Here is a 71,809-nt window from a genome sequence, read left to right as displayed (position 1 = left end):
CAATGTTCATACTGCTGAGGTGTAAGCTGCCCAAGTGAAATATGAGGTGCTGTTCCTGCAATTTGTGTTGGGCCTCGCTCTGATATAGGTGGAGGCCCAGCACAGAAAGGTCAGTGTGGGAATGGGAGGGGGATTTAAAGTGTTGAGCAACCAGGAGATCTGGTAGGTTTACCGGACTGAGCAGAGGAGTTCAGAGAAACGATTGCCGAGCCTGCTGTTGGTCTCGCCGATATATAGGAGTCCAAACCTGGAACAGCGGATACAGTAGATGAGGCAAGGCAAGGCAAGTTTTTTTGTATAGCACCTTTCAATAACAAGGTAATTCAAAGTGCTTTACATAAAACATTATAAGCATTGGAAAGAAACACATATGAAATGACATTTAGATGTAAAACGATTATTAGATTATTCAGATAAAATAATTACAAAATTAAAAGCAATCAAATAAAATATTTAAAATAGAATAAAACCAGGAATAGAAGTTACAGTGCAGTATAGGTAATTAATAAATTGTATTGTTTACTGAAAGGCAGCGGCAAACAGAAAAGTCTTCAGTCTAGATTTAAAAGAGCTGAGAGTTGCAGCAGACCTGCAGTTTTCTGGGAGTTTGTTCCAGATATGTGGTGCATAAAAACTAAATGCTGCCTCTCCATGTTTAGTTCTGACTCTGGGGACACAGAGCAGACCTGTCCCAGACGATCTGAGAGGTCTGGGTGGTTCGTAGCTAAGCAGAAGATCAGAAATGTATTTTGGCCCTAAACCATTCAGTGCTTTGTAAACCAACAGTAGTATTTTGAAATCAATTCTTTGACAGACAGGAAGCCAGTGTAAAGACCTCAGGACTGGAGTAATGTGATCTACTTTTTTGGTCTTAGTGAGGACTCGAGCAGCAACGTTCTGAATTAACTGCAGCTGTCTGATCGACTTTTTAGGGAGACCTGTAAAGACACTGTTACAGTAGTCGAGCCTGCTGAAGATAAATGCATGCACAAGTTTTTCCAAATCCTGCTGAGACATAAGTCCTTTAATCCTTGATATATTCTTTAGGTGATAGTAGGCTGACTTTGTGACTGTTTTTATGTGGCTGTTGAAGTTCAGGCCTGAGTCCATGACTACTCCTAAGTTTCTGGCTTGGTTTGTTGTTTTTAGCATTACCATTTGAAGCTGGGTGCTAACTTTTAATCGTTCTTCCTTGGCTCCAAAAACAATTGGCTCCAAATCCAAGACACGCCCCCTCAGTGAGGCAGATGTGATAGCTGCCTCCCCTGGTGCTTTTTCATTGCAGTTTTATGAAGAGACCAGCTAGCCTAAATTTAACATTTTTTAACGTGAAATAAGTTACCTGGACTATGGAAGGCGAGGACATGTAATGAAGAGATTTGGAAACATTACATTGGTGACATACAAAGAGATAGTAACAAGCATTATTGCCCGCGCTCCATCCAGTTTCTGAGGGTTTGCGCAATCAGAGGGGAGACTCAGCTTGTCGCTGCCTCAGCGTATCTCTCACTGTATTTGCAGTTGAGCTCTGCAAATTTGGCGATTTTGACAAAAAAAAATGATTGGATTCATATAGAAATGAAATTTATAACACATTAAAACCGAGATGAGAAGAACTTTTTTCACACAGAGAGTGGTGAATCTCTGGAACTCTCTGCCACAGAGGGTAGTCGAGGCCAGTTCATTGGCTATATTTAAGAGGGAGTTAGATGTGGCCCTTGTGGCTAAGGGGATCAGAGGGTATGGAGAGAAGGCAGGTACGGGATACTGAGTTGGATGATCAGCCATGATCATATTGAATGGCGGTGCAGGCTCGAAGGGCTGAATGGCCTACTCCTGCACTTAATTTCTATGTTTCTATGTTTCTATTTATAAGTGGAAAGATCTTTATATTTATTTTATTATTTTTCTTTACTTTTCTTAACAGCTATTTTCATTGGGAGTATGACAGGTGAGGCTCTGCCTCCCATGCCTGCACATCCCTGAAGTGTTCAGTAACTCAGCGGGCCAGGCAGCATCTCTGGAGGGAAGGAATGGGTGACGTTTCGGGTCAAGACCCTTCTTCAGACTCAACCCGAAGCGTCACTCATTCCTGGAAATTAGTGCACTATCCAAGTTTTTAAGCACTAGTCTTAATCCCCCTACATTACTTAGCTGTATTAGGGCCCGGCATGGAGGTCACTGTGTCTTGATCTTGAGATGTGGATATAAAGTGGTACTCTGGATCAATCGAGCAATTGGAAGCAGCTGGTTGTGCTCTTGATCTTATCAGGATGTTAAATTGTACCATCAGGGTGATGTGAAGTGTCACGTCCACTCTAATGGGTTTGTGCCCTTTGGTATACGAATACCATGGTTATATTCTCATCACTTGATGGGTTAAGTTGCGGAGCCGACAGGCATTTGGTGTTGCTACGCCTGTGGTATTCCATAACTGACTGGTTGCATTGTCCATGCCCAGGAGGCTCCGACCTGCACACCTGTGGGGTTGTTGTATTCCTGGTATGCCCTTCCAGGTTAGCTGCACACCATTCTAAGCATTGCCTGCTGCCAGTATCTCTCGGGGACGATTGGTCTCATGGAACCCGTTCAGGGGCGGCAAGCCGGAGTATGCTTGCCGGGCAAGTTGTGAACTCTTGTAAACTTCTGCGCCCAAGGGTTGAGTAAATAAGCAAACTGCGCAATCTGGAGTTCAAGATCATCTTTAATCTCCATATTATAGCGGTACAGCAGGTCGTTAGTTGTTAGTCCATCGTTACCGCTTTCAAGACTGACCAGGATAGGAAGTGGGTGTTAGTATGAATCATACAATAAGGTGGGGTTAGTGATGCTATTCTACTATGATTGGTTCACATGCAATAACCAATCTACATCCTTCCCCGTAAAGAGCAAATATAGTCAAACACACATGCAGCTAGAATTCAAACATACTCGCCATAGCTGTCAGGCGGACTACTAATACGGCCCAAACACGTACGGATCAAGCCCTCTTCCCCTTCGCCAGAAAAGTTATAGGGAGGTGGTGAACCCGGAAGTGAGAAAGCAGCAGGGGACAATCGTGGTGACTGACAGGGGGAGCATGCGGGAGAGGTAGTGTTGTTAGTCACAGCCGCCGGTCGTGGTGGAGTAAGGGACATGTTGGATCCAGTGGTGGCCACGGCAACAGACGGCTGCAACAGCAGAGGTGAAGCGAAAGGATCGGCTGGTGGAGGACGTGGTTCCTTCGCACCCAGCAAATGTTGGCGGCTCCGTCGGTACAAGACGCCATCGATGTCAACAAGGTAGGATCGGGGTTCTTTGGACGGGCCAACAACGCAACCTAGATGGGAATGTCCCACAGTAGTTTACAAACGGACGACTTTGCCCGGTAGTGGTGGTTTAAGTGGTTTGCTGGACTTGTCATGTGATCGTTTCTGGATGTCGTGGTTCTCCTGGATGTGCTTCTGGATCGTAGCTGGCTTCAACACCTGTGGCACCAGCTTCTGTGGGGCAATTGGTATCGGTGGTCTCGTTGTTCAGGACATCAGACGTTGGGCTGGTGAGCCCAGGACCCCATCTCTAGCGATGTTTCTGAGGTTTAAAAGGTCGAGGTACACATCTGTCTTGGCTAGGTGGGCACGTTCAATGAGTTGTTTTGCGCTTCTGACTGTTTAGCGAGCCCGTTACTTTGTGGGTATTCGGGGCTGCTCATGACATGGTGGAACTTCCATCAGTTAGCAAAGTGTTTGAAGGCGTGACTGGTAAACTGTCTTCCGTTGTCGGTCTGCAAGCGGACAGGTGCGCCGAATGTCCGCTGGAGAGTGTTGTAAAAACAAGCCTGAAGGCTTTGTGTCTCAATGCATGGAGCATTCGTAGTAAGGTGGATGCGTTGAATGTGCAGATAGCTATTAATGACTATGATATAGTTGGGATCATGGAGACATGGCTCCAGGGTGACCAAGGCTTGGAGCTGAACATCCAATATTCAGGAGGGATAGACAGAAAGGAAAAGGAGGTGGGGTAGCGTTGCTGGTTAGAGAGGAGATTAACGCAATAGAAAGGAAGGACATTAGCTTGGAGGATGTAGAATCAATATGGGTAGAGCTGCGAAACACTAAAGGGCCGAAAACGCTAGTGGGAGTTGTGTACAGGCCACCTAACAGTAGTAGTGGAGTTGGGGATGGCATCAAACAGGAATATAGAAATGCGTGCAACAAAGGTAAAACTGTTATAATGGGTGACTTCAATCTACATATAGATTGGGTGAATCAAATTGGCAGGGGTGCTGAGGAAGAGGATTTCTTGGAATGTATGCGGGATAGTTTTCTAAACCAACATGTAGAGGAACCAACGAGAGAGCAGGCTATTCTAGACTGGGTATTGTGTAATGAGGAAGGGTTAATTAGCAGTCTTGTTGTGCATGGCCCCTTTGGCAAGAGTGACCATAATATGGTTGAGTTCTCCATTAGGATGGAGAGTGACATAATTAATTCAGAAACAATGGTTCTGAACTTAAAGAAAGGTAACTTTGAGGGTATGAGATGTGAATTGGCCAAGATAGACTGGCAATTGATTCTTAAAGGGTTGATGATGGATATGCAATGGAAGGCATTTAAAGGCTGCATGGATGAACTACAACAATTGTTCATCCCAGTTTGGCAAAAGAATAAATCAGGGACGGTAGTGCATCTGTGGACAACAAGGGAAATCAGGGATAGTATCAAAACAAAAGATGAAGCATACAAATTAGCCAGAAAAAGCAGCCGACCAGAGGACTGGGAGAAATTCAGAGTCCAGCAGACGAGGACAAAGGGCTTAATTAGGAAAGGGAAAATTGATTATGAAAGAAAACTGGCAGGGAACATAAAAACTGACTGCAAAAGTTTTTATAGATATGTGAAGAGAAAAAGATTATTTATAACAAATGTAGGTCCCTTGCAGTCAGAAACCGGTGAATTGATCATGGAGAACAAGGACAAACAGACCAATTGAATAACTACTTTGGTTCTGTCTTTACTAAGGAAGACTTAAATAATCTGCCGGAAATAGCAGGGGACCGGGGGTCAAATGAGATGGAGGAACTGAGTGAAATCCAGGTTAGCCGGGAAGTGGTGTTCGGTAAATTGAATGGATTAAAGGCCGATAAATCCCCAGGGTCAGATAGGCTGCATCCCAGAGTACTTAAGGAAGTAGCCCCAGAAATAGTGGATGCATTAATGATAATTTTTCAAAACTATTTAGATTCTGGAGTAGTTCCTGAGGATTGGAGGGTAGCTAATGTAACCCCACTTTTTAAAAAGGGAGGGAGAGAGAAAACAGGGAATTACAGACCAGTTAGTCTAACATCGGTAGTGGGGAAACTGCTAGTCAGTTATTAAAGATGGATAACAGCACATTTGGAAAGTGGTGAAATCATTGGACAAAGTCAGCATGGATTTATGAAAGGTAAATCATGTCTGACGAATCTTATAGAATTTTTCGAGGATGTAACTAGTAGAGTGGATAAGGGAGAACCAGTGGATGTGTTATATCTGGACTTTCAGAAAGCTTTCGACAAGGTCCTACATAAGAGATTAGTATACAAATTTAAAGCACACGGTATTGGGGGTTCAGTATTGATGTGGATAGAGAATTGCTGGCAGACAGGAAGCAAAGAGTAGGAGTTAACGGGTCCTTTTCAGAATGGCAGGCAGTGACTAGTGGGGTACCGCAAGGCTCAGTGCTGGGACCCCAGCTATTTACAATATATATTAATGATTTGGACGAGGGAATTGAATGCAACATCTCCACTTTGCGGATGACACGAAGCTGGTGGGCAGTTTTAGCTGTGAGGAGGATGCTAGGAGGCTGCAAGATGACTTGGGTAGGCTGGGTGAGTGGGCAAATGCATGGCAGATGCAGTATCATGTGGATAAATGTGAGGTTATCCACTTTGGTGGCAAAAACAGGAAAGTAGACTATTATCTGAATGGTGGCCGATTAGGAAAAGGGGAGATGCAACGAGACCTGGGTGTCATGGTACACCAGTCATTGAAAGTAGGCATGCAGGTGCAGCAGGCAGTGAAGAATGCGAATGGTATATTAGCATTCATAGCAAAAGGATTTGAGTATAGGAGCAGGGAGGTTCTACTGCAGTTGTACAGGGTCTTGGTGAGACCACACCTGGAGTATTGCGTACAGTTTTGGTCTCCTAATCTGAGGAAAGACGTTCTTGCCATAGAGGGAGTACAGAGAAGGTTCACCAGACTGATTCCTGGGATGTCAGGACTTTCATATGTAGAAAGACTGGATAGACTCGGCTTGTACTCGCTAGAATTTTGAAGATTGAGGGGGGATCTTATAGAAACTTACAAAATTCTTAAGTGGTTGGACAGGCTAGATGCAGAAAGATTGTTCCCGATGTTAGGGAAGTCCAGAACAAGGGGTCACAATTTAAGGATAATGGGGAAATCTTTTAGGACTGAGATGAGAAAAAAAAAATTTACACAGAGAGTGGTGAATCTGTGGAATTCTCTGCCACAGAAGGTAGTTGAGGCCAGTTCATTGGCTATATTTAAGAGGGAGTTAGATGTGGCCCTTGTGGCTAAAGGGATCAGGGGGTATGGAGAGAAAGCAGGTACAGGATACTGAGTTGGATGATCAGCCATGATCATATTGAATGGCGGTGCAGGCTCGAAGGGCCGAATGGCCTACTCCTGCACCTATTTTCTATGTTTCTATGTGGAGAAATGTTTCTGTAGCTTTTGAATGACCATCTCCGATGTGATAGAAGGCAGTAAAATCAAGTTTGAATCAGTTAGAATAGGAGTCGACCAGGACTAGATAATGTTCACCGTGCCACTCGAAAATGGTTGCCGCCAGCGACGTCCAGGGCAGTGCTGGTGGAGGTTGTTGTAGCAGAGACTGTCTCTGTTGGTGCGGCGCCAGGCTGTTGCAGATGGGGCAGGAGGAAGTCCTTGAATTTAGAACATGCGAAGACCACCGCCAGCAGCTCTTTCTCGATTTGCACATGGCGCTGTTCGGTGTCCGTCATGGTGCGGAAGGCATAGGAGACAGGACGTAAAATCCCATCGGCAGATGATTGTAGGCAGGCGGCGCCGAGCCCGTATCATGAGGCATCGCAGGTAACTGTGACGGGGCGCCTCTGGTCGAAAACCGTCAAGGAGGGAGCGCTGGTCAGCCTTTGAAGAATCAAATGCTAGTTGGTGTTGCTGGAACAAGGACCAGGCAGTATCTTTCCGAGTGAGTTGTCTCAGAGGCGAACTCAGTTCATTATATGTGAACTGTATGAATTTCCCCAGATAGTTCACTATACCCAGGAATCGTTGTAGGCTTAACACGTCGGTGGGGGCTGGCATCTCTGTGATGGCAGCAGTCTTCTTCAGATCGGGTTTGAGACCATCAGGAGTGAAAAAATGTCCTACATAGGTGACCTCTGGAACCCTGAACTTGCACTTATTAGGGTTGAATTTCAGGTTGATCTGACGTGCCCGGTCCATGATAAGCTTTAGGTTGTTGTCATACTTCGCTGTGTCTTTGCCATAAACCACGATATCATCTACGATGATGGCACATGGGAGACCCTGGAACAGCAGTTCCATGTTTCTATGGAAGACTTTGCTGGCCGAGTTAATGCCGAATGGCATTCTGAGAAATTTAAATCCGCCAACCGGGTGGCAAATGTGGTCAGGTTTGATAGTAAAATTAAACGAGAACTTACCAGTTTGAAGTTTGATCTTTATTTTATGAGGAGTTACGTCGAGGGACTAAGTGAAGAAGGCCGTCCAGGCGCACGCGCGTCAAACTTCAAAGCAGCGGTGTGAAATCACATTATCTAAATGGTGGCCGACTAGGAAAAGGGGAGATGCAGCGAGACCTGGGTGTCATGGTACACCAGTCATTGAAAGTGGGCATGCAGGTGCAGCAGGCAGTGAAGAAAGTGAATGGTATGTTAGCTTTCATAGCAAAAGGATTTGAGTATAGGAGCAGGGAGGTTCTACTGCAGTTGTACAGGGTCTTGGTGAGACCACACCTGGAGTATTGCGTACAGTTTTGGTCTCCAAATCTGAGGAAGGACATTATTGCCATAGAGGGAGTGCAGAGAAGGTTCACCAGACTGATTCCTGGGATGTCAGGACTGTCTTATGAAGAAAGACTGGATAGACTTGGTTTATACTCTCTAGAATTTAGGAGATTGAGAGGGGATCTTATAGAAACTTATAAAATTCTTAAGGGGTTGGGCAGGCTAGATGCAGGAAGATTGCTCCCGATGTTGGGGAAGTCCAGGACAAGGGGTCACAGCTTAAGGATAAGGGGGAAATCCTTTAAAACCGAGATGAGAAGAACTTTTTTCACACAGAGAGTGGTGAATCTCTGGAACTCCCTGCCACAGAGGGTAGTCGAGGCCAGTTCATTGGCTATATTTAAGAGGGAGTTAGATGTGGCCCTTGTGGCTAAGGGGATCAGAGGGTATGGAGAGAAGGCAGGTACGGGATACTGAGTTGGATGATCAGCCATGATCATATTGAATGGCGGTGCAGGCTCGAAGGGCCGAATGGCCTACTCCTGCACCTAATTTCTATGTTTCTATGTTTCTATGATATATACCGAAGCATAATAGTAAGCTACGTGATACAAACTTAACTTACCTTTGATCTTTATTAGGGTGGGAGCGGAGGGCACGCAGTCCCTAGACGTAACTCCTCATAAAATAAAGATCAAACTTCAAACTGGTAAGTTCTCGTTTAATCTTACTATTTTACTTCGGAGTCACGTGAGTGACTATGTGAAGATTTTAAAGCTTCTGTGATTTCAGGCTGTAGATTCAATTCCGGCGTATCACTGCATTTAGATTGACTCTATGGTGAAAAAACTGTCAATAACATGTAACCATAACATTTGTTAATCAGTTAATGGTTTGTTTTATGATAAACATTATGTCCCATTTTAATCACTGGGAACATTTAATACTGAATCCAAACAGTACTACCAATTACACCAAGGTCTGCAATCTCTTTGTGGTAATATTTGTAAACATCCTTTCATTTGGCCATCCTGCGGCCGTGAGGATATGGTCTATTGGAACGTCCAAATCCTTGGCCATCGATGTTGCCACCGCCCTGGTGAAATAAGATAGCACCTTATTCAGCCATCTTGAAATTGTTTGTGTTGTCACTTTTTTGTGTGGTTATTTATGGTTGATAAATAATGCGGATTCTACACCTTTAAGGTGCTTGGTGGTCTCAATGTAGTGTTTCAAATATGTAACTACACCTAGTCTTTAGTGTAGGATATACTGAAAACCAATTTACACCCCGAGACTCCTGGTCTGCTCTGTTTTAGCAGGTCATAGACATAGAATGTAATTTCCTCTTCTGCCATTCCCATTCTGTCTACTCGTAACTTGTGTAAAGTTTGTACTCTTTGGGCTGAGACTAAAGCCATTAACATGACTACTTTCATAGTGATTTTGTCTAAAGACAAATTTGAGATGGGACTCCAATCCCTAAGTAGTGTGAGTACATCCCTTACATTCCAGATTTCCGTATATCTCGGTCTGAGAGGTTTAGCATTAAAGATGCCGTTCATATATCTACAAATCAAGGGGTGTGATCCTAGAACTTGTTGTTCCGATGTTCTCGATAAATATGCAGAGAGGGCACTCCTTGCAGCGTTGATCGCACTATACTTAAATTAGCATCAAAATGTAATGTTGACAAGAATTCTACAACATCTGACGTGTGCAGTATGATAATAATATTTTGTGTTGAACAAACTGCTCCCATTTCTTAATGTAAGAGATATACTGCTTCTAGGTATTATCCCTCCAGGATCCTGTAATTACATACATACTGCGATCCGTTAGTCTCTTCCAAGATATGGCCTTTTTTGAATCTGCAAATCAATAAATCAATACGATCATGTAAATGATGAAATCACCAGTTACAGGGTGCACGAGTAGGTTTTCTTGTCTTGAGACATGCATTATAGGTTCTGTCATCATTTTTAACACTAGTTGATACCATGGTTGTGTGGCCAGTCTGGAACCACGAACAATCCTGAAGCATTATCTTGTTTGATCTTCTGTAGACTCTACTGATCAGACAAAAGGGAGGAAATGCATATAAACATTCCACCCCAATTTAACATAAACACATGTACCCTTGTTGCACCTAGGTCTGGTTCCCACAACCACATTGAGGTAACTGATGGTTCAATCTGGATGCAAACAAGTCAATTTCTGGTTTCCCAAATTTATTCACAATCTTATGGAAAATGTCACGGTTTAACAGTATACAGGATGATCAGCCGTGATCATATTGAATGGCGGTGCAGGCTCGAAGGGCCGAATGCCCTACTCCTGCACCTATTTTCTATGTTCTATGTTTCTAACATCCATTCTGTATTGTCATTAAATTTTCATGACCTAGTGTCTGCAATATATTCAATTTACCTGGTAGGTAAATTTCAGAACCAAATGTCTCTCTTAATGCACCAGTGCCAATTCCTGTTTGCTAATCTGTCAAATGCTTCTGATTTGATTCCACCCATATGATTGACATATGCTACCGCCGTAGTATTGTCAATCTGAACCTGTACATGCAAATTTTGTACCTTGCGGTAAAGGGCTTTAAGCCCATGAAATACACTTAGTAATTCAAGATAATTAATGCCATGTGTCTCGAGCAAAGGTTCTTCCTCTGCATACGATCTATCTCCACAGCTTGAGATGGTATCAGCATCTCCCCAAGCTAATGCACTTGCATCGGTTTGTAGGCTGATAGCTGGTGATTCAACCAGAATTTTTCTGTAAGATCAATCAACATTATTAATCCACCATTTTATATCATAATTGCTGTGTTTGGTAGTTACATGGGTCTATCAAATACCCGAAATGTCTTTTAACCTTTGCTCACTGCAGTTGATGGTAATGCAGTGGGCCAAGCTGAACAGCTGGAAAGAAAACAATTAGTTTGCCAATTAGGTTTGTCACTTGCCTGATTGATGGTTGTTTGCCTGCAATTAGTTCCTTACAACCCTCAATTCACTGTAGCTTTAGTCCTTGGGTAAATCACTATCATGTGCTCTGAATTAATAGTGAACCCCAAGTAATCAATTATATTGTTAGGTGTCAATCTAGATTTATCTGTAGATAAAGAAGCCCAGATTTTGAATGTTAATTTGACTTTTAAAACTGATGCTGTCGTTATGGCTTCAGTGCCACAATTAAATGTCATCCAAATAAACCATTATCAAATGGCCTTGGGCTCTTAACAATGCTAAGATTGGTTTTTAGCAGTTTAGTAAACAATCTAGGGCTGATGTTAAAGCATTAGGCAATGCTTTGAATTGCCACATTGATGCATCCAGATAAATTTCAAATATCTACGATCTTACCTTGCACAGCCACAGAGTAATACGCATCTTGGAGATCTATGCTTGCCATATAGCCTCTTGTTGAATTTAACTGCAAAGTATAAGTAAATGTCTCCATTTTGAAATGTTTATACTGTACAAAAGGGTTGAGACTTGTAAGATCGAAATTATTTTACTGCCACCATCCTTTTTTAGGTATAGAGAAAATACTAGATATGCACTGGTGGTTTTGATAAGTTGTTTTCTCAATTACCCCTTTCTTACTCAATATGTCAAGTTCTACTTGAATAATTCTAATCTCTTATTTAGAGAACATGTATTCGTCTTGGAATATGTTGAGTAGGGGAATTTTCATTTTTTGGTAGAATTCAATTCTAAACCCCATTATACTGCACAGTATATGGGCATCAGATGTTATTTGTTGCCCTTCTATTGGGAAGAATTGTAATTTTCCCCCAATATGTGAATAGGACACATCTGATATGGTTTTCTCAGAAGCCGGAACCACCTACCTCAGGATTTGCTGGTGTCACTTTTTGTGCCTTGCCCCTTGTGGGAATAACCATGTCCTCCACATCCTGGGGTCGTACGCCAATATCGTGTATGCGGGTACGAGCGACTTGTTCCTTCACCAGTTCCAGCCACCCTTTGGTATGAATATTGCCTTCGTTATGGCAATTATATATTAGATGGTTTACAGAGCCCTGCAAACTTAGGATGTATGTTAGGTCTTATCGCATTTTTGCGAATACAGTTTATTTCAAATTGTGCATTACACATCATTCCCATAACCTCCTGATGTGACGTTGATGTGACCTCATTCATAATGGGTTTCACCTGGATATTCATCATCAGGTATTTCATGCGATGGCTCTCTCATTAGCCTACGCTTTTTTGTCCCTCTTTGGGGTACTTGGCTCTTCCATTGAGCTGTATATTGGCAGCCCCCTTTTGGGTGCTGCTCCATATTCTAGGTCTTCTGTGGACCAACGCCTGTATTGTCTTTCAGACATTTCTGGTGCTGCCTCCGTGTCAGGTCAGCCCATATATTCATCTTTATCATCAGGCATTTCGGTCGCTGGCTCAAATCTGGGCCGTTTCCCAGAACCTCTTCTGGGTGTTCCATGCGGTTGCTCTTTAAGCCAGCCTTTTTTATACTCCTTCTGGAGTTTGTTTTACCCATGAGGAATTCCAGTTTATAAATTCTATAGTTCAGACTCCTCCGAGTCTTCCAGGCCTATTATTTCTTTATGGCCTTGCTCCCTGTGGGAGTTTCAACGGGACTTTTTCCCCCATGTAAAATAGTTATTTCTTTACAATTGACTTTTTAGTCGGGCGCCCGCTACTCTCAGACACTTTGTCTTATTGAGTGCTTACTGCGGTGCGCTTACCATTCTTCCTCCCACCTTTCTCCATACATAAGACTTGCCTGTGTCTCTGCACGCAGTCTCCACGGAGAAAAGCAGCCTGAAATGTAAGTAAAATATTTACGTTCAAGTTTTCTTTCACTCACCACTTGGAGGCCCGTCCTCCTACCGCGGTCGCAGCGCAATGCGTCAGACGAGATGATGCGCGTGCGCCTGGATGGCCTTCTTCACATAGTCACTCACATGACTCCGAAGTAAAATGACTCGTCACCTAGCGGTATCTGCCAAAATGAGCTTTTTGCGTCGAGGACGGAAAATACTGTTGTTGGTCTGATCTGCGCAGCGACGTCCTCAACAGTCCTCATAAAAGTCTGCATTTATCCCATAGTCAATGTTACTAAAACAGGGGGTTGGAGAATGGGAAGAGAGGGGGAGGTGATGGGGGGAGTGGAGAAGGGGAAGAGTGGAGCGGGGAAAAGGGAGGAAGAATGGGGGAGAGGGTAGGAGAGAATGGTAGGGGTGGAGTTGAGGAGGGATGGGGGTGGGTGGAGGGGAGTTCAGTCTACACTCACTGAATCCATCCCTGTGAAAAGTTATGGAGACAGTGATTGGATCTGGAAGCGTACCAATACATCTATAAATAAAACTGAACGACTCCGACATCGTTTTCATTTGCACAATTGAGTTTATTGTATTAATTTTAATATATTCGTTTAAAATCCATGCATTAAAGGAAGAATATTTTTCAGCCCATCTGTGGTCCCTAACCCAAACCCCAACTCTAACCAGGCATCACCCACAGGACAACATGCGTCAGTGTGTGACAGGGCGCAAGACATGAGACACCCAAATGTTGCCCCTGGATTTTGAACATATGTTTTGAACATATAGAGACACCGCGCGTCACTATATGCGTCCACGCATCACGCCCGACCATGACGTGACCTCTTTCCAGGCTGTTACCGAAAATGTCGCCCGTGGGATAGGCCCTTCTCAGTCTGAAGAAGGATCTCGACCCAATACATCACCCATTCCTTTCCTCCAGAGATGCTGCCAAAGATACTGATGCTGCCTGTACCACTGAGTTACTCCAGCTTTTAGTGCCTATCTGCAGTTTAAAGCAACATCTGCCGTTCTTTCTTACACATCTGCAGTTCGTCGGAATGGAATCCAAGTGTGCGGCGCTGTAAGGCAGCAATTCTACGGCAACACCAGTGATCCTCCAATATATATGGTGTTTGTGCGCATTAACTCTATTTTTTATTTTTAAATCAGGATAGTGCGTGAAAGTAGTCCCCCACTACCACTACCACAAATCGCAGGCGTCCTGGGAGAACCGCCTTTAAAATTGTTTTCAAAATAGACTTTATTCAGGTGATAAATATATACAATACATCAAGTCGTCGGGTTTATTTGTCACATACACATACGAGATGTGCAGTGAAATGAAAGTGGCAATGCCTGTGGATTGTGCAAAAAACAACAGAACAGAATCAGTATTTACATATTAGAAAAAACCCCAGCAATTTTAAAAATACACAACACAACAGTAAATTAGTCCCTGGTGAGATAAGAGTTTACAGTCCTAATGGCCTGTGGAAAGAAACTCCGTCTCATCCTCTCTGTTTTCACAGCATGACAGCGGCGGTTATTGCCTGACCGTAGCAGCTGGAAAAGTCAGTTGCTGGGGTGGGTCTCCCATAATGTTGCTGGCTCTGGATCTGCAGCTTCTGATGTATAGTTCCTGCAGAGGGATGAGTGTTGTTCCCATAGTGCGTTCGGTTGAGAGCACTACTCTCTACAGAGCTTTCTTGTGCTGGACAGAGCAATTCCCAAACCAGATTGTGATGTTGCTGGATAAGATGCTTTCCACAGCCGCTGAGTAGAAGCAATGAAGGATCCTCGGAGAAACTCTGAATTTCCTCAGCTGCCTAGGTGGTAAAGGCGCTACCTTGCCTTACTCACTAGTGCGGCAGCGTGTGATGTCCATGCCAGATCCTCTGTGATGTGGACTCCCAGGTACTTAAAGCAGCTCACCCTGTCCACAGTAGCCCCATTTATCTCCAGTGACGTATACGCCCTCGGATATTATGCCTTCCTAAAGTCCACGATCAGCTCTTTAGTTTTTTTGACATTCAAGAGGAGGCTGTTGTCCTGACACCAGAGTGCCAGATCAGCCATCTCTTCCCGGTAGGCCTTCTCATCGTTGTCTGAGATTAGGCCCACCACCACAGTGTCATCAGCAAACTTGATTATAGTATTGGAGCTGAACCTGGCCACACAGTCATGTGTGTACAGGGAGTACAATAGGGGGCTGAGGATGCAACCCTGGGGGTATCCTGAGTTCAGAGTTAGGGTCTTCGATGTATTTCCTCCCATCTTGACTACCTGGGGCCTGGCTGTGAGAAAGTCCAGGGCCCAGGCACACAGGGAGGTGTTAAGCCCCAATTCCAGCAGCTTCTCAGCAAGTCTGGTGGGGACTATCGTGGTGAAGGCTGAACTAAAGTCAATGAACAGCATCCTCACGTAGCCCCCCCCCCCCATTCTGGCTGTCAAGGTGAGAGAGAGCGGTGTGCAGGACCTGGGAGACTGCATCATCCGTGGATCTGTTCGAACAGTATACGAACTGTAGTGGGTCCATGTTGCGAGGGAGGAAGGTGCAGATGTGGTTCATGACCAGCCTCTCAAAGCATTTCAAACAAGCTGGAGACGCATTCTTTGGTACAGGTACAATGATGGATCTTTTGAAGCATGAACCGTGCAATCTCCACCACACCCTGCCCCCCATTGACCAATTGCGGAAGGAACCTAGACTGTGGTCCTCCACCACCCTGCCTTGGTGTTGGCTGCACCGAGCTTCAGTGCGTCCCTCAGCACGTACCCCTGCAGTCTGCCTTTTTAAAAATTTCAAAATAGACTTTATTCAGGTAATAAATATATACAATACATAAACTGGGCAAAAAAAATTCATCCGACATTTTCGGAGGCTGTACAAATTATTCAATACAGTCTACATACATTGCTTAAATTTCACAAATTTATCCCCCACCCTTGCCACTCATGTGGCCCCCTGGCGTGGGATCCCTTCCCTTATTTTGAGGAACGTCTCCTCCATATCATGCCCCCCATGTCCAGCAGCGGAAGGACCCAAGACTGTGGTCCTCCCCCACCAAGCCTTGGCGTTGGCAGCACCGAGCTTCAATGCGTCCCTCAGCACGTACTCCTGCAGTCTGCAGCGGGCCAGTCGGCAACATTCCCTGACGGACATCTCGCTCTGCTGGGTGGGGAACAACGCTTGGGCAGTCCAAAGGGCTTCTTTCACCGTTGATGACCCTCCAGCAGCACTCGATGTCCGTCTCTGAATGTGTCCCTGGCAAAAGGTTCAATACAGCAGACAAACAAGACAGGAGAGAGAGGGCAACCCTGCCTGACTCCAGACCTTACATGGAAACAGTCGGTGATTCCCACCCATTGATTTGAACTGCACTACGGATATTCGTGTAGAGCAGTTTGATCCAATTTCGGATTCCCTCCCCAAAACACATTTTGGAGAGCATGTCCCTCATGTACGTGTATGATATCCTGTCGAAGGCCTTCTCCTGGTCCAAGCTGACTAGGCTGGCATCCACCCATCTGTCCTGCATGTAGGCGATGGTATCTCTCAGCAGCGCTAGGCTGTCTGAGATTTTCCTGCCAGGTACAGCACAGGGTGGATCACCTGTCCCAGAGCAGACTTGACCCGGTTGGACAGGATCTTGTAATGTACATTCAACACTGTTATGGTTCTCCAATTCTTTATATCCTTCATCTCCCCCTTCTGCTTGTAGATTAGGGTGATGCTGCCCTTCCTCATGGAGTCTGACATGCTGCCGGCTAGAAGCATGTCATTGTACACTTCCAGCAGGTCCGGGCCCACCATGTCCCACAGAGCCGAATACAACTCGGCCGGTAAGTCATCGCTTCCGGCAGTTTTACTCAAGTCAAAGGAACGGATGGAGCCAGTCAGCTCCTCTAGGGTCAGTGGTTGGTCCAGACTCTCCCGCTTGCTGTCCTCCAAGACCTCCGTGATAGAGGACAGGAAGTTCTGGGAGGCGGTGCTGTCTGTGGCCTTTTTGTCATACAAATCCGTGTAAAAGGATTTGCAGATCCTCAGCATGTCCGTCTGCGAGGATGCTACTGAGCCGTCCTCCTCCCGAAGGCTGTTCATCACAGAGTTCCCCCTGTGAACCTTATGGAAGAAGAAATGTGAGCACGTCTCATCCTGCTCCACATGGCGGACCCTGGATCGGAAGATGATCTTGGAGGATTCAGAGGTAAAGAGCCGAGCTTGCCTCCCTCACCTAAGTTCCTCCCTCACATCCACCCCTCTCGACTGCAGAAGGAGCAATTGTTGCAAATCTGTCTGGAGTTGGCACAATTCCCTCTGACTCTGTCTTGCTCTCTGAACCCCTTTAACTATGAAGAACCTCTTAATGTTCTCCTTGGTTGCTTCCACCAGAGTGTCGGGGAGTCAAAGAGGGGCTTCACCGTTCTCCAACGTGCGTAGTCCCTCTTTAGCTCCTCAATGTTCTCTGGGGTCAACAGCTTCACATTTAACTTCCACGTCCCTCTGCCTGCCTTCCTGTCCTCCTGTAGATGACAGGAAGCCTGAAGGAGGCAGTGGTCAGGGAAGAACTCTGGCGTGAGGTCAGTGTGTCTCACCGTGACGGCCTTCGTCGTGAAGACGAAGTCTATCCGGGATCGGGCTAAACCGTCCGATCTCGACCAGGTGAACCGCGGCTGGGACCCGCCTGCAGGGTCGCTGAAGGCGTCGTGCAGCTTTGCGTCTTTTACCATTTCCAACAGGAACTTGGACGTGCTGTCAGTCTGTTGTCTGCACTGCTGGATCGTCCAGCCGCATCAATGATGCAGTTGAAGTCACCGGCCAGAACGAGCTACTGGGACGTGGCCAACAGCACTGGGAGCTGCTGGAGAACGGCCAGCCGCTCGCTCTGCACGGGCGAGGCATACATATTAATCAGCCGGAGCGGAGAACCACGGTACATAACATCCTCCACGAGGATACGCCCCCCAACTACCTCCCTGAACTCAGTGATGGTGAAGTTCCCTCCCCGCAGCAAGATCCCCAGGCCGGAAGCACGACAGTCATTGCCCCCCGACCACACCGACAGTCCGTGGGGCCACCATCGCGACCACCTCCGATAGCAGAGGAGGTGTGGCAGCCCGCACTCCTGGAGAAAAGTCACATCTCCTTGACCTTGGCCAGGTACTGTAAGGTATTAACACATCGCGCAGTGCTCTTCACACTGCGCACGTTTAAAGATGCCAGTTTGAGCTCCCTTGTCACATGCTCGTGTCTCCTCATGCCCACCGCTTCGGTGAATTGCCTCACCTTTCCTGGGCTCAGGTACCCGGCATCCTCAACAGGGTGGGTTCCCTGAGGCGTAACCCAAAATGTTGTTGGGGGGGTCTGCTCGTTCCACCCGCTTCAGGGTGCGCCGCTTCCTCCGTCTCTTGTGGCTGGGTTACGGTGACAGATTCACTGCTCCCGGTCGCCCGGAGCTGGGGCCCATCTGCCGCTGCAATGCTCCCAGTATCCCGGAGCTGGCCCCCCTCGGCCCCTGCAATGTTCCTGATCGCCCGGAGCTGGGCCCTATCGGCCGCTGCGATGATCCCGGTCTCCAGGGCCTGGAGCCCCTCAGCCACTGCTCTGCTCTCGATCTCCTGGGGGATGCTCGGCGTGGCCTTTCTCTTTTCCTCCCATTTTCTTCCTTTGCCTCCCTCGTTGGGACTTCACAGTCACCTCATCCTCCGACGAGGAGAGGTTGCTGCCTTCTGTCAGGGAGAGAGATCTTTTTTTGGGGTTATTTTTGGACTTACCAGCCCCTTCCGGCCTCTGCTCTTTGGGTTGAACCCTCTGGTGTTTTTTATACATCACCATCATCCATTTCTCCTGCTGTTCCCCCTCCTCCATCAACTCTCCCTCCTGGGCAAGGTGCTGGGGGACTCCTTCTGGCGCTTGGGGGCTCGAGGTGGTCGGGCTGTCCTCATCCCTGTTCCCCCTTTCTGCTGGGGTCTTGGCAGTGGTGGGGAGTGTCTCGCCCACCCTGGGGGTGCTGGCAGCAGCCCCTGTTGTCGCATGTGCATAGGTGTAGGCTCTTTTAGGGCAAGGCCTGTAAAGGTGGCCTGCCTCCCCGCACAGGTTGCAGTTCTTGCTGGCCTGACAGTCCTTTGTCTCATGGCCCTCTGTCTTGCAGACAACTGCAGTGCATTGGGCCATCACATCCCCAGGCTTGGTGCATTTTCTGCACAGCCTAGGTTGCCCCACTAGCTCATGTATCCTCGGTTTCCTCCAATCGCGAAAACCGAGGGAGGGTGGAGGAATGCTCCGTCTTTGTCCACCCTCAGCTTTACCTTCACTTGCCGCTTGCTCGTCCAAATCCCATGCAGGTCCTTCACGTCCATGCAGTTCCCTGCTCCTTCGACGTAGCGAGCAAGGAAGGTGAGGACATCCACTACGGGCACATGTGGGTTGAACATGTGCACCGTGATCATCCTTTCCTTCTGGTTGGGGATGGTGAAGAGCAGCTGTACTTTCAACAGCGACAGCAGAGCTTCATTCCCCTTCTCCCGGAAGTCTTCCATCAACTTTTGCCATCCCGTCGGATACAGGATACAGGTTCTGGAGGCAGTAGATGTCGTTGGCCTCAAATTTGCAGGCCTCTAGCAAGACCTTCTTCACGAACAGGTCTCGTGAGAAGGGAACCCCCTTGCTGAGGTCCTTAATGCTGATTCTCAGGGTATTGCGGATACCCTGTACTCACGCTCGTTGCTGCTGCCATTGTCACTGAATCCGCTCCGCAATCCACGGCCCTTGTCCCCAATGGACCGCCAGAACTGTTCTAATAAGAACAGATAGTCTCTTTTACTCGTCCTGAGAGAACCTTCTTGGTGATCAAGGTCTCTTCCCTGACGGACATCTCGCTCTGCTGGGTGCTGAACAGCGCTCGGGCAGACAGAGTCCTTTGTGACGTAGCTGTTTGGGATAAAGCATGCCAGGGACCCTTGCAGACTTCTCCAGACTCTTTTTGCAAAACCACACTCTGCGAAGAGGTGGGCAACCGTCTCCTCTCCACAGCAGCCGTCCCGCGTTGGTGAGTTCTGGCGATGAGGCATTTTGCCAGACATTCTGCTCCGGGAACCACGACACCGGATCCATCGAGTCCTTTCGCTGTAGTCCCTGCAGGACCTTCCCTGCTGACCACTCCCCAATGGACATGTGGTCAAAGGTGTTGGTCCGGAAGAACCTTTCCACAAACGACAGATGGTGCGGCAGTGTTCAGCTGACTGGAACATTGCGTGGCATCTGCGCCAGGCCCATCCTTCGCAACACCGGGGACAGGTAGAACCTCAGCAGGTAGTGACACTTGGTGCCCAAGTGCCTTGGCTCTACACTCCGCCTGATGCAGCCACACACGAAGGTGGCCATCAGGGTGAGGGCGATGTTGAGCACGCATTTACCCCGTTGTCTGCTGACTTGTACATTGTGGCCCGTCGCGCCCGGTCTATCCTCGACCCCCAGATGAACTGGAAGACGGTCTGGGTGATCCCTGTGGCGTAGGACGGAGAAACTGGCCACACTTGCGCCAAGTACAGCAGCCCCGAGAACACCACACACCTGTGGACCAAATTTCTTCCAATTATGGAGAGGAAGCATTGCCTCCACAGCTCCAGCTTCTTCCCCACCTTGGCTATCCGCTCCAGCCAATTCTTGTTACACGCCTCAGCCCCCCCGAACCGGATCCCCAGCACCTTCAAGAAGTCAGGCTTGATGGTGAAGGGGACGGAAGATCGATCGGGCCAGTTGCCAAAGAGCATGGCTTCGCTCTTCCTGCGGTTCACCCTGGCTCCCGTGGCCGACTCAAACTGGTTGCAGATACTAATCAGTCTGCGGACCGACCTTGGATCCGAGCAGAAGACGGTGACATCGTCCATGTACAGAGAGGTTTTGACTTGAATGCCCCCACTTCCTGGCAATGTCACTCCTATTATGCTCGCATCCTTCCTGATGGACTCGGCAAAAGGTTCAATACAGCAGACAAACAAGACAGGAGAGAGAGGGCAACCCTGCCTGACACCAGACCTTACAGGGAAACTGTCTGATTCCCACCGATTGATTTAGACTGCACTACGGATATTGGTGTAGAACAGTTTGATCCAATTTCGGATTCCCTCCCCATTTTGGAGAGAACGTCCCTCATGTACGTGTGCAATATCCTGTCAAAGGCCTTCTCCTGGTCCAAGCTGATTAGGCAGGCATCCACCCATCTGTCCTGCACGTAGGCGATGGTATCTCTCAGCAGCGCTAGGCTGTCTGAGATTTTCCTGCCAGGTACAGCACGGGTTTGGTCCGGGTGGATCACCTGTCCAAGAGCAGACTTGACCCGGTTGGCGATGGCGTTAGACAGGATCATGTGATCTACATTCAACAATGTTATGGATCTTTGCTTCTTGCACAGCTGCAGTTCGCCCGAATGGAATCGGAGTGTGCGGCACTGTAAGGCAGCAACTCTATGGGAACCAAAGATTATAGAGGAGCTCCTCTATATTCTTTGACGGCAACACCAGTAATCCTCGATCATATATGGGGTTTGTGTGCATTAACTCTATTTTTCATTTTTAAATCGGGAGAGCGCGAACGCAGTCCCCCACTGCCACAAATTTTGCAGTCGAGTATCCCGCATTTGGGGACATCACAGGCGTCAGCACACCCGAAGTGCAATGGGATAGCCTCGTCCTGGGAAAACTTTTTTTTTTTTTTTTTCAAAATAGACTATTCAATTGATAAATATACACAATTCATGAACCATTCGAACAAAAAATTCATCCGACATTTTCGTTTATAAGTTTTTAAATTCCACAAAAATGTCCCCCACCCATGCCACTCATGTGGCCCCCTGGCGTGGGATACCTTCCCTTAATTTAATTTGAGGGGCGTCTCCACCATACCGTGCCCCCCATGTCCAGCAGCGGAAGGACCCTAGACTGTGGCCCTCCCCCACCGAGCCTTGGCGTTGGCTGCACCAAGCTTCAGCGAGTCCCTTAGCACGTACTCCTGCAGTCTGCAGTGGGCCAGTCGGCAACATTCCCTGACGGACATCTCGCTCTGCTGGGTGGTTAGCAACGCTCGGGCAGACCAAACAGCGTCTTTCACCGAGTTGATGACCCTCCAGCAGCACTCGATGTCAGCCTCTGAATGTGTCCCTGGGAACAGTCCGTAAATCACAGAGTCCTCTGTGACGGAGCTGTTCGGGATAAATCGTTCAAGGGACCCTTGCATACTTCTCCAGACTCTTTTTGCAAATCCACACTCTGCAAAGAGGTGGGCAACCGTCTCCTCTCCATAGCAGCCGTCACGAGGGCAGCGTGCGCTGGTAGTGAGGTTCCGGCGGTGCAGGAAGGATCTAACTGGGAGGGCTCCCCTCATCCCCAGTCAAGCCAGGTCTTGGTGCTTGTTGGTCAGTTCTGGCGATGAGGCATTTTGCCAGACAAGCTGGGCAGTCTGCTCTGGGAACCACGCCACCGGACCCATCGAGTCCTTTCCCTGCAGTGCCTGCAGGACATTCCGTGCTGACCACTGCCCGATGGACTTGTGGTCAAAGGTGTTGGTCCGGAAGAACCTTTCCACAGACGACAGATGGGGCGGCAATGTCCAGCTGACTGGTACATTGCGTGGCATCTGCGCCAGGCCCATCCTTCGCAACACCGGGGACAGGTAGAACCTCAGCAGGTAGTGACACTTAGTGCCCACGTGCCTTGGCTCTACACTCCGCCTGATGCAGCCACACACAAAGGTGGCCATCAGGGTGAGGGCGACGTTGGGCATGCTTTTACCCCCGTTGTCTACCGACTTGTACATTGTGGCCCGTCGCACCCGGTCCATCCTCGACCCCCAGATGAACTGGAAGACGGCCCGGGTGATCCCTGTGGCATAGGAGGGAGGGACAGACCACACTTGTGCCAAGTACAGCAGCCCCGAGAGCACCTCACACCTGATGACCAAATTTTTACCGGTTATGGAGAGGGAGCGTTGCCTCCACAGCTCCGGCTTCTTCCCCACCTTGGCTATACACTCAAGCCAATTCTTGTTACTCGCCTCAGCCCCCCCGAACCAGATCCCCAGCACGTTCAAGAAGTCAGGCTTGATGGTGAAAGGGACGGAAGATCGGTGTGGCCAGTTGCCAAAGAGCATGGCCTCGCTCTTCCTGCAGTTCACCCTCGCTCCCGTGGCCGACTCAAACTGGTCGCAGACGCTGATCAATCTGCGGACCGAACTTGGATCCGAGCAGAAGACGGCGACATCGTCCATGTACAGGGAGGTTTTGACTTGAATGCCCCCACTGCCTGGCAATGTCACTCCTCTTATGCTCGCATCCTTCCTGATGGACTCGGCAAAAGGTTCAATACAGCAGACAAACAAGACAGGAGAGAGAGGGCAATCCTGCCTGACTCCAGACCTTACAGGGAAAGTGTCTGATTCCCACCCATTGATTTGGACTGCACTACGGATATTGATGTAGAGCAGTTTGATACAATTTCGGATTCCCTCCCCAAAACCCATTTTGGAGAGCACGTCCCTCATGTACGTGTGCGATATCCTGTCGAAGGCCTTCTCCTGGTCCAGGCTGACTAGGCAGGCATTCACCCGTCTGTCCTGCACGTAGGCGATGGTATCTCTCAGCAGTGCTAGGCTGTCTGAGATTTTCCTGCCAGGTACAGCACAGGTTTGGATCACCCGTCCCAGAGCAGACTTGACCCGGTTGGCGATGGCCTTAGACAGGATGTTGTAATCTACATTCAACAATGTTATGGGTCTCCAATTCTTTATATCATTCATCTCCCCCTTCTGCTTGTAGATTAGGGTGATGCTGCCCTTCCTCATGGAGTCTGACATGCTGCCGGCTAGAAGCATGTCGTTGTACACTTCCAGCAGGTCCGGGTCCACCCAGTCCCACATAGCCGAATACAACTCGGCCGGTAAGCCATCGCTTCCGGGAGTTTTACTCGAGTCAAAGGAGCGGATGGAGCCATTCAGCTCCTCTAGGGTCAGTGGTTGGTCCAGACTCTCCTGCTTGCTGTCCTCCAAGACCTCCGTGATAGAGGACAGGAAGTTCTGGGAGGCGGTGCTGTCTGTGGCCTTTCTGTCATACAATTCCGTGTAAAAGGATTTGCAGATCCTCAGCATGTCTGTCTGCGAGGATGCTACCGAGCCGTCCTCCTCCCTAAGGCTGTAGATTCAGAGGTAAAGAGCCGAACGTGCCGGTCCTTCACCTCTCTAAGTTCCTCCCTCACATCCACCTCCCTCGACTTGTCCTGGGAGAACCTTTTTTTTTTTTTTTCCTTTTCTTAAATTTAATGAGATCTGTGTGTGAACATTTAAGCTTTCACAGCGTATTTGCGCATGGGGTACAGACGCTCTTTCCTCTGCAGTTTCTTTGTCTTCAAACTCTCCTCGTTCTTATTTAGTCGCTGGCGCATGGCTCGGGTCCTCTTGGTCCGCAGATCCAACGGCTTGTACTTCTTGCCTTTGTAGAATTTTCTCAAGTTCTCCTTCTGTGTCTGATTAATGACGGTAAGGACTCTGGCAATGGACTTGCGCACGACACGGATCTTGGAAAGCTTTGACGCAGCTCCTCCTGTTACCTTGGCAACACGGAGCTGGTACAGTTCCACCTTGAGATCATCCAACTGCTTGAGGAGCTCCTCCTTCTTTTTGCCTCGCAGATCTCGTGCCTTGATCTTTGCCATGGTCCTGGGCCGAGCGGCAGAACAGGTCTCGTGAGAAGGGAACCCCCTTGCTGAGGTCCTTTACACTAATCCTCAGGGTATTGCGGATACCCTGTCCTCCCCCTCCAATTGCAGCTGCCATTGCTACGATTCTTCACCGCAATCTGAGCTCTTGTCCTTAATCGACCGCCAGGACTGTTCTAACAAGAACAGATAGCCCCTTTCACTGTTCTAATAAGAACAGATGTTCTCTTTTACCCCTGACGCTCGTCCTGATAAGAACAGATACTACACTTGATCTTAGCCAAAAGGCCGAGAAGCTTTACCTTCACTTGCCGCTTGCTCGTCCAAATCCCATGCAAGTCCTTCACGTCCACCCAGCTCCCTGTTCCTTCGACGTAGCGAGCAAGGAAGGTGAGGACATCCACTACGGGCACATGTGGGATGAACACGTGCACCGTGATCATCCTTTCCTTCTGGTTGGGGAGGGTGAAGAGCGGAATTATTATTTCAGCAATGACAGCGGAGCTTCATTCCCGTTCTCTCGGAAGTCTTCCATCAACGTTTGCCATCCCGTCGGATACTTGAAGGTAATATCAAATTGGTTACAGCCAAACGACAACCAAAATTCATTTTGTGAACACAAACTTTTTAAAAAGGCGAGGCAAACAATTGGGCAGCAGCCATCCAACAACCAATATTCATTTTGTGAACACAAACTTTTTTAAAAGGCGAGGCAAGCAATTGGGCAGCAGCCACCCAACAACCAACATTCATTTTGTGAACAAAAATTTTTTTAAAAGGCAAGGCAAACAATTGGGCAGCAGCCACCCGACAACCAAAATTCATTTTGTGAACACAAACTTGTTAAAAAGGCGAGGCAAACAATTGCCAACTGTTGCAACGATTTTAAAAGCCAAGGCGAGGCAAACAATTGGGCTGCAGCCACCTGACAATCAAAATTCATTTTGTGAACACAAACTTGTTAAATAGGCGAGGCAAACAATTGGGCAGCAGCCACCCGCCAACGAAAATTCATTTTGTGAAAACAAACTTTTTTAAAAGGCGAGGCAAACAATTGGGCAGCCACCACCCGACAATCAAAATTCATTTTGTGAACACAAACTTGTTAAAAAGGCGAGGCAAACAATTGGGCGGAAGCCACCTTACAGCCGCATCGAGGGGACTCACCGTGGAGTAGACATGCGTTCAGTGTTATTTGCAGCTCAGAGAGCCGTGACCCTCTCGCTTCCTGGGTCTGGCAGAGACTGAGTGAGGGATTGCACTTCCGGGTTTTATGGTCCCTCCCCCCTGCCGCCAGCGGTAGCAGCAGAGAGAATGGGAACATTAATATCTCTCTGATTTTTCATCGATGAGAAAAATCCTCCGGTCCCGGAAGGCGGAGGGTGGCTCTGAGTGAGGTGGCCAAAAATGACGGCCGTAGGTGGTGGCGTTTTCTCGGAATCGCAGCACAGTGGGCCAAAAGCGGTCAAGATCAGACTTTTAGTAATATAGATATCTACGGGGTTATAATATATAAATATAGGCAAATATATTTGCCTTTATGGCTTATGTACATCATGAGAACGGCTCATGTACATCATGAGTTGCTTTAAATCAAAGTTGCTTCTGATCCATGAGGATCTTTGAAATCTATTATCTCTATCTTGCCACTCACACACAGAAGCACACACACACACCGTTCCCCCACAACACTGATTAAACCAAAGATCATAGAATACATATGGTCCAGAGACCTTTCATTGCGCATTGTCGATCATTTTATAAGCAGTTTTCCTTTTTTTTTTAAAGCACCTTATTTATTATAAACAAAGATCATAATGGTCTAAGATAGACCAAGATAAATTCCTGCAAAATCCAATGGACTGACGTGGATTAAACTGCGAGAGGCATAACCAAAGATCTTAGAGCAGAGCAAGATGGGTTACTCTCGCGCAAACGTGTAGTACGCTCATGGGCGGATTCATGGGTGATTATAGGACCCATTTTAGCGACCAGTCCCCGCCATCTTGTTCCGCCATCTTGCTTCCGGCCAAAGATCGGATCTTTGTTTCCGCAGCGGTGAGAGGGAGTGTGGGGCCCGGGGCAGCGGGGAGAGGGAGTGCGCGGCCCGGGGAAGTGGGGAGAGGGAGTGAGCGGCGCGGGGAGAGGGAGTGAGCGGCCCGGGGCAGCGGGGAGAAGTGAGTGCGCGGCCCGGGACAGCAGGGAGAGGGGGTGCGCAGCCCGGGGAGAGGAAGTGTGCGGCCCGGGGAGAGGGGGTGCACGGCCCGGGGAGAGGGGGTGCGCGGTCCGGGGCAGCGGGGAGAGGGGCATAGGAGGGGGGGAGACATTGTAATGTGGGGGCAGGCGAAGGAGTGCCGGGGGGGGGGGGGGGGGAAGTGTTTAGGGGTGGGATAAGGCCTAGTGTGTGTGAAGTTGCCGGGAGGTTTACAATGTTTCTTATTTAATGTCCATTGTCTAGTCTGAAATAAAGTTCATCATTGGATCAGAAGAAACATAATTTTGTGTGTTATATGATTATATACATTTATATCACATTCATGTATGTGTGTTTATAAACATTTTATTCTTTAACAAGAATTAACAGAATTATGAACTAACAGAGTTATGAATCTAACCCTATATCACACACAAAAACTTCCCCCGCAATGTCAATTACCCTGCGAGTCGGGTCGGGTCGGTTCTGGTTACTACAAAATCAACTCAAACACTGCTTGTGAGCCATTTAAAAAGAAATGATTTAAAAAACATTAAAAAAGACAATTACCAGAGTCAAATTTTATTCTTGACAAGAAGTATGAACTGACAGAATTATGAATCTAACCCTATATCACACACACAAACTGTTGCCCTGCAACATTGATTACACTGCGAGTCGGGTCGGGTCAGGTAGGCTCCGGTTACTAAAATGGGCGGGGAAAAATGCCCAGGATCCCCTCCGTAGCATACTACACGTCAGCCAATTGTATTTCGCAGAAGTGGCCTATCTTGCTCTGGTCTAAGATCTTTGGGCATAACGGAGTCTTATTCCTAAAGTGGCGGAAGTACCATTACGTGCCACACGTCAGTCCATTGGATTTCGTAGGAGTGGCCTATCTTGCTCCTCTAGTACCTTTGGTGCACAGTAACTCTATTTTTCATTTGTAAATCAGGGGAGAGCGCGAATGCAGTCCCCCACTACCACAAATTTTGCAGTCGAGTATCCCGCATTTGGGGACATCGCAGGCGTCAGCACACCCGAAGTGCAATGGGATAGCCTCGTCCTGGGAGAACCTTTTTTTTTTTTTTTTTTTTTTTAAATTTCAAAATATACTTTATTCAATTGGTTAATATATACAATTCCTGAACCATTCAAACAAAATTCATCCGAGATTTTCGGAGACTATACAATTTTTTTACATTTGTCAAATTTCACCAAACAGTCCCCCACCAGTGCCACTCTGTGGCCCCTGTCCAAGTAATAAATATATACAATGTGTACACAGTGCGAAAATTTCCATCTGACATTTCAAGTTCCACAAAAAATGTCCCCCACCCGTGCCACTCATGTGGCCCCCTGGCGTGGGATACCTTCCCTTAATTTAATTTGAGGGGCGTCTCCACCATACCGTGCCCCCCATGTCCAGCAGCGGAAGGACACTAGACTGTAGCCCTCCCCCACCGAGCCTTGGCGTTGGCTGCACCAAGCTTCAGCGAGTCCCTTAGCACGTACTCCTGCAGTCTGCAGTGGGCCAGTCGGCAACATTCCCTGACGGACATCTCGCTCTGCTGGGTGGTGAGCAACGCTCGGGCAGACCAAAGAGCATCTTTCACCGAGTTGATGACCCTCCAGCAGCACTCGATGTCAGTCTCTGAATGTGTCCCTGGGAACAGTCCGTAAATCACAGAGTCCTCTGTGACGGAGCTGTTCGGGATAAATCGTTCCAGGGACCCTTTCATACCTCTCGAGACTCGTTTTGCAAATCCACACTCTGCAAAGAGGTGGGCAACCGTCTCCTCTCCATAGCAACCGTCCCAGGGGCAGCGTGCGCTGGTAGTGAGGTTCCGACGGTGCAGGAAGGATCTAACTGAGAGGGCTCCCCTCACCGCCAGCCAAGCCAGGTCTTGGTGCTTGTTGGTCAGTTCTGGCGATGAGGCATTTTGCCAGACAAGCTGGGCAGTCTGCTCTGGGAACCACGCCACCGGATCCATCGAGTCCTTTCCCTGCAGTGCCTGCAGGACATTTCGTGCTGACCACTGCCCGATGGACTTGTGGTCAAAGGTGTTGGTCCGGAAGAACCTTTCAACAGACGACAGATGGGGCGGCAATGTCCAGCTGACTGGTACATTGCGTGGCATCTGCGCCAGGCCCATCCTTCGCAACACCGGGGACAGGTAGAACCTCAGCAGGTAGTGACACTTAGTGCCCACGTGCCTTGGCTCTACACTCCGCCTGATGCAGCCACACACAAAGGTGGCCAGCAGGGTGAGGGCGACGTTGGGCATGCTTTTACCCCCGTTGTCTACCGACTTGTACATTGTGGCCCGTCGCACCCGGTCCATCCTCGACCCCCAGATGAACTGGAAGACGGCCCGGGTGATCCCCGTGGCGTAGGAGGGAGGGACAGGCCACACTTGTGCCAAGTACAGCAGACCCGAGAGCACCTCACACCTGATGACCAAATTTTTCCCGGTTATGGAGAGGGAGCGTTGCCTCCACAGCTCCAGCTTCCTCCCCACCTTGGCTATCCGCTCCAGCCAATTTTTGTTACTCGACTCAGCCCCCCCGAACCAGATCCCCAGCACCTTCAAGAAGTCAGGCTTGATGGTGAAGGGGATGGAAGATCGGTGTGGCCAGTTGCCAAAGAGCATGGCCTATCTCTTCCTGCGGTTCACCCTGGCTCCCGTGGCCGACTCAAACTGGTCACAGATGCTAATCAATCTGCGGACCGACCTTGGATCCGAGCAGAAGATGGCGACATCGTCCATGTACAGGGAGGTCTTGACCTGAATGCCCCCACTGCCTGGCAATGTCACTCCTCTTATGCTCGCATCCTTCCTGATGGACTCGGCAAAAGGTTCAATACAGCAGACAAACAAGACAGGAGAGAGAGGGCAACCCTGAAGGCGTCGTGCAGCTTTGCGTCTTTTACCGTTTCCATCAGGAACTTGGACGTGCTGTCCAGTCTGTTGTCGGCACTGCCGGATCGTCCAGCCGCATCAATGATGCAGTTGAAGTCACCGGCCAGAACGAGCTGCCGGGATGTGGCCAACAGCACTGGGAGCTGCTGGAGAACGGCCTGCCGCTCACTCCGCACGGGTGGGGCATACACATTAATCAGCCGGAGCGGAGAACCACGGTACATAATATCCACCACGAGGAGACGCCCCGCAACCACCTCCCTGACCTCAGTGATGGCGAAGTTCCCTCCCCGCAGCAAGATCACCAGGTCGGAAGCACGACAATCATTTCCCCCCGACCACACCGACAGTCCGTGGGGCCACTATCGCGACCACCTCCGATAGCAGCGGATATGTGGCAACCCGCACTCCTGTAGAAAAGTCACATCTGCCTTGACCTTGGCCAGGTACTGTAAGGCATTTACACATCGCGCAGTGCTCTTCACACTGCACACGTTTAAAGATGCCAGTTTGAGCTCCATTGTCCTTTAGAGTCACTGGCCATTTTCCTGTTCCCTCATGCCCACCGCTTCGGTGAATTGCCTCACCTTTCCTGGGCTCAGGTACCCGGCCTCCTCAACGGGTTGGGTTTCCCGTGTCGTAACCCGAGGTGTCGTTTGGGGGGGGGGCTGCTCATTTTACCCCCTTCTGGGTGCGCCGCTTCCCCCGTCTCTCGTGGCTGGGGCACGGTGACAGGCTTACTGCTCCCGGAAACTCGGAGCTGAGGCCCATTGGCCGCTGCACTGCTCCCGGTTGCCCGGAGCTGGGGCCCATCGGCCACTACGATACTCCCGGTTGCCCGGAGCTGGGGCCCATCGGCCGCTACGATGCTCCCGGTTGCCCGGAGCTGGGGCCCATCGGCCGCTACAATGCTCCCGGTTGCCCTGAGCTGGGGCCCAACTGCCACTGCACTGCTGTCGATGCCCTGGGGCCCAATGCCACTGCACTGCTCCCGATGCACTGGGGCTGGAGCCCCTCAACCGCTGTACTGCTCCCGATGCCCTGGGGCTGGAGCCCCTCGACCGCTGCACTGCTCCCGATACCCTGGGGCTGGAGCCCCTCGACCGCTGCTCTGCTCCCGATGCCCTGGGGCTGGAGCCCCTCGACCGCTGCACTGCTCCCGATGTCCTGGGGCCAGAGCCCCTCGATCGCTGCTCTGCTCCCGATGTCCTGGGGCTGGAGCCCCTCGACCGCTGTTCTGCTCCCGATGTCCTGGGGCTGGAGCCCCTCGACCGCTGCTCTGCTCTCGGTCTCCTGGTGCAGGTGTACAATCGGCCTGGAGCTTCTCCTTTCCTCCCCGGTTTTCTTCTTGTGGGGTTTCCCGTTCGCCTCATCCTCCGACGAGGAAAGGTTGCTGCCTACTGTCAGGGAGATAGACCGTTTTTTGGGGGGTTTTTGGGGCTTGCCATCCCCTTCTGGCCTCTGCTCCGTGTGCTGACCCTTCTGGTGTTTTTTATACTTCACCATCGTCCAAATCTGCTCTCCCCCTTCCTCCATCGACTCTCCCTCCTGGGCTTGGTGCTGGAGTTCTCCTGGCACTTGGGGGCTCGAAGTGGTTGAGGTGATTGGGCTGTCCTCATCCCTGTTTCCCCTTTCTGCTGGGGACTTGGCAGTGGTAGTGGGTGTCTCACCTACCCTGGGGGTGCTGGAAGCCGCCCCTCTTGTTGCCTGTGCGTATGTACAGGCTCTTTTTGGGCAGGCCCTGTAAATGTGGCCTCCCTCCCCGCACAGGTTGCAGTTCTTGCTGGCCTGACAGTCTTTTGTCTCGTGGCCCTCCATTTTGCAGTTTTTGCAGACCACTGCATTGCATTGGGCCACCACATGCCCAGGCTTGTTACATCTTCTGCATACTCTGGGCTGCCCCACATAACTTAAATAGCCTCGGTTTCCTCCAATTGCGAACACCGAGGGAGGGTGGAGGAGAGCTCCTTCCTTGTCCACCCTCAGCTTTACCTTGACCTGCCGCTTGCTCGTCCAAATCCCATGCAGATCCTTCACGTCCACGCTGTTCCCTGCTCCGTCGACGTAGCGAGCAAGGAAGGTGAGGACATCCACTACGGGCACATGTGGGTTGAACATATGCACCGTGATCGTCCTTTCTTTTTGGTTTGGGAGGGTGAAGAGTGGCTGCACCTTCAGCAACGACAGCGGAGCTTCATTCCCCTTCTCCTGGAAATCCTTTATCAGCTTTTGCCATCCTGTCGGAAGCACAAATGTAACGTCGAAGTAACCGTTACCCGGGAAGTCCTGGAGGCAGTAGATATCCCTGGGCTCGAACTTGCAGGTCTCCAGCAAGACCTTCTTTACAAAAGTATCTCGACTGAAGGGCATCCCCTCGCTGAGATCCTTGACACTAATCCTGCGAGTATTGCGGATACCCTGTCCTCTAGCTCCCATTGCAGCTGCCATTGCTACGATTTTTTTAAATCGCAATCTGCAGCTCTTGTCCTTAATGGACGGCCAGGACTGTTCTAACAAGAACAGATAGCCCCTTTCCCTGTTCTAACAAGAACAGACGCTCTCTTTTAACACTCTTTTACCACTGATAAGAACAGATACTACACTTGATCTTAGCCAAAAGGCCGAGAAGCCGAGAAGTGGCAGGAGTACCATTACGTGCCACACATCAGTCCATCTGCTTCAAGCTTGTTAGCTAGAAGATGGCGGCGCTGCCTTAGCAGCTGCGGCTCGCCTGCAGTCCGTCTTTTTTTCTTTTCTTTTTTGTGTTGTTCTTTTGTCCTGTTTGAGTTCATTTTTGGTTTATTGTGTATGTGTGTGGGTGGGGGGGAGTAAACATGGTTTTGGTCTCTTATTTCGGGGGATGCGACTTCTCTTGTCGTATCCCCCGTCTCCGTGTCCGCCTGCGCCGAGACCTAATAGTGGAGCTGGCGGCCTCGGAGCTGCGGCAGTGGCGACCCGACCCCGGAGCGGGCAGTGGCAGTGGCGACCCGAACTCGGCGCAGGCAGCGGCTGCGGCAGCAGCCACCAGAACTCGGAGCGGGCAGCGGCAGCGGCAGCAGCGATCCGACTTCGGAGGACCGGCCGCGGGTCCGGTGGACGACATCGTCGGGTGCTCGCAGGTTGGTGACCTGTTCTGCGGAGCTCCCGCGACAACAGCTGTGTCCTCTGGACTGGAGGGCCGCAGCTTCGGCAGCTTCGACCACCCCGGGCCGCGGAGCTGAACTGGCCCGTTCGCGGAGCTTGGATTCAGCCGCGGGACTGACATTCCTTACCATCGCCCGGCGGGGTCACAACATCGGAAGCCTGGATCGCCTTGGCGCAGAGGGAGAATGAGAAGGATAGAGACAAAAACTTAAGACTGTTGCCTTCCATCACAGTGAGGAGTATTCAACTCACTGTGGTGGATGTTAATTTGTGTTTTTTGTGTGTGTTTTTACCATTTTTTACTATATGTAGGACTGCAAGGCAACAAAATTTCGTTCAGACCGCAAGGTCTGAATGACAATAAAGGCTACTTTACTTTACTTTACTTTATTGGATTTCGTAGGAGTGGTCTATCTTGCTCCTCTAGTATCTTTGGTGCACAGTAACTCTATTTTTCATTTGTAAATCAGGGGAGAGCGCGAACGCAGTCCCCCACTACCACAAATTTTGCAGTCGAGTATCCCGCATTTGGGCACATCGCAGGCGTCAGCACACCCGAAGTGCAATGGGATAGCCTCGTCCTGGGAGAACCACCTTGGGTTTTTTTGTTTTTTTTTTAATTTCAAAATATACTTTATTCAATTGGTAAATATATACAATTTCTGAACCATTCAAACAAAATTCATCCGACATTTTCGGAGACTATACAAACTTTTTCCAGCACAATTTTTTTACATTTGTCAAATTTCACCAAACAGTCCCCCACCAGTGCCACTCTGTGGCCCCTGTTCAAGTAATAAATATATACAATGTGTACACAGTGCGAAAATTTCCATCTGTCATTTCAAGTTCCACAAAAAATGTCCCCCACCCGTGCCACTCATGTGGCCCTCTGGTGTGGGATACCTTCCCTTAATTTAATTTAATTTGAGGGGCATCTCCACCATACTGTGCCCCCCATGTCCAGCAGCGGAAGGACCCTAGACTGTGGCCCTCCCCCACCGAGCCTTGGCGTTGGCTGCACCAAGCTTCAGCGAGTCCCTTAGCACGTACTCCTGCAGTCTGCAGTGGGCCAGTCGGCAACATTCCCTGACGGACATCTCGCTCTGCTGGGTGGTGAGCAACGCTCGGGCAGACCAAAGAGCGTCTTTCACCGAGTTGATGACCCTCCAGCAGCACTCGGTGTCAGTCTCTGAATGTGTCCCTGGGAACAGTCCGTAAATCACAGAGTCCTCTGTGACGGAGCTGTTCGGGATAAATCGTTCCAGGGACCCTTTCATACCTCTCCAGACTCGTTTTGCAAATCCACACTCTGCAAAGAGGTGGGCAACCGTCTCCTCTCCATAGCAACCGTCCCGGGGGCAGCGTGCGCTGGTAGTGAGGTTCCGACGGTGCAGGAAGGATCTAACTGAGAGGGCTCCCCTCACCGCCAGCCAAGCCAGGTCTTGGTGCTTGTTGGTCAGTTCTGGCGATGAGGCATTTTGCCAGACAAGCTGGGCAGTCTGCTCTGGGAACCACGCCACCGGATCCATCGAGTCCTTTCCCTGCAGTGCCTGCAGGACATTCCGTGCTGACCACTGCCCGATGGACTTGTGGTCAAAGGTGTTGGTCCGGAAGAACCTGTCAACAGACGTCAGATGGGGCGGCAATGTCCAGCTGACTGGTACATTGCGTGGCATCTGCGCCAGGCCCATCCTTCGCAACACCGGGGACAGGTAGAACCTCAGCAGGTAGTGGCACTTAGTGCCCACGTGCCTTGGCTCTACACTCCGCCTGATGCAGCCACACACAAAGGTGGCCATCAGGATGAGGGCGACGTTGGGCACGCTTTTACCCCCGTTGTCTGCCGACTTGTACATGGTGACCCGTCGTACCCGGTCCATCCTCGACCCCCAGATGAACTGGAAGACGGCCCGGGTGATCCCCGTGGCGTAGGAGGGAGGGACAGGCCACACTTGTGCCAAGTACAGCAGACCCGAGAGCACCTCACACCTGATGACCAAATTTTTCCCGGTTATGGAGAGGGAGCGTTGCTTCCACAGCTCCAGCTTCCTCCCCACCTTGGCTATCCGCTCCAGCCAATTTTTGTTACTCGACTCAGCCCCCCCGAACCAGATCCCCAGCACCTTCAAGAAGTCAGGCTTGATGGTGAAGGGGATGGAAGATCGGTCGGGCCAGTTGCCAAAGAGCATGGCCTCGCTCTTCCTGCGGTTCACCCTGGCTCCCGTGGCCGACTCAAACTGGTCACAGATGCTGATCAATCTGCGGACCGACCTTGGATCCGAGCAGAAGACTGGCGACATCGTCCATGTACAGGGAGGTCTTGACCTGAATGCCCCCACTGCCTGGCAATGTCACTCCTCTTATGCTCGCATCCTTCCTGATGGACTCGGCAAAAGGTTCAATACAGCAGACAAACAAGACAGGAGAGAGAGGGCAACCCTGCCTGACTCCAGACCTTACAGGGAAACTGTCTGATTCCCACCCATTGATTTGGACTGCACTACGGATGTTGGTGTAGAGCAGTTTGATCCAATTTCGGATTCCCTCCCCAAAACCCATTTTGGAGAGCACGTCCCTCATGTACGTGTGCGATATCCTGTCGAAGGCCTTCTCCTGGTCCAAGCTGACTAGGCAGGCATCCACCCGTCTGTCCTGCACGTAGGCGATGGTATCTCTCAGCAGCGCTAGGCTGTCTGAGATTTTCCTGCCAGGTACAGCACAGGTTTGGTCCGGGTGGATCACCCGTCCCAGAGCAGACTTGACCCGGTTGGCGATGGCCTTAGACAGGATCTTGTAGTCTACATTCAACAATGTTATGGGTCTCCAATTCTTTATATCTTTCATCTCCCCCTTCTGCTTGTAGATTAGGGTGATGCTGCCCTTCCTCATGGAGTCTGACATGCTGCCGGCTAGAAGCATGTCGTTGTACACTTCCAGCAGGTCCGGGCCCACCCAGTCCCACAGAGCCGAATACAACTCGGCCGGTAAGCCATCGCTTCCGGGAGTTTTACTCGAGTCAAAGGAGCGGATGGAGCCAGTCAGCTCCTCTAGGGTCAGTGGTTGGTCCAGACTCTCCTGCTTGCTGTCCTCCAAGACCTCCGTGATAGAGGACAGGAAGTTCTGGGAGGCGGTGCTGTCTGTGGCCTATTGGTCATACAATGCCGAGTAAAAGGATTTGCAGACCCTCATCATGTCTGTCTGCGAGGATGCTACCGAGCCGTCCTCCTCCCTAAGGCTGTTGATCACAGAGCTCCCCCTGTGAACCTTATGGAAGAAGAAACGTGAGCACGTCTCATCCTGCTCCACATGGCGGACCCTGGATCGGAAGATGATCTTGGAGGATTCAGAGGTAAAGAGCCGAGCTTGCCGGTCCTTCACCTCTCTAAGTTCCACCCTCACATCCACCCCCCTCGACTGCAGAAGGAGCAGTTGTTGCAATTCTGTCTGGAGTTGGCACAATTCCCTCTGACTCTGTCTTGCTCTCTGAACCCCTTTGGCTATGAAGAACCTCTTAATGTTCTCCTTGGTTGCTTCCCACCAGAGTGTCGGGGAGTCAAAGAGGGGCCTCACCGTTCTCCAACGTGCGTAGTCCCTCTTTAGCTCCTCCACGTTCTCCGGGGTCAACAGCTTCACATTTAACTTCCACGTCCCTCTGCCTGCCTTCCGGTCCTCCTGTAGGTGACAGGAAGCCTGAAGGAGGCAGTGGTCAGAGAAGAACACCGGCGTGAGGTCGGTGTGTCTCACCGTGACGGCCTTCTGTGGAGTAGAGCGAAGATGTCAGGAAGAGGTAAAACTGGTGGGAAAGTTCGCGCCAAAACAAAGACCCGTTCTTCCCGAGCTGGTTTGCAATTCCCTGTTGGACGAATCCATCGATTGTTACGAAAAGGTCACTATGCTGAGCGCATTGGTGCTGGCGCTCCGGTTTATTTAGCGGCGGTGCTCGAGTACCTGACAGCGGAGATTTTAGAACTGGCGGGAAACGCAGCCCGCGACAACAAGAAGACCAGGATCATCCCCCGCCACCTGCAACTCGCCATCCGCAACGATGAGGAGCTCAACAAGCTGTTGGGTGGGGTCACCATTGCCCAGGGTGGGGTTTTGCCCAACATCCAGGCTGTACTGCTGCCCAAGAAAACCGGCCATCAGAGCAAAGTTTATGTCTAAATGACATCAACATAATCCAAAAAAACCAAGCTGGAGCCGAGTCCATCAGGAAGGATGCGAGCATATGCTGGTTTAAACCGAAGATAGACACAAAATGCTGGAGTAACTCAGCAGGTCAGGCAGCATCTCTGGTGAAATGGAATAGGTGGCATTTCGGGTCGAGACCCTTCATCCAACTGAGAGTCGGGAAAGGGGAAACTAGAGGTATGGGAAGGTGCAGAATCGAGCAGAGCCTGCATCGATGACTCCGGAAATGTGGAGCCCCTGATGGACTGGGGACGCGGTGATAACGAAGGAATACAAATGGTGATATTAGCAAGAGGGTTAGGGTGGAGACGGAGAGAGAGGGGATGCAAGTTTACTTTAAGTTAGAGAAATCAATGTTCATACTATTAGGTTGTAAGTTGTCCTAGCAAAATATGAGGTGCTGTTCCTCCAATTTGTAGAGCATCATCCGAGATGTCTTCGGCTTTAGGGAACGGGGGTTCACCTCTTCTATCCTAGAGGGTGTTGCATGTGTCTCCTCGGTATCCCGAAGCTCCGCTCCTGCTCCCACTCCACCACCCCCCCCCCCCACTCGCAACATGGACTGCAGATGCTGGTTTATACCAAAGATAGACACAAAGTGCTGGAGTAACACCGTGGGTCAGACAACATGGACTGCAGATGCTGGTTTATACCAAAGAGAGAAGCAGAGTGCTGGAGTAACACCGTGGGTCAGGCGGCTTCTCCAAAGAAAAAGGATGGGTGGCTTTTCGGGTCGGGGTCTTTATTCAAACTGAAAGGTGGGGGTGGGGGAGGGGGGTGTGAAGTACTGGAGGTGAGAAAAGACCAGGATCAATTAGGACCAGCCACAAATGACATCGACTGGAGCGCCCGCGACTGGAGCGTCTGCCGGAAGGTCTATTGTTGGTTTGGGAAGGTGTGAACTGAAAAATAATGTAGAGGGAAGGTGTGAACTGAAAAAGAATGTAGAGAGATGAGGACCTGGTAAAATGACAAGGAAGGTGGGAGGGAGAGGGGGAAGTGTAAATAGAAATTATTTAAAGTTAGAGAATTCAATGTTCAAACCACTGGGGTGTAAGCTACCCAAGCAACACGTGAGGTGCTGTTTCTCTAATTTTCATGTGCCCTCACCCAAGCAATGGAGAAGGCCCAGGCCAGAAAGGTCAGCATGGGAATGGTAGGCAGACCGATGAAGCCAAGCACACTGTATGCCTTTATACTCCACTACTTGCGTTGCCACTTTCAGGGAGTTATGGACTTAGACCCCAAGATCACTCTGTTCATCAATGCTGTTATGGGTCATGACATTAACTAATCATCCAATTCCAATCCGATCACCATAGTCAGGAAATATAATACTTATAAAATTCAAATTGCTGGTGGAACTCAGCGGGTCAGGCAACATCTCTGGTCAAGTCAAGTCAAGTTTATTCGTGACATACACATACGAGATGTGCAGTGAAATGAAAAGAGGCAATGCTCGCGGACTTTGTGCAAAAAGACAAAGAAACAAACAACCAAACAAACTATAAACACAATCATAAACATTGAGGGAAGCAGGGGGGGGGGGGGGGGGGGATTCGGAATAGGCTGAAGGCCCAAGCCTTTTGTCCCCCTCTGCCCAGCATTCTTCTGGCGAATGTCCAGTCCCTGGAAAACAAGCTGGATGACCTCAGGGCGAGGGTCAGATTCCAGCGGGACATAAGGGACTGCAACATCCTCTGCCTGACTGAAACATGGCTGACCTCGCTGATTCCGGATCAGGTAATCTGCCCAACCGAGTCCATTACTGTCCACCGTGCTGACAGAACAGAAGCATCTGGGAAATCCAAGGGTGGAGGAGTCTGCTTCATGACCAATAACAACTGGTGCAACCCTGGAAATATCAAGATGCTTTCCCGTTCCTGCTCACCGGACCTGGAGCACCTGTCGATCTCATTCCGCCCATTCTACCTTCCCCGGGAGTTCGGCTCAGTGATCGTCACAGCCGCCTACATACCCCCGCATGCGGACACCGACACGGCACTATCGGCCCTACACGATGTGCTATGTCGACATCAAAACAAATACCCGGATGCGGCTATGGTGGTGGCTGGAGATTTTAATAAATCAAATCTCAAGGTCATGCCAAACTTCTACCAACATATCACGTGTGCCACCAGGGGGGAGAGAACTTTGGACCACTGCTACACACCGTTCAGGAAAGGCTACAAGGCCGTTTCACTCCCTCCCCTAGGAAAATCTGACCACGCTGCCATTTTCCTGTTGCCGGAGTATAAACAGAGGATAGTTCGGGAAGCGGTAGAGACGAGGGACGTAAAGCGGTGGTCCGACCAGTCAGAGGCCATGCTGCAAGATGCACTGAGCGATGTCGACTGGAATATGTTCGAAGCAAGTTCCAGTGACGTCAGTGAGTTCGCAGAAGCAGTCACGGACTTCATCGCAACAGTAACCGACAACATAGTCCCCACGGCAAGGGTAAGCACCTTTCCGAACCAAAAACCCTGGGTAGACAGTTCTGTTCGTGTGGCCTTGAATGCTCGCACCGCTGCCTACAACTCGGGCCTGGCATCAGGAAACATGGACGTCTACAAGGCAGAGTCCTACCGACTGCGGGCGGTGAAGGACGCAAAGAGGAGGTACAGAGACAAGATGGAGTTACAGATGGAGCAGCAGGACACCAGAAGCCTGTGGCAGGGGCTACGGACTGTAACCAACTACCGGAGCACCCCTTCCTCATCCGCAAGTGCCGGCACCTCCCTAGCTGATGACCTGAACTCCTTTTATGCTCGTTTCGAGAGGGGCAACACCACCCCAGGTCTGCCGACTATCGACAACACCGCCAGCGGGCTGGCTGCCGAAGCTGAAGGGAGGAATGTGCACACATTCTCGCTGTCCGAGCACGACGTGAGGAGAGCTCTGACACGGGTGAACACAAGAAAATCTGCAGGCCCCGATGGCATCTCGGGGCGAGTACTCAAGTCCTGTGCTACGCAGCTAGCTCCAGTGCTCACTACATTATTCAACCTCTCCCTGGACAAGTCCGTGGTCCCTGCCTGCTTCAAAAAATCCATCATTGTACTGGTACCAAAAAATGCCTCCCCAGCCTGTCTGAATGACTACCGTCCGGTGGCCCTTACCTCGGTAGTCATTAAATGCTTTGAGAGGCTGGCGAAGAAACACATCTGCGCCTTCCTCCCTCGGAACATGGACCCGTTGCAGTTCGCATACCGTCCGAACAGATCCACGGACGATGCGGTCTCCCAGGTCTTGCATACCGCTCTGTCCCATCTGGACAGCCAGAAGGGGGGCTATGTGAGGATGCTGTTCATAGACTACAGTTCAGTTTTCAACATGATAGTCCCCACCAGACTGGCCGGGAAGCTAATGGAATTGGGGCTCAACACCTCCCTGTGTGCCTGGGTCCTGCATTTTCTCACCACCAGGCCCCAGGTAGTCAAGATGGGAGGGAATACATCAAAGTCCCTCACCCTGAGCACAGGATCGCCCCAGGGTTGCATCCTCAGCCCCCTATTGTACTCCCTGTACACACATGACTGTGTGGCTAGGTTCAGCTCCAACTCAATAATTAAGTTTGCTGATGACACTGTGGTGGTGGGCCTGATCTCAGACAACGACGAGAAGGCCTACCGGGAGTAGGTGGCTGATCTAGCACTGTGGTGTCAGGATAACAGCCTCCTCTTGAACATCAAAAAAACGAAGGAGCTGATCATGGACTTTAGGAGGGTACATCATCCGAGGACGTACACTCCATTGAGGATAAATGGGGATCCTGTGGACAGGGTGAACTGTTTTAAATATCTGGGAGTCCACATCTCCGAGGATATGACATGGGCATCACACACCTCAGCACTCGTGAGTAAGGCAAGGCAGCGCCTTTACCACCTCAGGCAATTGGGGAAATTCAGAGTGTCTCCGAGGATCCTCCAGTTCTTCTACGCAGTGGCGGTGGAAAGCATCTTGTCCGGGAATATTACCATCTGGTTTGGGAATTGTTCTGCCTAGGACAAGAAGGCTCTGCAGAGAGTAGTGCGTTCGGCCGAACGCACTATGGGAACTTCACTTGCCCCCCTGCAGGAACTATACATCAGGAGGTGCAACTCCAGAGCCAACAATATCATGAGAGACCCCTTCCACCCCTGCAACGGACTGTTCCAGCTGCTACGGTCAGGCAAACGCCTCCGTTGCCATGCGGTGAGAACGGAGAGGTTGAGAAGGAGTTTCTTCCCAGAGGCCATTCGGTCTGTAAACGCCTATCTCACCAGGGACTAACTCTACTGAACGTTTTTCCTTCCATTATTTATTATGTAAAAGAATATGTGTGTTTATGATTGTGTTTATAGTTTGTTTGGTTGTTTGGTTATTTGTCTTTTTGCACAAAAGTCCGCGAGCATTGCCACTTTCATTTCACTGCGCATCTCGTATGTGTATGTGACAAATAAACTTGACTTGACTTGACACATATTCTTTTACATATTAATTACATTTTACATATATGTGACGAATAAAACTGATTGTATTGTATTGTATATTAAATATTGTGGGCGGAAGGAAAAACGTTCAGTAAAGTTAGTCCCTGGTGATAGGTGTTTACAGTCCGAATGGCCTCTTGGAAGAAACACCTTCTGAACCTCTCCGTTCTCACAGCATGGCAACGGAGCCGTTTGCCTGACCGTAGCAGCTGGAACAGTCCGTTGATTGGCGATGTTCCCGTTTCCCGTTTGAGACCCTTTTTTCAGAACATGAAACTGCCTGAAATATAAATCTACTGTATAACTCTTTCTCTACTGCCACCCTTTGCTTGTAGACATCAGGGCAATAGATAGGATGAATGTACTGTGGCGGTCCCTGGGGGGTAGGCTTGACCAAGTGACTGCGAGGCGAGTTAAGCCTTTTCTCAGGGCACCCCCGGTAGCAAATAAATATACTGGCCTTAAGGAATTTCTTATCAGGTTTGGCCTAGGTGACACCGAGCGGGCAGCTCGGATTTTCAGAAAGGACGGCCTGGGCGACCGCCGGCAGTCTGCCCTCCTGGAAGACATGCTCACCCTAATGGGGGACCATGAACCTTGCTTTCAATTTAAATACGCCTACCTGCAGCAGCAACCCCCTGACATTCGCATGCAGCTCGCCAGGGAACCATTTACCGACATGCGGGCGCTGGGTGAACAAGCCGACGAGCTGTGGAATTCCCACCATCAGAACCTGGAAGCGCTGACCGTCCTTCCTGCGGCGTTTGGAGGCTCAGAGCAGGTCGGGACCGCTATCGACCGTGTTTCCACTGCTCCCAGTCAGCCCCCGCTGCAAAATCCGGCCGCCATTGCGCATTCCACTGCAGGCACGTCCTTCCAGCACAGCCAGCCTGCAGTTCCACCAGACGCCAACAAAGGGGGTTGGTGCTATTGCCATCGTCGCTGGGGAGCTGCAGCCAGGCTATGTCGCCCACCCTGTTTATTCCCGGGAAACGAAGGGGCCGGTCGTCAGTGATTCCTTCGGCGGCCAGCACAATTCATCGCGTCTTCGCTTGGGATCGCCGCACTGGAGGTCGATTCCTCGTCGACACTGGTGCGGAAGTGAGTGTTCTGCCTCCCTCCATCACCGACATCTGTGCGGGCAAACGAGGCCCCCTCCTCACCGCGATGAACGGGAGTGCTATTCGCACCTACGGGTTTCGCACCATCCCCCTCAACTTTGGACGCAGCTCCTTTTCGTGGAGGTTCGTCATTGCCGACGTTTCCCAGCTGCTTGTTGGGCGCCGACTTCCTTCGAGCCCATTCACTGCTCGTGGATGTCAAGCGGCGGCGCCTGATGCACTCTGTCACGCTGGAGCCGGTCTTCCTCCGTACTGGTGATCCCGTAGCACGCCCTGATGGCCCCCTGTCATCCGTGCATGCGACTTTCGTGCGCATCCTGGCAGATTTTCCCGACATTCTTGAACCCCACTTCCGCTCCTCCACCCCCAAGCACTGGGTGGAGCACCATATCCCCACTACTGGCCCGCCTGTGCACGCCCGGGAGCGTCGCCAGACAAGCTCCGTCTAGCTCGGGAGGAGTTCCGCCAGATGGAGGCGATGGGCATCGTGCGTCCCTCCGATAGCCCATGGGTGTCACCGCTTCACATGGTCCCTAAGAAGAACGGGGGCTGGCGCCCATGTGGGGATTACCGTCGCCTGAATGATGCGACTGTCGCCGACAGGTATCCGGTCCCGCACATTCAGGACTTCAATGCCCATCTGGCCGGAGCATCCGTATTCTCCAAGGTGGACCTCGTGCGGGGGTACAATCAAATTCCGGTTCGCCCCGACGATATCCTGAAGACGGCCATTATTACACCATTTGGTCTATTCGAATTTGTATGGAGGCCGTTTGGGTTAAAGAACGCTGCGCAGGCCTTTCAGGGGCTTATGGACTGCGTGTGCCGCGGCCCGGATTTCGTCTTTGTGTACTTGGACGACATACTCGTGGCCAGTCGCTCGCGGCAGGAGCACTGCATCCACCTCCGTCAGCTGTGTCAGCGCCTCAGCGACTTCGGTTTGGCCATCAACGCGTCTAAGTGCCATTTCGGGGTGACGGCTATCGACTTCTTCGGCCACCGCGTGACTCCACAAGGGGTGGTGCCTCTGCCGACCAGGGTGGACGCTGTCCGCAGGTTCCCCCGTCCGACCAGTTAGGGGCCTACAGGAATTTGTGGGGATGGTCACCTTCTATCACCGCTTCCTGCCGTCAGCGGCCGCAGTCATGCGGCCGCTTTTCCACCTGATTGCTGGTCATCGCAGGGAGGTTGATTGGTCCGTGGAAACAACAGCGGCATTCGAGAGGGCTAAGCAGGCACTGGCTGAGGCTACGATGCTCGTCCACCCACGAGAGGACGCCCCGACCGCGGACGCTCCTGAGGTTACGGTTGGGGCAGTGTTGGAGCAGCTCGTTGATGGATGCTGGCAGCCACTTGCCTTCTTCAGCAGGCACCTCAGTGGTGCTCAACGTCGTTACAGCGCCTTCGACCGTGAGCTCCTTGCCCTGTATCTCACCGTACGTCATTTCCGCTACTTCCTGGAGGGGAGGCCATTTATTGCATTTACGGACCACATGCTGCTAACCTTCGCTTTCGCCAAGGTTTCAGACCAGTGGTCTGCCCGGCAGCAGAGGCAGTTGGCGTATGTGTCCGAATACACCACCTCCATCCGGTTCGTTGAGGGCAAATTTAAGAGGGTGGCCGATGCCTTATCGAGACCTGCAGTCCACGCGGTTCTCCAAGTCGGTGAGGGGATCAATTATTCCGCCCTGGCAGCCGCTCAGCTTGTCGACGAGGAGATGGCCGCCTATCGTACGGCAGTTTCGGGCCTGCAGTTGGAGGACGTTGTCTGTGGTCCTGGGGGTGCAACGCTGCTGTGCGATGTCTCCTCTGGAGTTCCGCGACCCATCGTCCCCATCGCCTGGCGGCGCAGGGTGTTTGACGTGCTCCATGGACTTGCGCATCCCTCCATCAGAGGGACAACGGCCCTGCTAGCATCCCGCTTCATGTGGCACGGGCTGCGGTAGGAGGTTGAACATTAGGCACGCACCTGCATACCGTGCCAGACCGCCAAGGTGCAACGACACGTGCTCGCGCCGTTGCAGGAGTTCACCATTCCTCGGCAGCGTTTCGACCACATTCACATGGACATCGTGGGGCTGCTGCCGTCGTCCCAGGGCATGACCTATCTATTCACCGTCGTGGACCGCTTCACGCAGTGGCCTGAAGCCATTCCGCTACCAAATTCTGCAACGACCACTTGTGCTCGAGCCTTGGTGGCGCACTGGATCGCCCGGTTCGGTGTTCCACTGGACATAACTTCCAACCGGGGGCCTCAGTTCACGTCAGAGCTGTGGTCGGCCATGGCACGCCTCCTGGGTGTTCGTCTGCACCACACGACGGCATACCACCCGCAGGCGAACGGCCTGGTGGAGCTGTTTTACCGACAGCTTAAGGATGCCCTGAAGGCACGGCTCAATGATCCGGACTGGGTGGACGCTCTGCCGTGGGTTTCGCTGGGGATCCGTACTGCACCGAAAGAGGACTTGGCCTCCTCCTCCGCCGAGTTCATCCCGCCGGCACGTGGCCAGGTGGAGCAGCCTTCGGACGCTCTGCAACGTCTTCGGCAGACGGTGGGCAAGCTGGCGCCGGTGCCCACGTCTCGTCCTGGGTCCTTCCGTCCGCACGTTCCCTCTGCTCTGGAGGACTGCCAGTCGGTCTTCCTGCGCAGGAATGTGCATCGGACACCTCTCCAGCGGCCGTACGAAGATCCCTACCGTGTCCTGGAACATGGCTCGTCGACTTTCGTCCTGGACATGGGGGATCGGCATGAGACTGTTTCAGTTGCGCGGCTGAAGCCAGCACGTATTAATATTGATCAGCCGGTGCTGGTAGCGCGGCCCCGTAAACGAGGGCGGCCTCTGTCTAGGGTACCTCCTTCTCTGGCTACTCCGTCCCCCGCACCTGTTGATCAGTCGCCTGTTCCGGGGCCGGGCATTGTGTGCACCCGGGCTGGCCGTCGTGTACGCCCTCCTGTCCGTTTCGTGCCTCGGGTACTTGGGGGGGGGGAGGTCTTGTGGCGGTCACTGGGGGGTAGGCCACTCCCTGGATCATCCCCCTCGCCGATTGAGGGACAGGGGCGTTGGTCTGCCACAGGGTTTCCAGACGACCCTGGGTTTAGTGCTCTCGAGGTATGTGTGTGGTGTACTCTCGCTGTTGGGATTAAAAGACTACTGTTTGAACCCGCCTGGCGTCTGGCCTTTTCCTGACCTTGACCAGGCCACTACAGTAGTCTTTTACCCAGAATAGGGAAAACAAGAGCTAGAGGACGTAGGTTTAAGATGAGGGAGGCAAGATTAAATGGCAACCCGAGGGTCAGATTCACACAGAGAGTGGTAGATGTGTGGAACAATCTGCCAGAGGAGGTACTGTAACACTTAAAAGGCTTCTGGATAGGAAAGGTTATGTGGGATATGGGCCAAAGGCAGGCATATGGAACTGGCTTATATGGAGCATCTTGGTTGCCATGGTCAAGTTTGACTGGAGAGCCGGTATCTGTACACCATGACTCTATACATAAGGAACTGCAGATGCTGGCTTACAAAAATAGATGCAAAGTACTGGAGTAACTCAGCGGGTCAGGCAGCATCTATGGGGAACATGGATAGGTGTTGATTTGGGTTGGGATCCTTCTTCCAAATAAAATCCTCCAACATTTTCTCCACCTCTAACGGGATCCCACTACTAAGCAAATCCTCCCATTTCCACACCTTTTTGCTTTCTGCAGAGACCGTTCCCTCCGTAACTCCCTGGTCATTTCCTCCCTTCCCCCCCAAACCACTCTCTCCCCAGGTACTTTCCCCTGCAACCACTTGCTCTGTGCTGACTGCTGCAGCCCACAGCATCAGATGACCTGCAAGGTGCCGATACAATAGACAATAGGTGCAGGAGTAGGCCATTCAGCCCTTCGAGCCAGCATTCAATGTGATCATGGCTGATCATTCCCAATCAGTACACCGTTCCTGCCTTCTCCCCATATCCCCTGACTTCGCTATTTTTAAGAGCCCTATCTAGCTCTCTCTTGAAAGCATCCAGAGAACCTGCCTCCACCACCATCTGAGGCAAAGAATTCCACAGACTCACCACTCTCTGTGAGTAAATGTGTTTCCTCGTCTCCGTTCTAAATGGCTTACACCTTATTCTTAAACTGTGGCCCCTGGTTCTGGACTCCCACAACATCGGGAACATGTTTCCTGCCTCTAGCGTGTCCAAGCCCTTAACAAACTTATGTTTTAATGAGATGCCCTCTCATCCTTCTAAACTCCAGAGTGTCCAAGCCCAGTTGCTCCATTCTCTCAGCATATGACAGTCCTGCCATCCCGGGAATTAACCTTGTAAACCTACGCTGCACTCCCTCAATAACAAGAATGTCCTTCCTCAAATTAGGGTACCAAAACTGCACACAATACTCCAGGTGTGGTCTCACATGGGCTCTGTACAACAGCAGGACCTCTTTGCTCCTATACTCGACTCCTATTGTTATAAAGGCCAACATGCCATTCGCTTTCTTCACTGCCTGCTGTACCTGCATGCTTACTTTCATAGACTGATGTACAAGGACCCCCCCACGATCCCGTTGTACTTCCCCTTTTCGCAATACATAACAGCAATGAGGGGAACCAAGATCAGCTTCAATGGTCACTCACTGTTTTAACTCTGTAAATATCGACTGTGACTGCCACAGCACTGAGGGCTTGGGTGGGGTGGAATTTGTTAAATGTGTTCAGGAAAATGTTCTCAGTCAATATGCTGCTACTAAAGAAAGAGTAAGCTTCTTCTTGGAAAAAAGACAGGGTGGATGATTGATGCGTTACTGGAGGAGTTTTTATTTCCAGTGACCATAATTCTATTTATTTTTAAATCTTTATGGAAAAGAATAGGACTGGCCCAAATGTTGAAGTCCTAAATTGGGGCAAGCCAATTTTGATTGTACTGGATAGAACATTTCATCAGTTGATTGGGGGGGGGGGGGGGGGGGGCCGTTTGCAAGTAAAGGGACGTCTGGTAAATGGGAGGCTTATAAGCATGAAAAAAGGAGAGATCAGGGCAACAAGGTCCTTGAAATCGGTGGCAATGAGGAATGTTATCTATGATTAAAATGGGATGTTGATCAACTGGGTCATCAGGACAATGAATGGCAGATACGGTTTGATTCGGCTAAATGCAAGATGTTGCATTTTAGTAGGAAACACCAGTACAGGCCTTATACAATAAATCGTAGGGTTTGACCATGGAACATGGAATATGGAATATTGAACAGTACAGCATAGATACAGGCCCTTCGACCCACAATGTCTGTGTCAGAACATGATGCCAGGTTAAACCAATCTCCTCTGCTTGCACGTGATCCATATTTCTCCATTCCCTTTCAAAAAGGCACATAAATGTCACTATTGTGTCTGTTTCCACCACCCTGGTAGCGCAATCCAGGCACTTGGTGTGGGGGACGGGGTGGTGTGGGGGAGGGGATGTTATGGGGGAGGGGATGTTGTGGGGGAGGGGATGTTGTGGGGGAGGGGGTGTGGTGTGGGGGAGGGGGCGGTGTGGGGGAGGGGGTGTGGTGTGGGGGAGGGGGTGGGGTGGGGGAGGGGGTGGTGTGGGGGGGGGGTGTGGTGGTGGGGGAGGGAGGGCGGTGTGGGGAGGGGGTGTGGTGTGGGGTGAGGGGTGGTGTGGGGGAAGGGGGTGGGGTGTGGGGAGGGGTCGGTGTGGGGAGGGGGTGGTGTGGGGGAGGGGGTGGTGGTGTGGGGGGGGGGGTGGTGGGGAGGGGGGTGGGGGTGGTGTGGGGGAGGGGGGTGGGTGGTGGGGGGAGGGGGGGTGGGGGGAGGGGGGGGTGGGTGGGGGGAGGGGGGGGTGGGGGGGGAGGTGGGGGGGGGAGGGGGGGGGGGGGGGGGAGGGGGTGGTGTGGGGAGGGGGGTGGGGGGGAGGGGGTGTGGGGGAGGGGGGGTGGGGGAGGTGGGGTGGTGGGGGGGAGGGGGGGGGGGGGAGGGTGTGGTGTGGGGGATGGGGTGGTGTTGGAGAGAGGATGATGTGGGAGGAGGTGGTGTGGGGGAGGGGGATGTGGTGTTGGAGAGAGGATGATGTGGGAGGGGGTGGTGTGGGGTAGGGGGGGGGGGTGTGGGGGAGGGGGATAGGTGGTATGGGGGGTGGGGGAAGGGGGGAGGAACAGGGGAGGGGTAAACGGGGTTGTGGTGTGTGCCCCTCCCGACTCCACACAATCACTTACCCGACTCCACACAGCGGCTTACCTGACTCCACACAGCGACTTTCCCGACTCCATTCTTGTGGACTCAGCCCCACCTCCGGGATTTTATTCTCCAGCGGGTGTCGGAAGGGGCATTACCTTCATGGTGACCGACAGGCGAGAAGACCAATCTGCTGATCACACGATTTATTTTAACCTTTATAACTTTTGTATAATTTCACCGATCGGAACAAAACTTGGTGGGTTGGAGGAGAACGGTGAGTAAGGTGGTGTAAAAATCATATCGATAAAGGTTTTTGCGCAATTTAAAAAAAAAATCAAACCAGAAGTGGTCAAGATGAAAGTTTTAGTAATAGTATAGATACACATTTAGGAGGGGCATAGATAAGGAGAACAGCCAAACTGGAGGATATAGGTTTAAGGTGAGAGGGGAAAGATTTAAAACGGACCTAAGAGGCAACCTTTTCACACAGAGGGTGACACACACATGGTATGAGCTGCCAGAGGAAGTGGTAATGGTTGGTACAATGATAACGTTTAAAAATACTTAGACAGGTATGTAGATTGAACCATTTGGAGGCATGGATATAGTTGGGACAAAGAGCCATTTTTCATGCTGTTTGACCTTATGAATTATGAGGTGTAGGCAGTATAGAATACATCTGACCATCTGACTAGTCTGAGTTAACTTCTAAGAATATTTAAAATGTTTGGGCAGAGCGAGAAATGTGGAGAATAACCTGTTCTCTCACTCTCTCTGAGGTGCTTCCATTGTTTCTGTTAGTGATAACCAAAACAAAAGGAACCCACTGTTGAAGAGGTTTGAGCAGGACAAGCAGAATATTGTTCAACTCACCTCATCTGCACTCCAGAACCAAAGGCAATCCAACCTCAAGCTTTCAAGTAGCTCAGACAGTGTTTGTGTGTGTGCCCTTGCAGAAATCAAGCTTCAAACCAGACAATGTCTTCATCAAAGTGTATGAGAGAATGGACTTCACAAGGGCCAAATGGCCTACTACTGCACCTGCTACGTTTCTATGTTTCTAATAAGCACCTGAAAGATAGAAAAAGTTTCACCAATCTGCACCCACCACATAACAATGCCTTCTGATCCACAATAAATCCTGACCAATGCAGATACCCTCCTATATGCCAAGCACTAAAGTGCCTGTCCCACCAGCATGCGACTGCATGCGGCAAGTGCTTCCAAACCAGAAGCGGGGGCCGCGTGGAGGTCGAGTGAGTGACATGAAGTTCGAGCGAAGTCCGCGGGAAGTTCGCACGTGACGTACGGCGTGGAGGCGGTGCGTACGGCGCCGAGGCAGCTGCGGGCCGGCAGGCCGTTGCCGTGCGGAATGTTTGAACACGGTCAGTTTTTCGGAGCCGGCGATCGAAGTGGGACTGGCCCCGCGAGGCCGTACGGCTCAAGCGACCACGTTAGGTCGCGCTTGCCGCATGCAGTCGCATGCTCGTGGGACAGGCCCTTTACTCTCAGTGAAGGCAGGCGTCAATGACAACTGCCTCTTGTGTACTTCACAACCTCTGTCACCTGAAGGAAAGGCCACCTGGTGCTAAAGGCACAAATTTCAAGCACAGCTGAGCAGTGGTAATCCTAATTTTCTAGTATGGATCAACTTTCAACGTGCTGAAGTGGAACCGCCAGCGATACCTCTGCAGAATCCTCTAAATTTACTGGCAGGTTAGACAACCAAATGTCATTGTCCTGTCCTGTCCCAGCATTGAAGGTCATCATCCCTCTCAGCTAGTCCCTGTGGGCACCACATGCCTGACTCCAGCCTGCTGAAACAAATACTTCCTCCCTGGATGTGATTCCCAAAAGGACAAAGAAAATGCTTCCAGGGTGTCCTCAAAGTTATCTTGAAAAATATGTAACATCATCACCAATTCATGGGAATTCCTGGCCTAAGAATACTCAAACTGGCAGTGAAAGATCCAGGAAGACACAATGCACATCGACTGTCTTCAATGGTTGCAAGTGGAGGTAACTGGTAGACGACAAAAGGAACCTACAACAATCCAAACACTTACCCTAACCAACGCCTCCAATTGTGGCAGATCCTGTACGGAACTCATTGATCACCTTAAGACGCATCGAAAGAGAGGAGAAGCGAATCATTCTTGACCTAAGATGACTACCTAAATGAAAGAACATTGAAGCCAGCTGTTATAGTGAATGACATAAAATTAATGATGAGGGGGTTCTGATGTGTTGTTACTTCCTACCTTCAGCTTGGCCATTTTAAATTAAAGTTAGTGAAAGTGCTATTATACTATCAGGTTGTATCTACATTGTCTGAAAGATCTGCCTGGTTTCTGCATTCATTGTCATAGGAAAAGGGGAGATGCAACGAGACCTGGGTGTCATGGTACACCAGTCATTGAAAGTAGGCGTGCAGGTGCAGCAGGCAGTGAAGAAAGCAAATGGTATGTTAGCATTCATAGCAAAAGGATTTGAGTATAGGAGCAGGGAGGTTCTACTGCAGTTGTACAGGGTCTTGGTGAGACCACACCTGGAGTATTGCGTACAGTTTTGGTCTCCAAATCTGAGGAAAGACATTCTTGCCATAGAGGGAGTACAGAGAAGGTTCACCAGACTGATTCCTGGAATGTCAGGACTTTCATATGAAGAAAGACTGGATAGACTTGGCTTGTACCCGCTAGAATTTAGAAGATTGAGGGGGGATCTTATAGAAACTTACAAAATTCCTAAGAGGTTGGACAGGCTAGGTGCAGGAAGATTATTCCCGATGTTGGGGAAGTCCAGAACAAGGGGTCACAGTTTAAGGATAAAGGGGAAATCTTTTAGGACAGAGATAAGAAAAACATTTTTCACACAGAGAGTGGTGAATCTCTGGAATTCTCTGCCACAGAAGGTAGTTGAGGCCAGTTCATTGGCTATATTTAAGATGGAGTTAGATGTGGCCCTTGCGGCTAAAGGGATCAGGCGGTATGGAGAGAAAGCAGGTATGGGATACTGAGTTGGATGATCAGCCATGATCATATTGAATGGCGGTGCAGGCTCGAAGGGCCGAATGGCCTACTCCTCCTATTTTCTATGTTTCTATGTTTCTATGTTTCTATGCTTGCTGATCAGTGGCACGTTCACCCATGGTTGCAGATCGTAAATCAACATAAATCTCAGGTGAATGGGAGCATGGTTTCCACATCACAGAAACTTCCAATTAAATCTGCTGATATAACTGCAGCATTAGTGAATCCGAAATGGTAGTAGAGATGTCAAATGATCCCACGAATCTTGTCCACCATTCAATAGGATTTTACTTCGGAGTCACGTGAGTGACTACATGAAGAACCCCGCCAGGACGCATGCGTGTCATATCGCTTTCACGCTAGCAAAACGACAGGCGGGGTGGAGCGTTCCCCCGCAGCGGTAAGTTTGAAACCGCGACCTGCAGGTAAGTGATTTACTCTGCGGTAGTGTTTGTCCCCGCGCTGTTTTTACACAGGGGGGGGAAGCTGGACAAAATAGTGTCCACAAGTGCTGCGAGTGAAGCTGGCTGAGGAGGACCGCAAAGTTGCGGGAGCCAGCAGCAGCTGAAGGCACAAGCCCCGTAAGTGGGATCAGCTGTGCCGACTTTTGGTCCCACGGCCGGGCGGGAGACTATTCAGAATGGGGCCGTCGACTTTGACAAGTCGAAACGGCAGGAAGCGGGGTGGAACGACGTTCCCCCGTAGCGACAGTTTAAACCTGGACCTGCAAGTAAGTGAAACTGCGGTCTTTATTCTCCCCATACTGTTTCACAGGTGGGGAAACATGGAGAGCTGTGCAAACAATGGCAGGCGGCACAGGAATCACCCGTAAGGGAACAGCTGTGCCCGACTTCGCTCCCGCACCGGTCAGATTAAACTTCATGGCTGGGCGGGAGACCATACAGAACAGAGCCGTTGGCTTTGACAAGTCAAAACGGCAGGAGGAGGGGTGGAAGACATTCCCCATTAACGGCAAGTTTTAAGCCTGGACCTGCAGGTATGTGATACTGCGGTCTTTATTGTTCCCATACTGTACTACAGGTGGGGGAAACATGCACAAGGCAAAGAAGTTGACTAGAGCTGGCGGGTGAAGACCGCGGAGTTGCGGACGCCAGCAGCGGCCGGCGGCACAGGAATCACCCGTAAGGGAACAGCTGTGCCCGTCTTTGCCCCCGCACTGGCCAGATTAAACACTGCGTCTGGGCGGGAAGGCAAGAAGAAAACCAAAAGAGTCGAGGACTGATGAGTCCGACTTTGGGCGGCCAGCGACCGTGAGCGCTGGAGCCGGTTGGAGCGGCTTATGGAGCCGAGCTCCAACATGACAGGCTCTGGGAGATGGAGTCTAGTCACTGTGGGCACTATGTAAAACCCACAGCAGCACCTCTTGTAGGGCTGAACAGTGCATCTCCCTCGTCAGAGGGGGGTACTGGGGGGGGTCAATTCTGGGCTGACCCTGAAGAGGGGTTTTGACGAACAAAACTACAAGTGTGCAGGGGGTGCAGGAAGGCAAAATCTACTGGTCATGGTGTCCAAATACATACAGCCAGACCACGATGGACACCACTGCAAAAATACTTGGGGCCAGGAAACTGCGCATCCCTGAATGTTCCAGTCGTGGAAATAGCATCTGGAAACATGTCGGAGCAGGACTTAGGAAAGCCCTGGGGCTCATAAAGGCGACAACATTAAGGATCTCCTACAGCCAAAGACAGCACCCTTATGCATCCACCAGCAGAACAAGAGAAGCTGGTGAAAGCTCAAAGGCCGGGCATACAGGACAGCGGTCTTTTAGACCATAGCCCAGACCGGCCTTTCTGGAAGATGCGCAAACCCCAACCCAAAAACAAACCCAGACACCGGCGCCTCAACCTCCACGAAGACCACACAGAAGAAGCAAACTTCCACTGGTAACAATGGAGGTAGGTGGGTCTGGTCCCTTACAAATTATAGGAAGAGTGGATAATACACACATTGGTGGGAGATTACACTCTTTTGGATACATGGTGTATATTAACTACAGACACTTATATCCTAAGCAGTATCCAGGGATATACCATTGAATTGTGCAAAAGGGGTAATGGGTAAACCCAACACGATTGGCTGGAATACATTGTACTATATATTCAGTACAAAATGTGAACTGGTAACTGCTAAAGGACTGATTTCCAAAGGCTACTCCATGGCTAGTATTGACCTAAAAGATGCTTACTATTCAGTGCCTACATGGACTGATCACAAACGTTATTTTAAAAAATTCAACTGGATGGGGCAGCTCTGGCAGTATAGAGCTACCAAATACATAATCATATGATCATACTAATTGTGGGCATAACTTTGGAGTTGGCCTAACTAGCTGTAACAGCCACCATACAATTGGGTGAAAACTGGGGTTATCATCCATCCAGTTAAATCTAAACTAACGCCTACCAACATAATGGATTATTTGGGGTTCACTATTGACAGCTCACATGTCGGTGACTTTACCAAAGGACAAGGCTACAGTCTTAACTGAGGCCTGCAACAACCCCACTGACATCAGTGAACCGTCTATCAGATTGGTAGCAAGTATAATTGCCATATAGTGTCTGCCTTTCCAGCCACACAATTTGGACGTTTGTATTACCAAAAATCTACAAAGGGCAAAATACAAACACTCAAAGTTAATACTGGTCATTTCGACAGACCAATAAGCCACCAATCAAAGCTTATGGAATTAAAATGGTGGAGGGATAACATTCGGGATTGTTCCAACCCTATCGTTATCAGCAAACCCTTAGTGGTACTACAAACTGATGCCAGTGCGCTTGGTTGGGGTACTACCAATTTCCATCTCCATCTGTGGAGGTAGATGAAAGGCACAGGAGGCATCATTATCACAGACACTGGGCATAAACTACCTGGAAATGTGGGGTGCTTTCTATGGCCTAAAGTCATACTGCTCTGGGATAAATCACCAGCGTGTTAGACTACAGAGTGACAATCTGACTGATACAATTTGGTAATGGTGTATCCAGAGAAATATTGGAATATCAGCTACTTACCTACCAGGTAACCCAAAATTCAGTGACAGACATCAGGTCACGCAAATTCAATAAAATAAGACTTAATCACCAGTTACCAAACTGTGTTTCTTGGGAACCAGACCCTGGGACAGCAAGGATAGATGCTTTTCACTGCATTGAGGGGGCAATTGTTTATCTATGCATTCTCTCCTTTTCTGCATCATCAGTCGGATATTACGAAAAATACAACAAGACTCAGCGTCTGTTAATTGGTAGTGCCGATTGGCCTACTTAACCATGGTTCCCTGTGATACTCAACATGGGTTTTAACCATGCATCACCATCCTGAAACAACCAGATTATTGGTTCATCCCGTAACAGGGGAACCCATTCATGTCAAAAACAAACAAACCTATCAATTTGTAGAGTCTAAAGAAACCTCTACTGCAACTGGGACTGGCGGACCGAACATTGAACATTATCTCAGCAGGCCACAGACAGTCCACCAAAAACTATATCTGGTATACATCAGGAAATGGGAGAGATATTGTCACAGAAACAACATCACCTACAGTTTGATGAACATAACGTCTGTTCTCGAATTCCTGGCAGGCCTCCATTATGATGAGGGGCTCAGTTACAGTGCCATTAACTGCGCCAGAAGTGCCCTATCAACATATCTATGGCTAGGATCAGAGCGTCATTCTGTTGGGACTCACCCCTGGTAACCAAACTTATGAGAGGAATTTTTAATATCTATCCCCCAAGAACCAGGTACTCTCTAAATGGGATATGAGTATTGCCCTAACGTTGCTAAGGAATTGGTCTCCAGCAACAGCTCTGTCCCTGCAAAGACTGAAGCACAAACCAGTCATGCTGATGGCTTTGGTCACGGCACTATGGGTACAGTCGTACATAAGTTAAGGCTGGACTATATGACTTCTTCAACAGGAATATAACGTTTCATATTACGAATTAGTCAAACAGAACAGACCGGGATCATCAGGCCTCAAAATAAAATTTAGGGATTACCCTACAGATATCGTCTCTGTATAATAAGACAATTATTGTTCTATATGGAGAACACCAAAAACATCTGAGGCTATGAGATGGCACTACTAATCAGCCACAAACAAACCCACAAAAAAGTGTCGGTTCAAACTATTTCCAGATGGCTGAAACGGGTTTTAACAACAGCTGGGGTGGATACTAACATATTCAAATCTTATTCCACCAGGGCTGCAACTACATCGGCAGCTATGGAGTTGGATGTACCAATGAACCAAATACTTCGAGACAGCAGGATGGATCAGGGGAAAATGTTCCAACTATTCTATCACAAACCAGTAGTTAAATTGGAACTTTGCAGAGCCAATTTTAAGTTCTGTAATATAATTTCACCCCATAAATAGGAGCTATAATTTGTTGTTAACAATTTATCATGGATTTCAATGTTGGATTCATGTCTAAACATGTTAACACAATTCCTCCCACAGTCAATTAAGGCAGATGTGATGCATGGACTCGTTTCCACGGCATGAAATCACAGAGCTTTGAAATCTTCACGTAGTCACTCACGTGACTCCGAAGTAAAATAGTAAGATTAAATGAGAACTTACCAGTTCGAAGTTTGATCGTTATTTTATGAGGAGTACGTTGAGGGAATACGTGCCCTCCGCTCCCACCCATGATCATATACTCAACTGGTATTTTCTTCTCTAATCTTACTATGTTCAGTCATTACAGTTATCTGTGATTTCACACCGCTGCTTTGAAGAATGACACGCATGCGTCCTGGCGGGGTTCTTCACGTATTCCCTCAACGTACTCCTCATAAAATAACGATCAACCTTCGAACTGGTAAGTTCTCGTTTAATCTTACTATTATCCACCTTATTCCATTGTTTGCAAATCCTTTAATGTCTATCTATCTCAGTATTGGATATACTCAGCAACTGAACATTTACAGTTCTCTGGGGCATGGAATTACAAAGACGCAATCCTTTCATTAAGGAAATATCGGCCCCATTTCCAGGCTAAAGAGCCTGCCCTGTATTCTGAGACTATGTCATTGTTTCACCCTTTGGAATCATGTGAATTCACTTCTTCTGAAGCCCAATATGTATAGTTCAGTTCTGAATCTCACCTCTAAAGGATAGATACTGATGTGCAGGCTGGCAAGTTTTATTAATGACCCCATTCCGAGCATGCCTTTCCCCAATAAACACCCGGAAGTGGCGGCGCTGGGAACGGCTGCGGCTCGCCTGCAGTCCGTTTGTCTTTACTTTTTTGTGTTGTTCTTTTTCGTTTTGTGTAGTTACGTTTTTGGTTTTTAAGTTGTGTTTATGTGGGGGGTGGGGGTGGTGGGTTGAAACGGGGCTTGCTGTCTCTCCCTTCGGGGGAATACGACTTTTTGTCGTATCCCCTTCTCTGCCTCCGTCTGAGTCTGGGGTTCAGCCGCGGGCCAGCGGCCGTGTCCGCTGGACTGGAGGGCGGCAGCTTCGACCACCCCGGGCCGCGTTGTTTGAGTCGGCCCGTTGCGGGGTTCGGTGAGCCGCGGGACTGTTTGTGCCATCGCCCGGTGGGGAATCGCTTCAGCGCAGAGGGAGAAGAGGAGGGAAGAGACTGCAGCCCTAAGATTTTTGCCTCCATCACAGTGAGGAGGTGCTTGGAGGACTCACTGTGGTGGATGTTAATTTGTGTTTATTGTTGTTATTATTGTATGATTGTATGTATGACTGCAGGCACGAAATTTCGTTCAGACCGTAAGGTCTGAATGACAATAAAGGCATTCAATTCAATTCAATTCAATCTTCCCAAAACAAAGAAAAAACATTTCAGAGTTAAATTCTAACCACATAACTACTGCTTCAAATTTGCAAGATGTATAGATACAAGGAATCACATGGTTTTAATCTCAGGTGATGAGCAAAAACTAAATACTCTGCAAAAATAGCAAACCATTTACTGGACACTGAATGGGCAAGGTTTTTTTTTACAGTAGCTTAGAATCACGTTTGAGTGGAGAAATGAGTGCCATCTGATAGCTATCCATATCCCATTCCTAGTACTTATAGCAATAGCAATCATCTCCAGTTATACAGCGTATTTTACATGATAAAATGGTCTAAAGCACTTCTCTGGAAATGTGATCTCAAATTATGTTAGAGCAGATTACAACAGTTTGGGTCAAGGAGGCAGGTTTTAAGGAGTGTCCCAAATTGCTTTCTTTCAAAGAGTAAGAAAAGATGGTGATCAAGTTTTCCTCCTTAAATTTGAGAACAATAACTTAAAATTCCTTTCAGTCTGGATTAAGAAGTCAATACTATCAACAAATTTAAACAATCAGTGTAGGTGCCAAGGCATCATCGTATCACAGAATTGAAGGAAGCAGAGTGTTTAACCTGTGGATTAACACAACCCTTTCTTTACTCTTGGACAAACTTTTGCTTCAGATAATACTCATTCTTATTTAGGTTTGTAAGGTTATCTAATTTCTGGTTTAAAGAATAACTTTCTGTCTGTGGATAGTCTGTGAAAGGATCATACTTAGACAAATTGAACCAGTTTGGAATATAACTACAATTTTTGGCAAGTTGAAAAATAAAAATATTTAGTGCCCAAATTAAACAGAGCTTCTTGCTAGACCAGTTAATTTGGAATTTTTTACCTAATCTCCAGTCATGCAAAGCCAACACAATATTTACTTATTGACGAGCATTTCAAGGTAATACAATCCCAGAATATTCATGCCAATAGCTCTGGTTTAACTTTTCCGACGATAAAATATCCAATAGGATTATAGAAGCAAATTCACATTATTTAGGCTCCAGACGTTACTTTAGACTTCAGAAATACAGCGCGGAAACAGGCCCTTTGGCCCTCTAAGTCCGTGTCGGCCAGCAATTACTCCGTACACTAGCACTATCCTACACACTAGTGACAATTTACAGAAGACAATTAACCTACAAACCTGCACATTTTTGGTGTAGGAGGAAACGAGAGCAACCGGAGAAAGCCCATGTTGTCAAACGGGAGAATGTACAAACTCTGTTCAGACAACACCCATAGTCAGGATCTACCGCTGTGCCACTGTGTAGACACATTATTTGCAGAGCCGGATTTATGTATAAGCTTCACAAGCTTAAGTTTAGGGCCTCGAGTTCTAGGGGGGTGTCGGCAGGGCCGGATTTACCTATAGGCTTCATAGGCTGAAGGCTAGGGCCTCAAAATCTAGGGGGCCTCCGGCCAAGGTGTTTTTTTCCCCAGAGTAAAGAAAATCCAGAGAAAAAAAAAATTGTAGCCCAATCAGCGGTTCCATTTTGACAGAAATTACCCGAAATCTGGTTCCTGCCCGCTTGAAGTTTTGGGGAAAAAAATTGCAACCATCCGTGCCTGCGCAGTTGGGGGAAGCCGGTGATGCAGTAGCGACGCAAAATGGCGCTGTCTCGCCACGTGTGCGCAGTGGGACAGGGCGGGTTCAGATCTCCATTTGTGCTCCACACAATCACCTCGATGCATCATGTCTACCAAAGATCCTAGGTGTCTACTCCAGGTAAGTAGTGGAATATTGCGAGTGTACCCGTTTCTCCGGGCCGGGGGGGGGGGGGGGGGGGGCTGCGGTGTCTGTGGAGCGGAGTCAGAGCCTTGCTGCGTGGGAGGGAGAGAGCGGGGGTGGGAGGGAGAGAGAGGGGGGATGTGAGAGGGGGAGACGGGGGTTTATGACAGATGGGGGAGGGAGAAGGAGGGGAGGGGGTGAGAGAGGGGAGTATAGAGAGAGAGGGGAAGGGGGGAGGGGAAGAGAGAGATGGGGAGGGAGAGATGGGGAGGGAGAGAGAGGTGGAGGGAGAGGGAGGGGGGAGGAGGAGGGGGAAGAGGGAAATGGGGATTATCTTTAGTGAGATTGCAAAATTAAGGTCGTTTTTAAAGCAATTATATTTTCTCCTCCATATGAATAATATCAAGCAATTGGTACAGCTTTCTTTTCCTAGATGACAATACTGAAAAATATGTATTCCATAGTTTGCGACTTTCATTTTGCATCATATTTTTAATGTGCACAAGTTAACACAGTCGAACAGTAACAGGCAATCAAATCAACACACAAAACATTTTCTAAAAAAAGGTTTTATTTACGGCAAAAACTTACAGTATTTTATTTGCAGCGTTTGCATGCCCCTTTATAACATTTTACAAAACATTTTACAGTACAACTTGATTATTAAAACTAGGACAGCTTCAATTCTTGATTTTCAAAAATATATACAACAAAAGTCCCAATCATCCCATTCCAACCACTCATTACTCTTGACTCAACCAAAATTATTTCTGAAATGTTGGTCATAAATTTGGTGCAAAAATGCTCCAAAATAAGGCTCAGAATGCACCAGAGAGCATCTGAAACCCCAGACCCCGGCCGCAAGGGTCTTTGAGCTTTGCGCTTGTGATATGCACTGCATGCACTTATTTCACATAAAATTTTTGTAATCCTGCCATGCCACCCCCCTTTTTGAAAAGCTTCGTATGGCCCTGGTGTATAATATTCTTGACACTGTGATAGGCCTTTCTTACATATGCTGTCACAGCGCACTGTAGTCTCTAAATAACACTTCAGTAGTTTTCCTTGCCCTCCATTTCAGAATAATAGTGTTTTAAGCCGATAACTCGACACTAGCACTGGCAATAAATAAAAAGTGCAGCTATCCAGCCCTTATGGTTCCCGATGGGGCTGTGGACCTAACCAACCGGTGCTGATAGAACAAAGGACTCCGGTAAGAGCAAGGGTGGCGGGCTCTGCATCTACATCAACAACGACTGGTGCACCAACCTCACTGCAGTAGAGAGCTACTGTTCCCCAGACCTGGAATACCTACTGCTTAAATGTAGGCCATTTTACCTGCCTCGGGAGTTTACTGTGGTTATCATCATGGCCATATACATCCCACCACAGGCTAATGCTAACCTAGCACTAGCACAGCTGCACTCGGCCATCAGTAAGCAGCAGGATGCTCACCCCGATGGTGCCTTCATTGTTGCAGGGGACTTTAACCAGGTCAACCTACGAGCCACACTCCGCAAATTCCACCAGCATGTGCAGTGCCCTACCAGGGGCTCAAACACGCTGGATAAAGTGTACTCCAACATCAAGGACGCTTACAGAGCTCTCCCCTGCCCATCCCTGGGACAATCCAATCTGTTTCTACTGCTTGCATACAAACCCCTCATCCGCAAGACCAAACCTGCAATAAGGACGATCAAAATATGGCCCGAGGACGCCACTCTACAACTCCAGGACTGCTTTGATTGCACCGACTGGGACCTGTTTGCACAACAGGCTACCAGTGGTACAGAGGTAGACTTGGAGGAGTACACATCCACTGTGCTCTCCTACATCAACTGCTGTGTGGAGACTGTCACAGTGGACAAGCAAATAAAGATGTTCCCAAACCGGAAACCCTGGATGAACAAGGAGGTTCAGGATCTGCTAAGGGCGCGCAACAATGCCTTTAAATCCAGGGACACTTCTGCTTACAGTGCGGCCAGGTCGAACCTGAACAAAGGCATAAAAAAGGCCAAAGACATCCACAGGCAAAGGGTAGAAGAACACTTCAATGCCGCGGACACCAGAAGCATTTGGCAGGGTGTCAGGGACATCACTGACTACAAGAGCAGCCCCGCCTGCCCCCATGGTGATATCACACTGGCCAACAAACTAAACACCTTCTTTGCCCGGTTCAGAACTGGCAAAACCACCAGGAGTGGAATAACCCCGACCATGGCGGAGGGACAGGCCTTAACACTGAGCACTCAGGAGGTACAGTGCGCTCTGCGTAGGATCAATCCATGCAAGGCTGCAGGCCCGGATGGAGTCCAGGGAAGGGTACTAAAGGACTGTGCTGTACAGCTGGCGGAGGTATTCACGAGAATCTTCAATCTGTCTCTATCTCTGGCAACGGTCCCCAAGTGCCTGAAAACAGCTACCATGGTGCCGAAAAAGTCCAAAGTCACCAACCTGAACTACTACAATCCCAATGAAGTGCTTCGAAAGGCTGGTCCTCTCCCATATCAAATCCAGCATCCCTACCTCACTGGACACTCATCAATTTGCATACAGGGCAAATAGATCAACAGAGGATGCCATCTCTCTGGCTCTTCACACTGTCCTGACTCACCTGGACAGACAGGGCACGTACGTGAGGATGCTCTTCGTTGACTATAGCTCTGCATTCAATACGGTCATCCCCACCAAGCTCACCACCAAACTCCACCAGCTAGGCCTCAGCTCGCCGATATGCGATTTGATCCTGAACTTTCTGACGGAGCGACCGCAGGCAGTGAGACTGGGCCCGCACCTGTCCTCCACTATCACCCTGAGCACCGGCACACCACAGGGCTGTGTACTAAGCCCCATGCTCTACTCCCTCTTCACTCACGACTGTGTTCCTGCATACGACACCAACACCATCGTGAAGTTTGCAGACGACACAACAGTGATTGGGCTGATCACCAACGGTGATGAAACAAACTACAGAGCGGAGGTGCAGAACTTGGCGGACTGGTGCACACGTAACAACTTGTCACTAAACACCTCCAAGACAAAGGAGCTGATTAATGACTTCAGGAGGTCCCATTCTGGAGAATACGCCCCAATCTCCATTTACGGGGAAAGTGTGGAGAGAGTGTCCAGCTTTAAGTTTCTGGGCACTCACATTTCAGAGGACTTCACATGGTCCACCAACACCGGTGCGCTGGTCAAGAAGGCACAGCAATGACTGTTCTTCCTGAGGACATTAAAAAAGACTGGTCTGCCCCAACAGCTGCTGACAAATTTCTACCGCTGCACCACAGAGAGCATATTAACGTATGGCATCTCTGTGTGGTATCTCAGCTGCACGGAGGCGGAGAGGAGAGCTCTTCAGCGCGTCGTCCACAGAGCGCAGAGGATCATTGGGACACAGCTACTAGCCTTGGAGGGCATCTACCACACACGGTGCCTCAGGAAGGCCGTCAGCATCCATAAAGACTCCTCACACCCTTGTAACGGACTGTTTGAACTACTTCCCTCCGGCAGACGTTACAAGGCCTTCTACGCCCGAACCTCCAGACTCAGAAACAGCTTTATTTCCAGAGCTATAGCGGCTCTGAACAGGCCCTGCTGAGTGCCCCCCATCCCCCCTGGACTGTCTCCCTCGGATGGTCACGACACACAGCTTATTTATTTATTTTACTTTTCTTTTTCATCGGTTGGAAGCTGCATACTAAATCTCGTTGCACTGACGTGCAATGACAATAAAAGATATTATTATTATTATTATCTCATTGGCCACGCTCGGCTGCACATCGGTGTCAATCTGGTGGACTCTTCCATCTTCCTCTCGTCATGGTGGTGGGGGATTGGGAGGGGCCTCACAAGTGGAATAGCCTTGGGCCTCTCTTCATCTAAATCCGGCTTATTTGGTTACCTCCAACTGGCAAAAATCTTGCCAAAGTCACTACAAATATAAATCACTTAACATTACATAGAAACATAGAAACATAGAAAATAGGTGCAGGAGTAGGCCATTCGGCCCTTCGAGCCTGCACTGCCATTCAATATGATCATGGCTGATCATCCAAACGCCTCACTTTGCACCTGATTAGCACACCAGCAAACTTTGAACTCCAATCTGTGTTACAAACGTCACCCTGCTGTCTAACGCTGGTGGCCAGACACCAGGTAGGTTAACAGGTTCCAGGTTGGATTCCCAAACAATGAAAGCAACAGCAAGTTGCTCAGTGCATCAAACTAAGCCTTTTCCTGCTTGATCTCCATATACTGTATTTTTGTAATTCTCTTTGGGAATTAGCTATTCAAAGGAAATGATGAACTTTACAGCAATCTGTATGGAATTACCAAAAAACGACCAGCCCGCTGAAGTTACTGCCCTGATTATTACCAGCAAAGTATGAGTGCGGTGTTTTTATGTCCCACACACTGGATTTATTTTTAAAACCTAATCACTAAATGTAGTTGGGTACTGATTCTGAAAGTTAATGTGCATTCTTGCTACATCCGAGGCCCAAACCTTTGAGCAAGATTAATTGTGAAATGGCTAATACATTCTGCTTACATTAAAAATATCTGAGCTCAAGGTCCTCATGTAAGATGCCTCCAAAAAGCCACTCTCAGACACATTACAATTTCTAGGCTATGGCTCTTATTATGACTTCAAAATTAGTCTGCAAAACTATTCACATCAAGATCATTCTAAAAACGTCTGGCAATTCAATTCAACTCCCAAACATGGAGCTACACCATACCAAGCCATTTGGTCCACCCGCTAACTATCTGGAAAATCTTCGACGCAGCCAAAGTCTGAGCCTAGAGGGCTGTTAAATGAATACTTCTGAGGCATTGGTATTAACTAACACTCAGAACCTGTCAAAAATGTTAAAAATTCAAGTATTTAAAGACTAAACTAAACATTTAAGAAAATATTTAAATAATGAAAAGCTAAATTTAGATAATTCAACAAAATGAAAATGACAGAAATATACTTGACTTGTGTTTTGTCATCCCTCCTTTGTAGAAAGTTGTGATGTGACATCAGGCATAAGCGACTATGATGCTGTTATTGTCCAAGCCAACATGACGGACAAAGCAGTTGGGCCACCGAGAAGGAAGATTTTCCTCTACAAAAAGGCAGATTTCTCTTCCATAGATGAACTCATATCAGAATTTAATGAGAAATTAACAGGAGATTATGTGGCAGCAACAGACATAAACACGCTGTTAGATTTTAAACAAGTTCTTGTTGGGGCCACGGACCATTTAATTCCGTCAAAAATGTGTTCCACCAGATATAATTTACCATGGGTAAATTCATCAATTATGCGTGCAATTAGGAAAAAGCAAAGGCTTTATAACAGAGCAAGAAAATCTGGTTCAATTCCCGCAGGGACAGATTTTAGGAAATTTCGGCATTCAATTGACAGACAAATCAGGATAGCGCATCAAAAATATATCCATGATGTGATAGGGGCAAGCTTAAAGTCAGAAGACACAAAGCCTTTTTGGAGTTACATCAAGAAAATGAGCCAGGACGTATTTGGAATCTCAAGCCTTACATCGATGGGGTGGACAGTATATTTGGCAGCAGACAAGGCTGAAGTGTTAAACCAGCAGTTTTGTTCGTTTTTTACCGAAGAAAACCTAGATGAATTCCCGTCATTGAACTCACAACAAACTACATAAATTGCAGATCTTACGGTAACAACAAACGGGGGGCAGAAATTATTGGAATAATAATTGTGGTAGAGAAGGAGGGAGTGGGTGTAGAGAGGGAGGGGGAGGGGGGGAGGGGGGGATGGGAGGGGGTGGAGGCAGCACGTACCCAGGTCATAGAACAGCAGCCTCCCCACCGGGCGCCAGGCCTGCGTGAGGCTGCGGGCTGGCGTGGATCCGAGCGAGGTCGCGGGCGGGCGTCGAGCCGAAAACCCCGAGTTAGGTGGCGGGCGATCGTCAACCCGAGGGAGGCTGCGGGCGGATGTGTACTCGAGGGAGGCCACGGGCAAGCAGGCGGGTGTCGAGCCAGGCCCAGCCCGTGGCAGCAGCCACCCCACTAGGCCCACAGATGCTGAGCGGGCGGGACCACGCTCCATGTGGCGGAGGGCCAGCAGATTGTGGCTTCCGTGAGGAGAAGCCCACCCACCCGCGTGACAGACCCGTCGGGGGAGACGGAGAGGAGGTCGTCCCCTGTGACGACCAGGTGGGATCCGGATCAGCATCATGATTCCCTGAGTCCCTGCGTTCGAAGCGGTCTGGAGCTCCGAAGCGTTCCGAAGCCCTAGGAAGCGCTCGGGAGCTGCATTACAGAGCCCACTTGCTCATTCTTTCTGCGTCTTTCAAAGAAAGACAGCAATTTCTTCAGTAGGGGGGATGGGAGGGGGTGGAGGTGAATGGGGAGGGAGCGGGGTAACGTCGCTGTCGTGGAACATACGGCAGCAGGCCGCAAGGAGAAGAGCCATTTTGACATCGTCAGCGAGGCCATCTCGTTTATTTTCCAAGTTATTTGAAATTTTTGAACATTTTAGTAAACAACTCGAGAAACCGGCCTTCACCGAGGCAGAGAATTCCACAGACTCACAACTCTCTGTGTGAAAAAGTGTTTCCTCATCTCCGTTCTAAATGCCTTACCCCTTATTCTTAAACAGTGGCTCCTGGTTCTGGACTCCCCCAACATCGGGAACATGTTTCTTGTCCAAACCCTTAATAATGTTATATCTATATCATCTATATCATCTATAGGAGGGCACATCATCCGAGGACGTACACACCATTGAGGATAAATGGGGATACTGTGGATAGGGTGAGCTGTTTTAAATACCTAGGAGTCCACATCTCTGAGGATATGACATGGACATCACACGCTGCAACACTCGTGAGTAAGGCAAGGCAGCACCTTTACCACCTCAGGCAATTGAGGAAATTCAGAGTGTCTCCGAGGATCCTCCAGTGCTTCTACTCAGCGGCTGTGGAAAGCATCTTGTCCGGAAATATTACAATTTGGTTTGGGAGCTGCTCTGCCCAGGACAAGTAGGCTCTGCAGAGAGTAGAGCGTTCGGCCGAACGCACTATGGGAACCCTACATAGTGCATGGACCCTACATGGCACAAAAAGAATATGTGATTCTGTTCCATTCTGTTTGTAGTTTGTTTGTTTGTTTGTTTGTTTTTTGCACAAAGTCCGCGAGCATTGCCACTTTTCATTTCACTGCACATCTCGTATGTGTATGCGACAAATAAACTTGGCTTGACTTGAACATAACTAAAACTCTGATCTTGTTACCTTCCGGTTTGTGCGGTCTTTCTATTTGCGCAAAAAACGGTTTGCGACAGCACTACAATTTTTCACCAGTTCACTCACCATTCCCCTATGCTGCGATTGCACCAAGTTTTATTCCGATCGGTTGAATGTCGTAAAAGTTAGCGAGGTTTAAAGATTCTTATAAAACGCATGTGTGCAGATCGATCTCTTCTGCCGTTCAGCACTGCGCGGATCAGTCTCTTTCCCTGTCACTCACCGGGACGGACCGCTACTTCCTGCGCCATTGTGTCTTTACTGGAGCTGAGAATAGCCGGCTGAGGTTTCCAACCGAACACAATTTTCGGAGGGACCCAAAGCAGCCCAGCTCCGAGCAGCCCAGCATCAAGCAGCCCAGCTCCGAGCAGCCTAGCCCTGCTTAATACTGAGGCAATGGTCGCTGTTCCTAGACTCCCCACTAATGGAAACATCCTCTCCACATCCACTCTATCCAAACCTTTCACTATTCTGTATGTTTCAATGAGGTCCCCCTTCATTCTTCTAAACTATAGTGCATCTTGAAGCATTTGACTAGGCTATTGTCTATGGCTCCGATCAAAGTCAAACCGGATTTGTGTCGTGCGGCAAATGTCTGACGCAGACGTGTTGTTATTTGATTTGTTTGCCCATATTCAGGAGAAAGTACATTGTGTTTCAGGCATCATGGAGGAGCCATCCTCCACATCTGTAGCGAGGCCCAGTAAAGTTTTGGTATCTTTGTGAGCAACAATGGCAGTCCCTTGCTTACACTGAGATAACCCTTTCCCGCACTGAGACGGTATCTTGTCAGCTCTGAGGTGAGCCATACGCTGCACTATTACAGACCTTACATTTTTTTTAAATTTCAAAATAGACTTTATTCAAGTAAATAAATACATACAATACAGCAAACCGTGCAAACAATTAATCCGACATTCTCGGAGGCTGTACATCCATTCAATACTGTTTTACCCAAATCGCAATTTTACTCCATACCATTGCCACTCATGTGGCGCAATGGTGTGAAATCCCTTCCCTTACTTTGAGGGATGTCTCGAACACACCCTGCCCCCCATGTCCAGCAGCAGAGGGACCCTAGACTGTGGTCCTCCCCTACAGAGCCTTGGCTTTGGCTGCACCAAGCTTCAGTGCGTCCCTCAGCACGTACTCCTGCAGTCTGCATGGACCCTACATGGCACAAAAAAAATCTGTTCCCCACCCTGATATAGCCCCTTCTCTAAGCTGAGAGAGCTCTGCCATTGCACTCTGGCAGCTTCTCTGTTGTATTTGGTTTTCCCTGCACTACATTCAGACAGCCTTTTTGTGCTTTGAACAATCCTTGTGTTCCACTATAGCTGCCCCTTTTTCTGCACAGGCAGCCTCTGCATTGAACAGAAGCAGCCTTTTCTCGGCATGGAGACGACCAGCAGTTTGCATTGAGACAGGATCGCACCTATTCAGTTCCTACACTGTACAGGGACAGCCCTGCCCCAGAATTTTTAAAGCTGCTCTAACTGATCCCTTCCATGCACTCAGAGTATATGCCACATTGAACCTGCCCCATCACCGCACTGAAACAGACCCATCACTGCACTGAAGCAGTCCCATCTCTTCACTGAAACAGTCCCATCTATGTAATGGTACTGCCCCATCACTGCATGGAGATAACTCCTACCTTGCCCTGAGACAGACCCTTGCCTTCAGCAAAGGAGCCCCTCTAAGTGCTGAGACCCCATGCTTCTCTGAGATGGACCCATCTCTGTACTAGATAGCTCCACAGTTACTGGCAGCTTCTTTCCTGCCCTGAGCCAACCCCAGTGTTGTGAGCGGCAGCCCTAATGGTTCTTGAGGTAGCTTTCACACTGCACCAAGACGGGCCCCTTTCTTCTTTACCTTGCACTGCACTGTGGTGACAATTTTGCTGCACGACGCAGCCCCAGGCCTAAAATTCTCTGAGCAAGCTCTCAACAGAAGATTGCGCTGAAGGCCTTGCTGGAATAAACAAGGGTGATTGGGGAGATCAGGTATGCAGCAACACAAAGTCAGCCACTGTTTACTGCACTGATCAGCAATGCATATTGACAACTCTATACCTTTGCTACAGAGGCCCACAGTGTTTCCTTAAAAGGAAAAGGCCTTTTGCTTTGCTTGCTCCCCCGGCAACCTGTCGGTAGATAGTTGTCAACCAGTTCGTATCATCTCAAATGCATGACGGTTGTGGGCGCCTTTGATCTCTTCAAGATGTATCTCTGTTGAGAGGATGTGGAAAATCAACAGCTGGCAAGACGGTCAGTGAATGCGAGCATGAAAGATAGTGTATGACATGGGTTAGCAGGGGAGGTGGGAGGGAGCTATCTCGTGGGTAGCTGAAGCGGACACCAGTTATCGAACTTCGCCATCCATGTCCAATGTCGTCAACACCAAAAATTTCCACTGCCTCAGTGACCCTGGAAATAAAGCATTAAATGACAGGAGAATATTTTTTTTAGTCAGATGAAGCTTATTGCATAAATGGCAACATTTCTACTGCATCCGGAAGGTGAGGTGCAGTTTCTTCCAAGAAATGAGAGCAGAGACCAGCAAAGCCAATCATCTGTTGCATTTGGTCCTTGATAAAGAAGATAAAAGCGTTCAAAGAAAAATGCTGCAAATTCACTTGAATTGGAAAGTGCTAACTATCATACAAAAATCTGCAGTGCATGTCACATTTATATATAGATTTGCTTTCGAGTAAGTATCAGTGCTCAGCTGGAAAATGCACTGTTTCCTGTTCCTGCGAGCACAAGCAATTTCCTTCTGAACCAGTCTCATATTTCCCTTCTTTTCTAAATAAAGATAACCTCCAAAAAACATCCAAAAATCATGAAAATGAAAAAAAAATAGTTTATTGCCACGTGTCCTGAGATACAGTGAAAAGCTTTATAGGATATAGGAAATCTACTTTATATATTACTAAAACTCTCATCTTGTTTGTTTGTGTGTGTCCCTGAAATCCTGCCAAAACGGTACATGATAGCACTACAATTTTTGGCCCACCTTACTCACCATTGTCCTGTGATGTAAATGAAACATTTCGTTCAGATTGATGGTATATTTTACAAGTTATACAGATTTTAAACTTTACAAAAATCATTTTTCCACTTGCCCTGCCCGTCAGCCTCGTTCGACGTAACCATGTTCGACGTCACAACGGGATCCCAAATTTCTTTTTTTTTTGCGTGTACTTGCCTGGCCAATGAAATATAAACAGCAAATGCTGGAAACATTTAGCAGGTTGGCAGCCTGTGAGGACAGAGAAAAGGGATTAGTGTGTAAATGGAGACCCTTGCTCAGAATAAATTCAAGAAGAAATGAAATTTTTTAAAAATTGCAAATGTTGGAAATCTGAAATTGAAACGTCATATATGAAATGCCATGTTGTTTGCTTTAATAACTTTGTTGCTGGGTCTAATTCCTGGAACTTCCCATGCAACCATATTATGAGAGTACCTTCACTGCAAGGAACAGAACAGTTTAACAAAGGGCTCATCTCCTCCTTCACAATGGCACTTAGAGATGACCAATAAATGCTTGCCTTGTCAATGATGTCCAGATTTTAGAAGCAATTGTAATTCTCTCATGCCATAGAACATGAAATAGTGTGACCATTGAAATAGCACCAGTACAGACTCTTTGGTCCTGGTCATTGTGGTCGAGACCCTTCTTCAGATTGAACTAAACTCTCGTCGGTGAGAGTACTTGTGATTGTCTGAAGAAGGGTCTCTACCCGAAACGTCACCCATTCCTTCTATCCAGAGATGCTGCCTTTCCCGCTGAGTTACTCCAGCATTTTGTGTCTATCTTTGGTTTAAACCAGCATCTGCAGTTCCTTCCCACGCAAGAGTGCTTGTGACTTGTAGCTGAATGTCTGGGTACTTTACAATTTGAGCTCCGGGACCGTTTCTGCAGGAGACCAGTTTATTTCATGTATATGAATATTGGATGCATGTCAGCAGTACATTTCATATGATTAATTATTAAAACAGGCTTCCGTCAGTTAATGGCTAGTGTTTCATCGTGTTTTGAGTCCATTTCGTAATACCCCTAATACCCCATACAGCCACACTATTTACAAAAACAACGATTTAATTTAACACAACCATCAACACAATTTAACATAAGCATCCACTACAGTGGAATCAACATTGCTCACTGTGGAAACAGTCCGATGTTCAGGCCCTCAGGTCGGGATGATCGAAACCCTTCTGTCTGTCTGTTTGTTTGTCACATAGCAGTCAGTGTGACACTCGGTGTTGTTTTTCCTCGACTTTCTCTCAATATTAGGTGACAGGCTGGAAGAGTCCAGATGCAAGCTGCCATCTCAATGGGCATCAGTCAGTCGGTTTCTTAATTTACTCTTCGTGTATTTCATTTTTGAGAAGAGTTGCTCGCACATGTAAGTACTGCCGAACATTGTGTCATTTTTTTGCGTGATCTACCAAGTTGGTGTACATACCAGTTTCAAGAAGATATATCTTATAAAACTCTAGTAGAGATATGTCCATTGCATTAAATTTAGATCTTTATAAATTGCTGCACTACAACTCAATAAGTTCCATTTGAACATTTTCTGCTGCGATTTCGATGTCCACGTCAAATGGAGTGGCAAACAGCCTGAATGCGTTTGTGAGTGAGCAAATGTCAGTGAAAGGTGAAGGAAACTCCGTTCTCAAGTCACGTATCACAGTCACAAATGTGTTGGTGTCTGTCGGTTGGGTCTCCTGGAGTTTAGGGAAATGAGCGTGGCGTGATTTCTCAATTTGGCATTCCCACAGTTGTAGTTTTCTTTCGAAGACGACGATATGACCACACATCTCACGTATGAGTTGATCTCTTCCCTGAAGTTGCAAGTTGAGGTTGTTTCCTCAGAGAGTGGTAGCTGTGTGGAATGAGCTTCCAGTGGAAGTGGTGGAGGCAGGTTCGATTTTATCATTTAAAAATAAATTGGATAGGTATATGGACGGGAAAGGAATGGAGGGCTATGGTCTGAGTGCAGGTAGATGGGACTAGGGGAGAATAAGTGTTCGGCACGGACTAGAAGGGCAGAGATGGCCTGTTTCCGTGCTGTAATTGTTATATGGTTGTATGGTTAAATGAGCTGTCACATCTATCAGAAATGCTAGACTCGAAAGCCATTTAGGATCGCCAAATTCTGAGGCATTCACATTTTTA

General features: G+C 49.2%; 2 protein-coding genes, 1 non-coding gene and 4 pseudogenes across 3 annotated transcripts; 1 reads left to right on the top strand and 6 right to left on the bottom strand.

Annotated features, from left to right (window-relative positions):
- Window positions 1-21,405: 21,405 nt before the first annotated feature.
- Window positions 21,406-21,574, bottom strand: LOC116983768. The gene has a single exon (XR_004414809.1). It is a non-coding gene; the product is annotated as a U1 spliceosomal RNA (small nuclear RNA).
- Window positions 21,575-24,122: 2,548 nt separating this feature from the next.
- LOC116982712 (60S ribosomal protein L35-like) lies at window positions 24,123-24,558 on the bottom strand. The gene has a single exon (XM_033036097.1). The coding sequence runs from the start codon at window positions 24,528-24,530 to the stop codon at window positions 24,159-24,161; it is 372 nt and encodes a 123-aa protein (XP_032891988.1). The 5' UTR covers window positions 24,531-24,558; the 3' UTR covers window positions 24,123-24,158.
- A 159-nt stretch (window positions 24,559-24,717) lies between these two features.
- On the bottom strand, window positions 24,718-24,833 carry LOC116983342 (annotated as a pseudogene).
- Window positions 24,834-27,679: 2,846 nt separating this feature from the next.
- Window positions 27,680-27,863, bottom strand: LOC116983786 (annotated as a pseudogene).
- A 4,277-nt stretch (window positions 27,864-32,140) lies between these two features.
- Window positions 32,141-32,284, bottom strand: LOC116983388 (annotated as a pseudogene).
- Window positions 32,285-33,262: 978 nt separating this feature from the next.
- On the bottom strand, window positions 33,263-33,398 carry LOC116983729 (annotated as a pseudogene).
- Window positions 33,399-36,572: 3,174 nt separating this feature from the next.
- Window positions 36,573-36,962, top strand: LOC116988403 (histone H2A-like). Its single transcript, XM_033045106.1, has one exon. It carries the CDS (start codon window positions 36,573-36,575, stop codon window positions 36,960-36,962), a length of 390 nt encoding a protein of 129 aa, XP_032900997.1.
- Window positions 36,963-71,809: the final 34,847 nt, after the last annotated feature.

This window comes from Amblyraja radiata, chromosome 1 (assembly GCF_010909765.2).
Source record: "Amblyraja radiata isolate CabotCenter1 chromosome 1, sAmbRad1.1.pri, whole genome shotgun sequence".
NCBI lineage: Eukaryota > Metazoa > Chordata > Chondrichthyes > Rajiformes > Rajidae > Amblyraja > Amblyraja radiata.
The sequence above is the reverse complement of the archived record's forward strand: the minus strand, read 5'-3'. Positions and strand labels throughout refer to the sequence as shown.

Excerpts from the sequence above, each read along its gene's own strand:
- LOC116982712 (XM_033036097.1), bottom strand. The coding sequence starts at position 24,530 with ATGGCAAAGATCAAGGCACGAGATCTGCGAGGCAAAAAGAAGGAGGAG.
- LOC116988403 (XM_033045106.1), top strand. The coding sequence starts at position 36,573 with ATGTCAGGAAGAGGTAAAACTGGTGGGAAAGTTCGCGCCAAAACAAAG.